The sequence below is a fragment of the Abramis brama genome (genome assembly GCF_963993115.1).
Source record: "Abramis brama genome assembly, chromosome: 22".
NCBI lineage: Eukaryota > Metazoa > Chordata > Actinopteri > Cypriniformes > Leuciscidae > Abramis > Abramis brama.
Window position 1 is genome coordinate 14,836,455 of NC_139984.1, and position 71,019 is coordinate 14,907,473.

General features: G+C 37.0%; 1 protein-coding gene across 1 annotated transcript; it reads left to right on the forward strand.

Moving 5' to 3' along the window:
• The first annotated feature begins 23,478 nt into the window (after positions 1 to 23,478).
• Positions 23,479 to 60,061, forward strand: slco4a1 (solute carrier organic anion transporter family, member 4A1). The gene is made up of 12 exons (XM_084098542.1): positions 23,479 to 23,772; positions 47,150 to 47,714; positions 48,772 to 49,144; positions 50,506 to 50,596; positions 51,079 to 51,200; positions 51,292 to 51,403; positions 52,756 to 52,910; positions 53,022 to 53,274; positions 54,360 to 54,522; positions 54,854 to 55,029; positions 57,505 to 57,718; positions 58,362 to 60,061. The coding sequence occupies exons 2-12, from the start codon at positions 47,307 to 47,309 to the stop codon at positions 58,539 to 58,541; spliced, it is 2,247 nt and encodes a 748-aa protein (XP_083954668.1). The 5' UTR covers positions 23,479 to 23,772; positions 47,150 to 47,306; the 3' UTR covers positions 58,542 to 60,061.
• Positions 60,062 to 71,019: the final 10,958 nt, after the last annotated feature.

Here is a 71,019-nt window from a genome sequence, read left to right on the forward strand (position 1 = left end):
GACTTGTTCATGTATGCTTACCTGGAAGGTGTACAGATCACATGGGACTTAAATGGCACTGGATGAATGATTCGGGCTAGGTGTAGGTGACCCGTACCTAGTTGTATCCCATACCTGAATGTGTACTATGTCTATGATTGAGGTGGTAAAAGGATAACCCCTCTGCCTTAATCAGACAACAAACCCCCAAAATGGCAAATGAAAATCCCATGTCAGCCAAGAGGCCAACTGATTGGATGAAATGTTGTCTTTGTCAGACAGACACAAAGGAACCCCTCCAATCACCACCTACCCATCATGTTTCTCAACATGATGGCTATAAAATGATTGCCACCAACATTCCACTCTTTCACAAGATGAACAAAATGCCAATGACCCTGGACCTGGAACGACTGGATGAAGGTGGTGGTATAGAAGCTACTTTGAGAAGGAACCAAGCGAAGTATCACTACAATTGTCGACTTCGGTTCAACAACACAAAGTTACTTTGCGCCCAGAACCAACAATCCAATGCTCAATGTAGTGAGACAGATGAAGGCCAAACAAAGCATCGCAGAACCATGATGCAGAAAAGTCTAGATGATCAGGTTTGCTTTCTTTGTGATAACATATCTCCTGAATCTGACCTACGTCAGGTAATGACACTGCAACTGAATGACAGACTACATGAATGTGCACAAAGACTGAATGATGCTAAATTATTGTCTCAACTAAGTGGTGCTGATGCCATTGCACAGGAGCTGATACCATCATTTGTGTCTCATTCATCTTTACAACAGAGAGAAACTCCACCTCAGAAGGCTTGAGAAAGAGTCACAGAGTGAAACGATTCAACCAGCCATCTTTCCTATGGCTCTTTCTGAACTGGTCACCTATATTGTTGAAACCAGTCTCAATTCTGATGGTCCTTCTGCCTTCCGTCTCGCAGATACAGTGGGGAGAACAAGTAATTTGATACACTGCTGATTTTGCAGGTTTTCCCACTTACAAAGCATGTAGAAGTCTGTAATTTTTATCATAGGTACTCTTCAACTGTGAGTGACGGAATCTAAAACAAAAATCCAGAAAATCCCATTGTATAATTTTTAAGTAATTAATTTGCATTTTATTGCAAGACACAAGTATTTGATACATCAGAAAAGCAGAACTTAATATTTGGTACAGAAACCTTTGTTTGCAATTACAGAGATCATACGTTTCCTGTAGTTCTTGACCAGGTTTGCACACGCTGCAGCAGGGATTTTGGCACACTCCTCCATACAGACCTTCTCCAGATCCTTCAGGTTTCGGGGCTGTCGCTGGGCAATACAGACTTTCAGCTCCCTCCAAAGATTTTTTATTGAAAGAATTTTTATCAAGATCTCGCGATACATGGCCCGATCCATCCTCCCCTCAATACGGTGCAGTCGTCCTGTCCCCTTTGCAGAAAAGCATCCCCAAAGAATGATGTTTCCACCTCCATGCTTCACGGTTGGGATGGTGTTCTTGGGGTTGTACTCAACCTTCTTCTTCCTCCAAACACGGCGAGTGGAGTTTAGACCAAAAAGCTCTATTTTTGTCCCATCAGACCACATGACTTTCTCCCATTCCTCCTCTGGATCATCCAGATGGTCATTGGCAAACTTCAGATGGGCCTGGATATGCGCTGGCTTGAGCAGGGGGACCTTGCGTGTGCTGCAGGATTTTAATCCATGACGGCGTAGTGTGTTACTAATGGTTTTCTTTGAGACTGTGGTCCCAGCTCTCTTCAGGTCATTGACCAGGTCCTGCTGTGTAGTTCTGGGCTGATTTCTCACCTTCCTCATGATCATTGATGCCCCACAAGGTGAGATCTTGCATGGTGCCCCAGACCGAGGGAGATTGACCGTCATCTTGAACTTCTTCCATTTTCTAATAATTGTGCCAACAGTTGCCTTCTCACCAAGCTGCTTGCCTATTGTCCTGTAGCCCATTACACAGCTCTCTGGTCTTGGCCATTGTGGAGAGGTTGGAGTCTGTTTGATTGACTGTGTGGACAGGTGTCTTTTATACAGGTAACAAGTTCAAACAGGTGCAGTTAATACAGGTAATGAGTGGAGAACAGGAGGGCTTCTTAAAGAAAAACTAACAGGTCTGTGAGAGCCGGAATTCTTACTGGTTGGTAGGTGATCAAATACTTATGTCATGCAATAAAATGCAAATTAATTATTTAAAAATCATACAATGTGATTTTCTGGATTTTTGTTTTGCTTCTCACAGTTGAAGTGTACCTATGATAAAAATTACAGACCTCTACATGCTTTGTAAGTAGGAAAACCTTCAAAATCAGCAGTGTATCAAATACTTGTTCTCCCCACTGTATGTGCAACCTGTACCAGCAGCGTATCCTTTTTCTAACAGTGGCACTTCCTCTCTGTGGATTACACCTTGCCGTGGTGGAGAGGCTTGTGTACTCCAATGAACCTGAGACCTATGCCGGCGGGGATTTTATATCCCTGGCAAGTTTAACTAAGCTGGACAGGTCAAAGGAGAGGAGGCAGACAAAGCAGACATTATGACTATTTGACAGAAATGGTGGCCATCTTGAAAATGGTGGTCATCCTGAATTTTTGAGTGGCACATACCTTTTTCCAAAAGAGTGTTCCTTGAAGAGTATTTCTGCCTAATTTTATGCTTGCATCACCATTTGAACACTTGAAATAATTAATATTCGACAGGAATGGTGGCCATCTTTAAAAATGGCGGCCACCTTGAATTTTTGAGGGACAAGCATCTTTTTCTATTAACATGTCCTTTAGAGAGTATTTGTATCAAACTTTATGCTTGGGTCACTGTTTGAATAATTGATATAATAAGCATTGAATAGCAAAATGGCCGCCATGTTGAATTTTTGAGTGGCCAACGCCTTTTTCCAAAATAGTGGCCCTTAGAGAGTATCTGTGCCAAATTTCATGCTTCTATACCAAAGTGAACGATTTTTTTTACTAATCTGCTGCACTATTTTTATTAGTATAAAAAAATCTCATCGGTGCCATGGTGGGCAAGTAATGTAATCGGGGCTGAACACTGTAACACCGGGAACACTGACTATCGCAGCAAGCCTAGCAGCCATACACCTTCTTTCCTTAATATGTCATTACCTTAAAAAAAACATCAGGATCAAGAGGTCTGCACTTTTTCCTTCAGATTCCTCAGCGTAATGACTTTGAGAACTGCTGATTTTATTAGCCGTGATCGGCTCACCCACTCTGAAAATTACCAATCGAGTTTCTCCAGACCTGGGCAGGGATTCAACCCCACAGCGGGTCACAGTGCGCATTTAAACTTTGTCACCCATGCGCATCACACTCCCTAATCTAATGATAAATTAATCAAGATTTTAAACTGACCACTATTTTAGCATTTTTACTACAAAACTGCTGACACGGGAGCTTTAACAGGCTCCACTTTCTTGCGTCAGACAACAGGCCTGAGTTACCTCACAGCTGTTGTGTGAGAACATATGACTGAACCTTTTATTTTTGAGACAATTAACACGATAAATTAACTTAATGCTCAAGTCAGCCTGTTTTACAACTTCTTTACAGCCTCATTGTCTTTTCCCTTCCGCTCTTGTCAATACACCCATAACCAGAACACGTCTTATATGTTAGTGGTTTTCTTGCCATGCGACTTTGAGAGGACAGGGAAAGGAGAGAAGAAGAAATCAATAGGGAACCAAATTGGAGAAATTCTTCCCATTACTCTCCCTGTTTCCCATTCCACACACCGCATCACAGATACAGCAGCTGCCGCTGCTCTGGTCGCAGCTCATCCTCTTCAGATACACACAAACACACACTGGCTGACAGGTGGTACACACAAACAGGCAGTTTGCACTGATATGTTGTCTCTTTTCTTGTACTGTGATTGTTTTTAGTTTTATGTTTGTGTGACACAAAACATCATGATTTACTTTTATCATAGTTCTCCCTTTCTCTCTCCAACAGACATCAATTGAGCTTGAATCCGTCGTAAAGCCACAATGATGTGGTTCATACTGAGATTTATGACTTCAGCTTGTCCGCACGCTCACCCACAGCAGTTTGACTCCATCAGTCAGCCAGAACAATTCTGAAGCTCATCAATTTCAATCTGGATAGATCTCCAGCATCAAATTGAATACATTATGTGAGTTCGATAATGCAGAGACTCCAGCTTCACATTAACATGGACCTAATGATACTGATGCATTATTCTCAAATTTAGCGAGTACACAAACAATATGAAGGGAAGAAGTTATCAGTGATTGAATTGATGAGGCTTCTATTATGTGGCTAATGCACAAGTTAAGGACTTTAACGCCATGTTATCATTGTAGCGCACAGTGCTTAACCCCAGGTTTTCGTTGTTCTAAAACTTGCTTTTATCCTCGGGGTAAAGGGGTTATCCTCGGGGTTTCACACTTATTTAGAAGTGGGGTTAGCACCCCATTACCCGGGAGTTATGAAACCCTGCTCCAGCTCCAGACTGCGACCAAATGGTTGCATTTTGCTACCTTTTTTCTTGCCGGTGCAACTAAATTTGTTAGAGGTCGCACTGGTGCAAGGGTAAAAAACAAGGGTAAATATCGGGATAGCTTTTCCCAGGTGGAAAGAGCTAATGAAGGAGAAAGAAAGGGATGCTGAAGTTGCCTGCTTTCTTCTCGACAGTTAAGTCAATTTTACGGTCTAAATTACAAGCTTTTTTTCATTGCTTGGTTGTGTAATTCATTATATAGGCAGCATAACAGTAGAACATGTATAGTTAAACTCGATGAAGTGCTATTGGAAGACATGTTGTCATAGCTTCTTGGTACATAACGGCTACCGTAGTTGCAACACGCATTTGAAAAACGAGACACTAGAGAGCACTATTGGCACTATTGGTAATGCAAAATACAATTTCACTGCTACATGGGAGAAATTCCTACACAGTGTACCTTTAATAAGCTAATTTTATCTGCATCTCAACTCAAGCTCAGTGCTTTAATGTCAAATGTGCATTTCCAAGAAATAAGCATGTCATATTATTAGTTACTGCACTTATTAATCAAAAATAACAAAACATTTATGAATAAATTATTACCTTTATGATTAAAAATCCCTCCACACCCCAGAACTACCAAATCAGGTGCTGGCTCCACCATCTGTAGAACTTCGTAGCACTGGTGCCACTGCTCTCAAATGTTATTTTGCAGCCCTGCAAACGTGCGCAGAGTGAAATGTTGTGGTGTTACTAGATGCTTAATTGACAACCAATCAAATGGCTCATATTCACATGCTTTGAACAGCCATGGAAACACCACATTGTATAAACAGTAGTTTAGTGACAAATAGTAATAGAAAACACGTCAATTGAAGTGAAGAAAGAACATTTAATCCTAGGGTTTAGGAATATACAGTGTGAAACGGAAAGCGTACGAATACCCAGGATTAATTGTTAACCCCAGGTAAAGTATGAGCAGTGTGAAACGTAAAGGAAGATAACCCACAATTCCGTTTACCCAGGGTTAACCATTTCAAGTGTGTGTGTGGGTTTTTTTTTTTTTTTTTTTTTGGTAAAGACTAGTAAAACTAGTAAAGCCTCATGTTTGTCACGTGACACACCGCAGCCACAATAGTGCTGTATGACAGATGAATTCCTTTTATTTTGTTTTTCCTTTTTTATCCAAAATATTCATAAACTTAACTATATCATGAACTATCATATATTCCGACTGATAAATGTGTACGTAAATGTGTTTTGACATTTAAAAAACTTCATAATGATCTGATCTGTAAGGCTCGATGGGCACCGCCATGTTAGTTTGCGTCGCAATTCAGATAATCGGATCTGTCAGATTTACATCACGTAAATTCATCCACTTCTCCCGAAATACATGCAAGTAAGTGACCGTTGAACTGGGAGAAGAATAGAGTAAACTATATAGTTACCTATACAATGTGTATCTGATATAAATAAAACACTTTGTCCAATTATAATACAAAGTATTATTTTTGCCACTTCCATAGACATCAGTGTGTATATAGTACTTACAGTATGTGCATTCAAATGTCTGAAACCTAAAATAAAGATGATGTGGTTGAAAACTGAATAGTTATCATATATGACAAGAGTTGAGTGAGTCAGGCTCTGGCTCAGAGCCAGCCAAAGGGCGAAAGCACATTTGAATTCAGCAGTTGATCACGTGATGCACTCAACGTTCTAATCACACAAATCGTAAGCTCCAGGGACCAGCCAAGACTGATCGCACTAATGGGAATTTAGTAAAAGTGTCACATCTTACCCCATTCTCCCTCTATGCCGTGTTTGAGAGCAGCCACTTCCACTCATCCATCCGGGAGTCTGAACGTGGAGAGACTGTGGCCATCTGCCAATTAGTTCAGCCTGAGGACAAAAACAACAAAAAAAAGAAAAGAAAAAGAGTTAATATTTAATTTGCAACTCCTGCAAACACATTAGAAATACAGTTGCAAATATATTCATATTTATTTAACAAAATATTATATGAATACCACAGAGCAATTATGCTCTATTTGTGTTTTACTATAAAGTCTCAGGAACAGGATCAACCATGTTTGTGAAGCTTTCTATTGACGTTGAGAGGAATGTCACATCAATCGTGCCATTTCAAAAGGACTGCTACACTGGGGAATCCAAACTACTTCTTAAAATAGTGCGCCCACTGGAACAAAGTGAGCAGGGTTTCCCAATTCCTTTTCTATGGGAGCTAGGCATACAGTGAGGCCTACAGAAGGGCACTGTGGGATTGAAAGCAGAGCAGAGAAAGCAGTGTGAGCTTCTTCTGCAACAGGTACACTTCTCTAAACAGAACAAAACCATCATTTCAGAACATTGTCAGTATTTTGTGAAATACCAGAAGAGAAAGAGAAATGATAATACTGTTTTGACCAGTGTTGTGTTACTCTCGTGTGTGATATTTCAGCACAAGTACAGTGCATCTTCATGGTACACTGCATCCTCCACAAGAGGCTTACAAGATATATTGTGCAGTGCAACCTGAATAGTTTTTGGTCATGTTTACAGCTGATTTACATAGGCTAATTAGTGATTCAGGTGCTGAACCAACAGGGACATCACAAATAAACAACGATCAGTGGGCACAATTCATTCTTAGTGATTTACCCGACTGAACGTCAAAGACAGAAAGAAAAGAGGTTACATAAAAAGGGTAAGGGAAAAAAAAAAAGTCAACTGGATTATGGAAAATTCTGCAAGAGAGGCTAATTTTAGAAACACTTGATGGTAAAGTCACTAGGCACTGATCCAAAGTCACAACAACTCTGCCAACGAGACGACAAAGTGACTATTTTTCTCTTTCTAAATACAATTTAAAGCACACAGAATATAATTTCAAACTTTAAAACCCATTAAAAAAAAATTACTATGAAAATGTGTAAGCCAATAATATTAGAGGTTTAATAACAGAAATGTGGAGGGAAAAAACACTTTACTTTACTTTCCTTTTGAGGTGGTTGTGGTGGAACAGTCCATATTATATACAAATGTTACACATAAAAAGTTCTAAGACTAAGATGATTAAGAATGAAAAACATACAGAAGTTATTTTAGTTAGTGTTAATTGCAACATTTACCAATACATTTTTTAAATCAAAAGTTGCACTATGAACGGACATGAACAATCTCGAAGATGACATGAAGACATGTATTTTGACATGTAACATGGAGAATTGTATTTTTATTAATTAACATTAACAAAGACTAATAAATGTTTAAAATATTTCTCAATACTCACTGTTAGTTCATGTTAGTCAATATACATTAACCATAACCAATGTTAACAAATGAGACCTTATTGTAAATTGTTACCAAGATCATATTTCAGGATAACCTTATTCATATTCATGAGCTATGCACAATAATATATATATATATATATATATATATATATATATAAAAAGTGACTAAATATTTATGTCATATTTCAGCTTACACACAACAAAACGCAGAGAAAGTAGAATCTGTAATAAAATCATTTAGTAATAGGCTAATTGTTTCATTTGTACTATCGGCAGGCACATAAATATTTGAGAACAGACTTGAATTAGCACAGGATCAATGAGCCAGGACATTGAATTAATTAAACCAGCTCAGCCAACATTCCCACACACACACCAAATACATGGACAGTTATAGAATTACAAGACACACACATGCTACACAGCGTCCTTCAAACAGCACTCAGAGTGTAACACATTAGTTTAAGGAAATGACAGGGCCAATAATCAGACAGGTGGATGTTAGTGCTGACGGCGCTGTCCTAAAGGTCACAGTGTACTCACACACTCAGACTAATCAACATGCTGTTAGTGTCTCTATAGAGAGAAGTATTTAAACAACAGTCAAATATCTTGTTTTAGATGTGCGCTGTTTGCCATGATAGGTTTGAATTTCTTGAAATTTGACTGAAATCACTTAAAAAGGAAAATACAGTTAAGTGCAACGCAGATCTGTCATATAGACTACATAAAATATATAATGAAAATACTACTGAAAAAGAATGTTGTGAAATCATTGTTTTAGCGCATTGTCATGGGATAAGCACATCCATAACATCTTCATGACTAAGTTCACTTGTGCATTCACAGACTTTGGTTTTGTGCAATTGTAAGTTGTAATATGTTTATTTTGTGTATATCTGATTTATCTCATAGGATGCGTTTAGTTTATATTTTGTGTTTGGAATTAACGCTATAGTAAAATGTATACGTTTATAATAAAAAATATATATATTTTACACATTTACACAAAATTCATTAAAAAAAAATGTTAATTTATGTTTATCATTACTGATAAATATTATTTAACATTATTGCATTTTTTTTATAGACATCAAAATGTAAGCTTCCCATGCAGGGATTGTGACCAAGATTATCAGTGTATACTGGCATGAGGATAAAAAAACACCTTGAGGATAATGAGTAAATAATGACAGAACTTTCAGTTTTTTGGTGGACTATCCAAAATCTAATCTAATTATTCTGCTTTTTTTTTAGACAGCTGAGCATTTATGCTAAGGGTCATTGTATTGAACAACGGTGTTAGTTTCACTACATCCACACAAATTCACAACTGGTACACTACTGGCATTCACTTTGTCTGTCAGTGTATTTGAGAGTGTTCAGTGTTTGCATGTGTGAGTGTGTTTGTGTCATGCTGCTCTTTATAGAGCCCAGTGTAATCTTTTTGATTTGCTGGATTGACCCCACTTAATTCAATGGAACAGAATTGCTGTGACAGCAGCACTGAATGGATTTTCAATGCACTGCACCTGCACTAATAAGTTTAAGGATAACCTCCTTCGTTCAGCGTAGAGAGACCGAAAAAGACAAAGAGAGAGCGAGCGAGAGAGCGACAGCGGGACAAGACAAATTAGCTCACAAGTCACTAACACACTTTACATAAACAAGGGTAACACATGCTTCAAAGAGAAACAATCAAATGTATCCAAGCAAAGACACACTCACACATACACTGGTCAACATACACTTCTAGAGGCAAGGACATATATTCTAATGTAAAGGCAAACACAGTTCTCTCAATCTGAATATGTGGCCTATCAGTTTAAAAGACTGCAGCAGAGCTCTGGATCAATGTGTGCGTTTAACGGCCTGTCTGCATAACGTCTGGCCTGGGAGAGGACATCCAGCACATCCGCCTATAGTCTGTAAATGAGGAAGCGACAGACAGGCAAATACAACAGCCGAGTTGAGCACAGGCAATGCAATCTGAACACAAAAACATATACGATGTCATTCCCCAATCACAACTCCAATGTGATATATTACCATATATACAGTAACAGTAATATTTTTATTAGCACCTCACAGACTTGAATATGGCACACAGGTTGGGCTGTCACGATTATGAAATGACAATTAATTGTCTGAAAAAATAATTGTGATTATGCAGATTAATTGTCAGTTTTAGGCCTTTGTCATACATTTTTGTGTGCTTCAAGTTCATTCATTAAATAATTGTGATCAATTTAATCCTTTGCAGTGTAAGATTACAGTTAACACCTTTACATATTAAAGTAATTATTCAATTCAGTAAATAACTTCAACAATCACAACAAACTGGCCAATCAGAGAAAAGGCCATACACGTATCATTCATACATACACACACATATATATACATGTGTGTGTGTGTGTGTGTATATATGTGTACTGTATATGTGTATATATAAATAAAGAGTAATATATTTAAAAACAATATATATATATATATATATATATATATATATATATATATATATATAAAACAAAGAATAATATATATTTATATTTTGTTGGTTTATATATATATATACTGTATATATATATATATTATATATATATATATATATATATATACACAGTGAGGAAAATAAGTATTTGAACACCCTGCTATTTTGCAAGTTCTCCCACTTCACTTCAAATCATGGAGGGGTCTGAAATTGTCATCGTAGGTGCATGTCCACTGTGAGAGACATAATCTAAAAAAAAAAAAATCCAGAAATCACAATGTATGATTTTTTAACTATTTATTTGTATGATACAGCTGCAAATAAGTATTTGAACACCTGAGAAAATCAATGTTAATATTTGGTACAGTAGCCTTTGTTTGCAATTACAGAGGTCAAACGTTTCCTGTAGTTTTTCACCAGGTTTGCACACACTGCAGGAGGGATTTTGGCCCACTCCTCCACACAGATCTTCTCTAGATCAGTCAGGTTTCTGGGCTGTCACTGAGAAACACGGAGTTTGAGCTCCCTCCAAAGATTCTCTATTGGGTTTAGGTCTGGAGACTGGCTAGGCCACGCCAGAACCTTGATATGCTTCTTACAGAGCCACTCCTTGGTTATCCTGGCTGTGTGCTTCGGGTCATTGTCATGTTGGAAGACCCAGCCTCGACCCATCTTCAATGCTCTAACTGAGGGAAGGAGGTTGTTCCCCAAAATCTCGCAATACATGGCCCCGGTCATCCTCTCCTTAATACAGTGCAGTCGCCCTGTCCCATGTGCAGAAAAACACCCCCAAAGCATGATGCTACCACCCCCATGCTTCACAGTAGGGATGGTGTTCTTGGGATGGTACTCATCATTCTTCTTCCTCCAAACACGTTTATTGGAATTATGACCAAAAAGTTCTGTTTTGGTCTCATCTGACCACATGACTTTCTCCCATGACTCCTCTGGATCATCCAAATGGTCATTGGCAAACTTAAGACGGGCCTTGACATGTGCTGGTTTAAGCAGGGGAACCTTCCGTGCCATGCATGATTTCAAACCATGACGTCTTAGTGTATTACCAACAGTAACCTTGGAAACGGTGGTCCCAGCTCTTTTCAGGTCATTGACCAGCTCCTCCCGTGTAGTTCTGGGCTGATTTCTCACCTTTCTTAGGAGCCCCAGTCCGAGGGAGATTGACAGTCATGTTTAGCTTCTTCCATTTTCTAATGATTGCTCCAACAGTGGACCTTTTTTCACCAAGCTGCTTGGCAATTTCCCCGTAGCGCTTTCCAGCCTTGTGGAGGTGTACAATTTTGTCTCTCGTGTCTTTGGACAGCTCTTTGGTCTTGGCCATGTTAGTAGTTGGATTCTTACTGATTGTATGGGGTGGACAGGTGTCTTTATGCAGCTAACGACCTCAAACAGGTGCATCTAATTTAGGATAATAAATGGAGTGGAGGTGGACATTTTAAAGGCAGACTAACAGGTCTTTGAGGGTCAGAATTCTAGCTGATAGACAGGTGTTCAAATACTTATTTGCAGCTGTATCATACAAATAAATAGTTAAAAAATCATATATTGTGATTTCTGGATTTTTTTTTTAGATTATGTTTCTCACAGTGGACATGCACCTACGATGACAATTTCAGACCCCTCCATGATTTCCAAGTGGGAGAACTTGCAAAATAGCAGGGTGTTCAAATACTTATTTTCCTCACTGTATATATATATATATCCCAGTCTATAACATGCCAGAAACATAATCACTGCAATGATGATCTAATCACAGACTCTTAAGCACTTGCCAAATCCAAACAGCAACTTTTTTTGGCCGGGCTGAGAGTGTGTGTGTGTGTGTGTGTGTGTGTGTGTGTGTGTGTGTGTGTGTGTGTGTGTGTGTGTGTGTGTGTGTGTGTGTGTACGTGTGTGTGTACGTGTACATAAGATGTATTATAATTATTGTTACATATACACACATATATACACACACATATATATATATATATATGCATATACATATACATATAGATATACATGTATATATATAGATATATACACACACACACAGACACATATATAAGAACATAATTAATAACTAATATATCTTATAGGTCGATAGTTCAATAGTAGCCTACGCCTACCTGTAAACAAATGAGCAGTCTATAGTCAATAAATAAATAAATCAAACGTCACAAAAGGTTATGCTTTTTAGGAACAGAAGCTGAGCCCATACTTTCCAGCAGGTGAAAATCCACTGTGAATGTATCATTCATGCTGTTTGAAACGCTCTGAGAGTCATTCAGTTGGTGTTAAGCAGGAGTTTATTCACATGATTGACAGCCACTCAATCGTCTATTAGTTTATCACAATGACCTGGGTTCATTTTGGCTTCTAGTTAGTAATGCAGCCAGTTTCTTTTTACACAGATCAACTCCACAACAGTGCTCCTTCTACTCAACAGTACGTGCACTTCAAAGATGGCTTTCTGACGCACTAAAGGGAACAGTTTTAACAGAAAATACACACAAGTCATTATAGCTTTCTCTGTGTGTAACTTCCATCCAGCAGCGTTATAGGGCAACGGAGTCTGTCCTCTAGTGGTGACTAGAAAATACTACACAACAGAGTCACAGGTCACAGGCAGAAAAAGCACACTGCTGCTGAAAAAAACAAATCTGTCATTTATTCATACATATTATATATTTGATGGCTGTGGAGGAGAGAGGATACAGCAAACTGCGACCAACTGCTCACAAAGACAAGTGGGAAAATCCTGATCGGACAGTTTGTGTCAGTTTAAACTGTCTTGTACAAGAAAACAAACAAATAAATGAATAAATATTAGAAAGCAAGCCCTTCTTATTGTCCTTAATAACATATTACAGAGTAAAATTCAAGACCATTAGACCAGTTCTAATTATATGCTCCCAAATTAATTCCTGGCTCTCTATTCCCCTTTAATTCCAGAATCCAAAAAGTAATACACATTAATTACAGTTTTTCTGAATTGCTAGAACACATTTCTCAAAACCATAACCCACGTTGTCGAAACCTTAAACACAAAACAAATTCTTCAAACTACATTTTGAGAACATCTGACTCTTCTGGCAAATTCAAACAATTGCCTCAAAACCATTTTATCTGAAATCAAACAATGCTCTCAGATCATACACAGCGAGTCAAAATTATAAACACTGACTACAGATCATTCATTAGACACTAATGGAGAACGCAGAATCAATCTTACAATCTTAATAAATTAACTGGTAGGAATAAAGATCAAAAGATAACTTGAATCCTGACCCAAGATAATGATATGATAGCAAGTACATTTAATGATTTCTTTATAAATTAAGTCAGGGAGCCGGCTCAAAGTATCCCAACTGAAACTATACCATCTATCCCTATTGATAAATCCAAACCTATTTTTAAAATAAAAGAAATATCTGAATCAGAGGTTATAAAAAGTATAACCTCGCTAAAGAATTCAAAAGCAAGGGATTCACATGGTTTGGATACCTCATTTTTAAAATTACACAGGGACGCACTTGCTTGCCCTATTGCACATCTGATCAACCTGTCAGTTAGGCAAAGTACTTTTCCAAGCTCCTGGAAAACAGCAGTAGTATCTCCGATCTATAAGTCTGGTGATAAAACAATGGTGTCAAATTATAGACCCATTAATATTCTATCAGTGATATCCAATGTGACAGAAAAATGGGTAGCAGAACAGCTGAAAAAACATCTAAACTTGGGCCACACCCCTTTGCACCCAATGCAATTTGGATTTCGCACAAACCACTCTACAGAGACAGCTAAATGTTTCCTCCCTGAAAACATCAAGTCAACATTAGATGAGGATGGTATAGTAGGTGCAGTGTTTCTGGACCTTAAGAAGGCTTTTGACACTGTGAATCACCAGACACTATTACCAAAATTATCTTTTTTTTTTTATTTATCAGATGAGGCCATGAAATGGATGGAGTCATATTTAACTAACAGGAAACAGAGCGTACATATTGGTAATTCTTATTCTTCATACCTCGACTGTAATATTGGTGTACCCCAGGGCTCAGTATTGGGCCCTATCTTGTTTAGCCTGTACATTAATGACTTGCCTTCAGTTTGTCAATCTGTTAATATACAAATGTATGCAGATGATACAGTTATTTATTTGCATACCAAGAACAAACAGCAGGCTGCAACTAAATTAACCGAAGCACTGGTGCATGTTTCTGAATGACTAAAAATGTCAGATCTGCATCTTAACATTAATAAAACAGTCTGTATGTTCTTTTCTAAGAGGTCCACAAGTGTACAGCAGGCTGATGTTTTTATTGAAGGAGAAGCAAGTTTGGCCAAACAGTCTCCTCATTACGGGCCTCAAATTATTGGAACTGCCTCCCTAGTAACTCAGAGAGAGCACCAGCTATTTATCATTTAACTGTATACTGTATGCACTGCAAGTATAGTATTGTACTGAATATTGTATAGTATTGAATGTCTTGCACTTGCATACTGTGAAAATACAGTGACCCAACTGCAAAAGCCAAAAAGGTTACAGTAAAATTCTCTAAATGAAAAGCATGTTACAGTCACTCAGAAGAATTGTGCAACTGCAGAATCAAGGTCAGTGAGAGAGATTGATTCTGCTTCAGCATCATGTCTTCATGTTGGTCTGGCCGGAGGAGTTTCTCCACGTCTCAGACAATGTCATCTCTGCAGGCAAAGGGAAAAACCCTAAAGCAGATCCAGCCTAGACGACAACATTCTCCACACCTTGCTCTTCCTCGTCCTCCTCCTCCTTGTTCACCACCTCTTACACACATACTTTTCCTCCTCTCCTTCTTATATTGTTTCCATCCATTGTTGGTATCAACATTCAGTGCAACATTTTGAGTCAATTTTGGGACTCTGAACTGACTTGTATTGGGGTACAGTTGGTTTGGTCACATCATAAGAAATAAGTGTGAACAATTTTGAGTCGTTGTGTGACAACTTCTGCCTGTCTGTGTTTAGCGTTTTGAAACATAAGTGCATCACAGTGCAAAATGTGTTTATAGTGAGTGAGAATATGTTTAGAGTTTTGAAAAAAGAGTGCATGAGATTTGCAAACAGTGTTTTAACTACCTGAACTTGTTTAATGTGTTACAGAAAGAGTGATTTAATCGACAAATTTGTTCACAGAATGGGATTTAGTGTTTCAGCAATTCAGAAAAAAACTGTAATACACTTCGGCTATTCCAGAAGAACATGTCGTTACATCAAATAGGCTACCAGCACCAACCGACAATCCCGTGCTTATAACACCCTCTAGTGGTGAATAGGTGAAGCGCAATCTCACTCATCTAAAACTCGTCTCACTCATCTAAAAACAGGCTTTAACTTTACGTGTTGCATAGTTACATTTAAACGAGGTCTTACTGTTAAATTCAGCTGCCTATACACGAGCTCGACCTTATTTATCCTGCAAATGTCAACACATCTTTCACGAAATGAGACAAACTGACAATCTCCACAAAAAGAAACAAAACACTCCATGAGGGCAGTAGAGTATGTTCATTAGCATTAGCAAAAGTGTCATTGTGTGCACTAAATGAGAAAGTTTAATAGATTAATAGTTTTACAATTAAATCTTACCGTTTGTTTGGTGAAATGAGTTGCTTGAATAAAGCAGCCTAGCTGACGCGCAGCTTGATTGACGATGATGTCATAAAATGGAGACCATCACGCGCTAAAAGTTTCCGCCAAAATGGCATATTTACCAGTTAAAAGGACAAAACGGTGGAAAACCAATATCAAAAAAATAATTGCCTGTACATAAAAATCACAAATTTCCTAAAGCTTCTTTAACTGACGGAGATCATCTCATTCTCGTTTTTATTTACATTTATCCGAAATTAATTTATTATGTTTTTATCATGCAGCATGGTCTATCGAATATATTTTGATTTGTCTTCTATTCTATCAGGTTCTCCGAACTGTCCTTGGGTGTTTAAACATCGATTAAAAAAATTAAAAATGTTGATTCTGCTATTTGCTGCCTTCTGAACTTTTTCAGCCTGTACTACCAATAGATGACAACAGTCAGTATGTCACTTCAACAATCGCAAAATAGGCTACTCCTATATGTTCACAATAAGAATAATCTTAAACTTGCACTTTGCTCACCAAAAAAGAAAAAGAAAAAAAAGTAGGCCTATAAGGTAAGATATTGTCTCTCTTTTTTTACGACAGTCTTGAATTAATAATAATAATAAAAAAAAACACTTTATTTGGACCCCCTTTTGCCTTTAGAAACTGCCTTAACTGCCTTAATTATTGTGGCATAGATTCAACAAGAAACATTCCTCAGAGATTTTGGTCCATATTGACATGATAGCATCAAACAATTGCTGCAGATTTGTTGGCTGCACATCCATGATGCGAATCTCCCATTCCACCACATCCCAAAGGTGCTCTACTGGATTGAGATCTGGAGACTGTGGCGGCCATTTGGGTAACCAGTTTAAAGAAACCAGTTTGAGATGATTTGTGCTTTATGACGGTGTGTTATCTTGCTGGAAGTAGCCATCAAAGGATGTGTACACTGTGGTCATAAAGGGATGGACATGGATAGCAACAATACTCAGTTCAATACTGGCTGTGGCGTTTAAATGATGCTCAGTGTGTCCTAAGAGGCCCAAAGTGTGCCAAGAAAATATCCTCACACCATTATACCACCACCAGCAGCCGGAACCATTGATGCAAGGCAGGATGGATTCATCCTTTCGAATAGATGAATGTTGCAGCAGAAATTGAGACTCAGACCACGCAACGTTTTTCCAATCTTCTATTGTCCAATTTTGGCGAGCCTGTGTGAATTGTAGCTTCCCTTTCCTGTTTTTAGCTGACATGAGCGGCACCAGTGTGTTCTTCTGCTGTAGCCCATCTGCTTCAAGGTTTGATGTGTTGTGTGTTCAGAGATGCTCTTCTGCAGACCTCGGTTGTAACGAGGTTGTTTTCTATCAGCTGGAACCAGTCTGCCCATTCTCCTCTGAAACAAGGCAGTTTCGCCTACAGAACTGCTGCTCACTGGATATTTTCTCTTTTTTGGACCATTCTCTGTAAACCCTAGAGATGGTTGTGTGTGAAAATCCCTGTAGATCAGCAGTTTCTGAACTACTCAGACCAGCCCGTCTGGCACCAACAACCATGCTACATTCAGAATCAGTTAAATAACATTTCTTCTCCAATTTGATGCTTATTTTCATTACCCTAAGACAGCTCTGGTGAATATAATCTATGGGGAAGGATTTGATCATGTCAATCGGGAGGACAGAGAAGGGTGAGATATGCTCTTCTTGATGGTGTTCAGGTTGCCAGCACTCCTTGAATGATTCATCTGTCCTCATGGTCAGGTTATATGTTTCAGGATATATCATCCGACCATCCCAGGATCCCCTCTGGTTGCATCTATCGCACCCATAGTATCCAGAAAACTGCTTTACACACTTGACCATAGCTTTTGCTGGAGCATCTCAGGTAACACATCTTACTTGGATGTTTAAGAGTCTGCCTCCTCAGGTCAAACCATCCTGGATTAGTCTTTCAGAGCTGCAGAATATCTGCTCAGATGTTTTGAGAGCTGATCTGCCACAATAAACTTTACACTCGACACCATCTTTGGTAAAAAGTTCATAGTGGTTCTCATTTCCAAAGAGTGTCCTTGCAGTATGGGGAAGTTCTTCATGTCCATGTTTTTTAAGGATGTTTAAAAGAGCATTCACAGCATTATGTTTAATTTTTTTATTTTTTTTTTTTATTAGATTTTCAATTTTTGACAATAAACATGGCAAAAAAAACCCACAACAAACAACAACACATCTACCAATCCCTCCCACCCCGCGGTCTTTTTATAATGGGGTACAAAATGGACAGATAAGTCTACAGAAAAACAGTCACAGGAATGATAAAAACATTTATAAAAAACAATAAAAAATAAGAATTAAAAATAAAGAAATGGGATAAAGTGTTGAAGTGTTCAAACTGAGTCCTGAACATTGCTTTGCGCAATATACTTGGAGACCTTATCAGCAGCTGTTGTCCATATTTTTAGTGTTGAGATTTGAGCCAAGTTCACCCGAGCTGTGGATATTTCTAACATTATAATGTCCCGAAGTTGAAACAACCACTTGAAAATATCCAAGGTATGTGGTGGGAGCCAGTGTTGAGAGTTTTTTTGCAGACGTTAAACCGGCCAGGTATACAATTTTTTGCAGCTTAGAGAAGTCAAACTGAGAGTCATCATTCAGTAATAATACCGAGGGTGTCACTGGAATCGGATATTCAGTGATTTTCGATAAGATACCACATACCTCAGTCCAAAAATGTTTAACCTTTTCACATTCCCACATCATATGGAAAAAGGAACCAAGTTGTTGGTCAGGACATTTATCACAAAAAGGACTGAAGGAGGAGTCAATACGATGTCTTTTGAGTGGGGTCCAATAAGTTCTGTGACAGAAGTTATAGTGAATCAGTTGGTGATTAGGATTCCTAGATGAAGTAAAAATGTTCTGCCATACTCTTCCCCAGTCGGTGACATCCTCCTGTTGTTCACAATCTCTTTCCCAATGCACGCTTTATAGCTAGGTGATTTGCTGAAGCCTCTAAAGCCTTCCCGTACATCCATGAAGTAAAGTGACTAGAAGAGGACGACTCAAACCAAGCAATGATCGGATGTATAGGAAGTGTTTCCCCCCAGGGCACCCCATAGGCCTTCATGGCCGATCTTAGGCGCAGATATAAAAACAAAGAAGAGGGTTCTGGTCCATACCTCTCACGCAGTTCTTGAAAGCTTAACAAGTGTTTAGGACCAGCAATATCTTTCAATGTATAAATGCCCTTCTGCATCCAGTTTTTAGAGAAAAATGGTATACCACCCGAACGGATATTATTATTATACCTAATAGGTGTATGGGTGTGCCAAATACGCGAAAAATTAATAAATTTTTCCATAAGTTTGAAATTGACTACTGTGTGGGCCATGATTGGACCAAAAGCTTGCACACATTGCTTGTTGTTTAGCCCAGAAAACAGTATATCTTGTAACCTGTATTTGCCAGCTAAGCTCTCCTCTATCTCTTTTCAAGGAACCCTAGAGAGCGGGTCTAGCCAATCCTTAATGAATTTGATTTGAGAGGACCTATGATACAATTCGAAATTCGGAAGCGCTAACCCACCATTATGTTTTGCACGCTGCAGTGTTTCAAATTTCAATCTGGGTTGAAAATCATTCCAGATGAATTTACGAATTTTAGAATTGAGTTTGTGCCAAAACATTTTAGGTGCAGGTAACGGAATCATGGAGCTAAAAAAATTGATTCGTGGCAAAACATTCATTTTAACACTCGCTATTCTGGCATGTAATGATAATGGCAACGAGGTCCATTTTTGGAGATCTTGTTCAACCTTAGTTAGAATTTGTAGATAATTGGCATCAGGTATGCCACGGAGGGAAGAGTGAACAACAATGCCTAAGTAACTTAGTGAAGATTGTATGGAGATATTACAAGGTAGTCTAACTTTCTTAGCCATGCTATTAAGTGGAAGCAAAGAGGATTTATCCCAATTAATTCTGTACCCAGAGAGCCCACTGAACTTTTCAAACACCTTCAGTATCTGGGGAATGAAACTTGAAGATCCGAGATAAACAGTAAAATATCATCGGCATAGAGTGATATATGTTGCTTATGAGAGTTAACTGAGATTGAACAGACATTTTCCTGTCTTATCAGTTGGGCTAGGGGCTCGAGTGACATTGCAAATAGCATAGGGGATAATGGGCACCCTTGTCTTGTGCCTCGTTGTAAATTAAAGGGTGAAAAATGTACTCCATTAGTCATAACAGAGGCTGTGGGGTTTCTATATAAAACTCTTATCATGTTTATGAAGCCTTTGCCCAGACCGAACACCTCCAAAACAGACCAGAGGTAGTCCCACTCCAGCCTGTCAAATGCCTTCTCTGCATCCAACGAAAGAACCGCAGCTGGAGTGACATTATGTTTAATTTGAAACATACATGCCCATTCTGGAAGTTGTTCTCTGAGCATGGGTGTATTGTCTTGTTCGCTCTCAGAACTTGACGGGGCTGGATCTGAAAACAAAAGATTTTCCTCCTCAAAGAGTTGGTTGTGACTAAGACTGTCAGTTTCAGGAATGCTGGCCATCTCAACTGAACTGATAGTTTCTTTGTTGGGCTGCCTCTTTTGTGCCCTTGACACTCTAGCCCAGGGTGGCCTCCTACGCTCTTTGGATGTCATCATCAAGCTACTGTACTTGTGTCTCTGCCAATAATCCAATAAAGTACGTTTTTCAGTGTACTTGTAGATTTAATCTTGATTTAGGCTTGAATCAATGGTCTGCACAGTCTTCACCTAACTGTGACCCTAGGAATAAGTTAATGAAGTGAACTACAACTTTCTACAAACAAGAAGGTGAATTATTATTGTGATTTGCCCCACAATCTATTGCACTGGGGCGCCTATTGTTTTTACGTTTGCACAGTATTCAACCCTAGACCTCATTTTAATTAAACTCCAGTACAATAGGTGGCGGCATGCATAGTGTGCTGTCCGCCAGTAAACCCACAGGTGAACAGGAAATTGGGCCCTATCCGCCTATTATATGCACACAGACCCGGCCCTCCCTATACCCGAACTAAGCGACTGCTAGGGAGCCCCCAAACTAGTCCGACCATAGACCCTGACCGTGACCTGTAACTCGACGTACATTCACATCACATGTTAACGCAGCGATAGAGTTACTCACGGGACACTGCACTTATTCACAATCACAAAAGTTTATTATTTGCATTTGCTTTAAAGCCTTGCCAGTTAAATATTTCATTTGCGTGCTGTTCTGACGTGTTTTTTTTCTGAGTGCGTACACACTGAGCGCACGCACACTAAAAACCTGTCAAACAGCGCCCGATTACTGGACTTTATCTAAATTGCGTCTGATTGTGCAAATACTGTCAAATGTAAATGCAAATACTGTCTAAAGTGAAAGTAATCAGTTGCGTCTGTCACTTTGTTAGAAGCGGAACAGCAGCCTATAGTATACATGGATAGTTAAAGGGATAGTTCACCCAAAAATGAAAATTCTGCCATTATTTACTCACTCTCCATGTATCAGTTTCTTTCTTCTGCTGAACACAAAATAGGATATTTTGAAGAATGTAACCAAACAGTTGCTGGTCCCCATTGACTTCCATATAGGAAAAAAAACAAATACTATGGAAATCAATGGGGTCCATCAACTGTTTGGTTACACACATTCGTCAAAATATCTTCTTTTGTGTTCAGCAGAAGAAATAAATTGATACATGGAGAGTAATGACAGAATTTTCATGGGTGAACCCTTTAATGTTAATACATTTATTATTGTTATCTTGTTGCAGGGCCATATGATCTGTTCATTTTATGTATTATTTAAGTATTTAATTTAATATTGTCTGTTTTGTAATTAATTTATATATATATATATATATATATATATATATATATATATATATACAGTATATTTTATATATATATATATTATTTTATATAAGAAGATACTGTTTATTTAAAGTTATCTAGTTAATTGTTCTGCACATTTGCTCGTATTTTTTTTTTTTTACCAAAAGCAATTAAAGTGGTTAACTAAATGCATTGTTTGCTGGTTTATTTAGTACACCACATTGAGTATACCACTACTGTAAGACTTTGAATATTAAAGTGCAAATTTAGACCTGGCCACTCTTGTGGGTTTGCTACTGTTACAATTTGAAACCGTAGAGGGGTAAAAACATGCCAGCTGCCAGACATGATGTAAGCAACACAACTACAACTAATAAAATTGATAATGGGTGTGTTTTGTAGTCTGTGAATAATCAAGCACTGACAATAGTCAGTCATATTGGTGGCACCATGGGCCCCCAAATAAAATTCTGCTTAGGGCCCCATAAAGGCTTAGGCCGGCCATGACTATAGCCTTTGGGTAGCTATAACACGGTCATTTAAAAATGGGTGTGGCATAATATACCCAAAAAACGTATAAATCTTAAACGAAAACTAAAAACTTCACGAAATCAGATGAGCATATGCAACATGATTCTACACAAGCATGCAAACTTTTATGGAGATATGACAATAGGTGGCATGTCAAAAAGCTTTAAAAAAAACAGATGTTCCATAGTAAATTGCCTGTATTGTCTATAAATTGTATTTTCCATCTCTAGGTGGTTACAGGCTTGCTAAATAAAACATAATACCTTTTTTTATGCATGTGCTTAAAGGACTTAAAGCGCGCTTGAACCCTGATAATTGAAGCTTGCAGCTATATTTATTTTTACATTTGTATCATTAGATATTTGAGTAACTTGAAACCCAGTACTTGCGTTTAAAAGTGTAATCAGGCAATTTCTCTCCAAAAAATTCCTGTTGTTACAGGCACGCAATGAATTCATGGGGTTTGCAAGGCTGCGAAGGATCCATCTGTTGTATCCTTCATTGCTTGGGAAACGAAGGACGCATTTCGTGGCCGCATTTGAAGGAGCCTTCGAATTGGGACAGCCTTTGTCGCGCTGCTGTGACGCAATCGGCTTTGAATGCGGTCTTCGAAGAATGCGAATCATGCTGGAAGAAACTATCAGAATCATACATTTTAGCTCTTTTTGTCAACATACAGTATAGAGAATATATTTTAGATTTTTCAGCCACATACAAAACCCATTATTTTAGTTGTCCTATCAGCGGGGGTGCACTATGCTCTTTGGTTTTAGTTTTGGTTTGTTTGATTATATTAATGCTAATGGTCATAGGTCCATATGCCTTTCAGCTAACAATTAGCATATCCTGCATTTGTATTTTGCACCCCTGCCTGTCAGTGGTACAATGCTGCTATTGCTAATAAAACTAAAATCCCTTACATTCTTTTTTTCCCCCTCTGCAATGCAAACTAGATATTGATGGAAAAACTCAGACAACATTCTCCAACCAGTCAAACCTTCACCTGCTTGCGTTAAGTCACACCGGTTATAAAAACTGAGAATAGCTCACTTCCTGAAAAAAGCAAGAGACAGACACTAAAGAGTAGATATGTCTCTCACATAAACAGGTCACGAACCTAAGAAAATAAGCAACAACATTTGAGTTCAACACTGCATGCATCAGAGTCAAACCAAACCTGCTGGTTAACCGAGGATGCTCGATGCTGCAGCTTGTGCTTTATAAGCGCGGTAAAGACAGTTGTCAGACTTAGCAGCCGTTTGGGCGGACACCTATTGGTCCAGCAGCATAACGCCATGGGGGGCGGATTCTCATTGGGTGAACGCTGCTTAATCCGAAAGCTGAACATTCTATAACATCTTCAACCTAAGCGTTTTTTCGTGGATTTACGGAGAGACAAACTAATGCTCGCGAACGTGAAATGCACTGACAGATCTGTCTGAAATGGAGAAGTCGTCTAAATCCTCAGTAGCGTGACAACGTGAGTAGCTTTCATGACATTTCCATGTTGAGACAGGGATGAATGAAGAACACCATGTGAGATTAACTATAACTGGGTATACAGTAAAGCAGCACTGGCCAGACAGTATACCAAACCACAGCGAGCCATATGGCTGATAAAACGCTCAGACATTAGTGCAGTGCAGACGACAAAGACTCATAAATGAGTCTGGATTGCGTATTTCCTCCACATGTCTTCAGTATGCCAGTGCGGAGGCACATGATCACAAACACAAACCGCAGGTCACTTCATGAGACATGGGCATCCTAAAATATAGCTATTATTGTTATAGCGTTTAACAGTATCTTTTTTGCAATCGACCAGCGGTGATTTGTGAAGTGTTGTGTCACGAAACCTACAGTGAATGGCAAATTGTCTATATTAACAGCGTGATGTTTAATGATCAACAAGCTTTACTAAGGGAGCGCCACTATACAATGTATTTCTAACCGTTTGTTCCTCTGAACAGCGCAACCCTGCTCAGATAGCCTATTTGAGGACGATGTCCGAATCACGAACAAAACGTTATTTTATGTCGAATCTTGGCTCGTTTAAACTGGACTACGTTGGTGACGCATAGAACCGTTAAATCGTTTTTTGAAACGAACTGTTCGAAAGAATCGATTCGCCGAGATGAGCCGGAATTCCCATCACTATCCACTAAAATAATTCTGCTTTCTTGTGTTCTCGAACAACGATGTAACGTGAAAACCTTCGTGTTATGGGTTATATTTGTTCGTGTGTGGTATTAAAACGACATAACGCACTAGCGCAGTAGCCTACTGTGTAACAGGGGCATAGCCAGAATTTTATTTTTTGGGGGGCCCATCTTAAAATGAGGCATCTTAAAACTGTAATTTATTCCTGTAACCAAAGCTGTATATTCAGCATCATTACTCCAGTCTTCAATGTCACATGATCCTTCAGAAATCACTCTAATATGATGATTTGATGATCAAGAAACATTTATGATTATTATCAATGTTGAAAACAGTTTTTTTTTTTTTTTTTTCATGATGCTATGATGAATAGAAAGTTCAAAAGAACACCATTTATCTGAAATGGAAAGCTTTTGTAACATTAAACACTACCGTTCAAAAGTTTGGGGTCAGTAAGAATTTTAATTTTATTTTTGGGGGAAAGAAATAAAATAAATCAGTACTTTTATTCATCAAGGATGAGTTAAACTGATCAAAAATTACAGTAAAGACATTTATAATTTTAGAAAAGATTCTATTTTAAATAAATGCTGTTCTTTTGAACTTTCTATTCATCAAAGAATTTTGAAAAAAAGAATTGTACACAACTGTTTTCAACATTGATAATAATAATAATGAATGTTTGTTGAGCATCAAATCATCATATTAGAATGATTTCTGAAGGATCATGTGACACTGAAGACTGGAGTAATGATGCTGAAATCTCAGCTTTGATCACAGGAATAAATTACACTTTAAAATATATTAAAATAGAAAACAGTCATTTTAAATTGTCAAAATATTTCACAATAATACTTTACTTTAAAATATTTTTTTTATCAAATAAATGCAGCCTTGGTGAGCATAAGAGACTTCTTTTAAAAACATAAAAAATCTTACCGATCTAAAACTTTTGACCGGTAGTGTATATATATATCAGTTTACCAGGACCAAGCCATTTTACAGCTGATCACTGTCCAAAAAGTTCAGGAGATATTTTTTAGCGATGGTGATTTAAAGGACAAATCCAGTGAAAAATGAACCTGGGCTTAATTAACACATGGTTACCGAGTCGATCGTTCCCTGCGATGCGTTTTCATGAAAATCGAATGTATAGAGTTTTATCTTTAAAAACAGATTAGCTCATAACAGTAGTATATGGGGCACAGAGTAAGTAAAAATAAATCGCTAGTTAATACCACTAACAAGGCTCAAAATAGCCTCACACTAACACGGTAACATAATGAGGGTCCTTACATACAAACCGAAGCATTGAGAACTTTGTAAGTGTACAGACAGTTTAGTAAGAAGATACTTTATAAAGACAGTACATTACGCGTTTACATGCAGGATCCATCTTGGAAAACAGTCTCGACTAATCGAGCCACGAACGCCGTCGATAGGATAGCTGGTCGATAGGAATTACGTTTGTGAAATCTAACGTAGCACGGCGTTCGTGGCTCGATTAGTCGAGACTGTTTTGACATGACTGCATGTCAACGCGTAATGTACTGTCTTTATAAAGTATCTTCTTATTAAACTGTCTGTACACTTACAAAGTTCTTAATGCTTCGGTTTGTATGTAAGGACCCTCATTATGTTACCGTGTTAGTGTGAGGCTATTTTGAGCCTTGTTAGTGGTATTAACTAGCGATTTATTTTTACTTACTCTGTGCCCCATATACTAGCGTTATGAGCTAAAATGTTTTTAGAGATAAAACTCTTTACATTCGATTTTCATGAAAACGCATCGCAGGGAACGATCGACTCGGTAACCATGTGTTAATTAACCCCAGGTTCATTTTTCACTGGATTTGTCCTTTAATGTCGGCTATTTTTAGTCCAGTGCCTGTAATAAGATTAGTATTGACCGAGTTCAGAGGCTGTCATATGTGGATCAACTTACTTTGTTGTGTATTTTCAACAGTTAAAATATGAAAAATAACTTTTATATTGCATTTTGGGAGAAAAAGTGTCATGAATTTATTGCATTTTGGGGGGAAACTAATCATTTTTATAATAAATATTTGAAAATCGAAATCTGGATTTGAAATTTTTATGTTATTATAACCTAAATATGCTATGTGAAAGTTTGAAACAAAAAATAGTGGTTTTCATCTTTCCACTCTCTTGGTAAAGAAAACACATTAGCCTATTAGGCTACTCAAATTAATCATAATGGATTTATCGCGTTTTGAAACCAAACTCTTCATATACAACTGCACGGGTTGTGAAAGCGGTTCCTATTTCATCACTATTCCTGTGATGAAATATGCGCGTTTCTGTCTCCTAGCCGCTTCACTCGCTGTCGTCTTGTAGTAAGCTGAAGCAAGCTCAGATGTAGATGGCTTATTTTCTCCTTCTCGCTCATCTTTTCGTGTGTAATATTGTAGGCCTACTTTGCACAATGCTGCCATTGTCACCGGCACCGCATGAACTCTCACGCGAAGATGACAGTGTAGGTTACGCACAACACGTCAAATCAAGTTTGAAAACAGCCGCATTTTACCGCGCAGTATTTTGATTGGTCAATCTATCAATTAGACTAACATATCAACAATTTCTTATTTTTATTATTTTATTTTAAGCAATCAAAAATCTGAGGGGGCCGGACATGTAAATGAGGGGGCCTAGGCTATGCTACGCATAAATATATAGGCTGTGTAACATGAATGACTGGTAATTGGGATTAAGTATTCAAATCCACTTATTTTCCAGTCCTGGAAATCACATGGAAAATGAAAAAAACTACCGGTAGTTTGGTACCAAGTCCATGCTGCTTTTTCTTTTTTTTTCTTTTTTTTTTTTTTTTTTACAATAACCAATTTTTCTGCAGAAGTAGTCATTTTTTAAAGGCTACATGATAATATTTTAATGTATTATATACTTATAACTATTATTAGCATTAACAATTCATTGACTTTATTTAATATTTTTATTTTCATATTATAATTAAATAAACTAGCCTATTTAAATGGCTCATATTAATTGATTTTATAGTTAATGGCTAATAGTAATGGCCATAAACTGTATGTCTTTTAAATATTTAATGGAGAGAGGAATATATATGGCAATCCTTGTCTTTTATTCCCAATGTAGTGAAATTGAAAATGTCCTGGAAAAGTCTTAGAAAATGATTCCTCAAGTTCTTTTAAACATGAATGAGTTTCTTTTTTCTGTTGAACACAAAATAAGATTCTCATTCACAGTTCCAAGCTGGTGGAATGATCTCCCCACCCTCATCCGGAATGCAGAATCCCTGACAACATTCAAAAGACAACTGAAAACTCATCTCTTCTGTGATCACTTAACCTCATAAAAAACAAAACAAAAATTCCTTCCTTTTCCTTTAATCCTCCCTTGTCTGGCTAATGCTACTCTGAGCAATGCCTGAACTTTGTATTTTGAGCACTTCTTGAGTTGTTTTTGCCTCTACACGATGACTCGCTTAATTTAGTCCTCATTTGTAAGTCGCTTTGGACAAAGGCGTCTGCTAAATGACTAAATGTAAATGTAAGATATTTTGAAGAATATATTGGTAACCAAACAGTTTATGTTATGACTTCCATAGTATTTTTTTCAATACTATGGAAGTCAATGGGGACCAGCAACTGAACAAAGAAACTGAGTAAATGATGACAGAATTTTCATTTTGGGGTAAACTATCTCTTACGGTACGTTCACACGGGTCGTCAGCGTCAACGCTTGACGGAAGGCGTGGCTGAAGTTTGGCACTGACGCCATGGTCATAGCAGCGTCAGCCAATGAAATTAGACAGGAACTCAACAACAAGCTTCATTGTCATTCAATGGTCATAAAGGACCGGGTGATTGCCCACCGCAATAATTAGTTTCTCCTCCATTTTAAAATTTATCCTCAGTTTGCTGCTCTTGAACAGGATGAACGTGATTGGCTGCCGCCTGGCTACTGTATTTGCATAGAGCGATCTGATTGGCTGACGCTTCCGTCGGCGGAGCTTCACTGGCGTTGCTCGCGGCAGAAGTTGAAAAATTCTCAACTTCTGCCGCGAGCAACGCCAGTGAAGCGCCGCCAACGGATCCACAATTCTTTTCGGCAACGCTTGACGTCACCCATTCAAAGTCAATGGGAAGCGTTGACGCTGACGCCCCGTGTGAACGTACCGTTATTGTCAACATAGTATTTAATAAATTTTGGGAAACCAAAATAATTCTAAGAATTAGGGCTGGGTAGTGCGAACAATTTGGCGATTCAATTAGATTCTTATTTAAATAGTTTCGATTTCGGATTCGATTTGATTTGATTCAGTATCGATTAGTTTTCAATATTTTATTTAAAATGTTAATTTTGTAGACATGGAATCCATATTTCAATATAAATGCTGGTAACTGAAACCCTCCTATAGCTATATTACTGAAATACACATTTGCATTAACAGAGCCCACACAATTATGTTTAATTCATTTTTACTTTTACTTTGAGTAACAAACATTGTAACAGATTTAAATAATAATAAATATGCATATACAATGCACACAATGTAGACACAAACTGTACAGTGCACATTACTGTGAAAAAAAAATATATATATTTTTTCAAAATTCAAAACGGCTTATAAAGCCCTTGTCTGGACATTGCGTATACATACTAACTGTATACATAACTAACAGTTCTTTAACAAGAATTCATAAATATGCACATACAGTGCACACAAGGTAATTATCACAAACTGCACAATGCTCATTACTGTAAAAAAACACCTGAAATTCATTAACACCTTGAAACGTTTAATAAAAAAATAAATAAAAAAATAATTTTAAAACACGCTCATTGAGCCCTTGTCTGGATAATGCTAACCCTAACCCAAACTTACTAACTGTTCATAAATATAACGGTCCTACAGCTAATTTTTTTTATTGCCAAATTTTTCAGCAAGAAGATTAGCTGGTCAACATGGTCTGACCTAAGGCAGCTCCTTTGCGCTGTGATTACATCACCAGCAGTTGAAAAAACTCTCTCCGCAGGAACACTTGTTCCAGGCACACAGAGATATCGCTTTGCTTGTTGTGCTAACAGAGGAAACTCTTCTGCATCTTCCACCAGATTAGTGGATTTTCAGAGAGAAGGACTGGTTTCACTTTCCTGTACCTTCCCACTTCCTCCTTTACAATTTCAGTGACAGTTTTCTTTGATGCTGGGGCCGCTGCTTTGTAGATGGTCCATCAGTGCAGATGTTTTTGGCTTCTTTGGTGATGTGGGGGCTTCTGCATCTCTCACATCATCAGGAGGACCCAAGGACCCGGTGTGACCCAGGCACAGTGACTTCACCGCAAGCACCATCAGTTCCTAGTTGCTTAAAGATCAAATAATTTAAAATTACATTTAAAATATAATGATAATAAATTATCACAAAGAAAATACCACCTGGATGTTCCGATCAAAATAAACCGAAAACATTATTTCCATTACATTATGTCACGATCCTCTTCAGACAAGAAGGGAAGGGCCTTAAATTATTAGTTCACTTTTAAAAAAACTTTTGCTGATAATTTACTCACCCCCATGTCATCCAAGATGTCCATGTCTTTCTTTCTTCAGTCGAAAAGAAATTAAGGTTTTTGATGAAAACATTCCAGGATTTTTCTCCATATAATGGACTTCAATGGGCCCCAAACGATTCAAGGTCCAAATGACAGTTTCAGTGCAGCTTCAAAAGGCTTTAAACGATACCAGACGATGAATAAGGGTCTTATCTAGCGAAACGATCGGTCATTTAAAAAATAAATAAAAAAGTTTAAGTTTTATAAGCACAAATGCTTGCCTTGCTCTGTTCTGTGATGCGCGTTCGTGATGTCACGTAATACGCAATTACGTTGAAAAGGTCACGCACGCTTGACGAAGGCGGCAGTACCGAGTCAGTGTTTACAAATGTGCGGAAGGAGGACCATAAACACATATTCAAATGTCTTTGTGTCAGTTTATCGTTTAAAATGCCCATTTCGTGTGCGTATCCTGGGTGTTTTAATATTAAAAAGCCTAAAAGACTCAGTAGTTCCGCCTAGGTCAAGCGTGACCTTTTTAAGGTAATTGCGTATTACATGACGTCACGAACGCGCATCACAGAACAGAGCAAGGCGAGCATTTGTGCTTATAAAACTTAAACTTTTTTATTTATTTTTGAAATGACCGATCGTTTCGCTAGATAAGACCCTTATTCATCGTCTGGTATCGTTTAAAGCCTTTTGAAGCTGCACTGAAACTGTCATTTGGACCTTGAACCGTTTGGGGCCCATTGAAGTCCATTATATGGAGAAAAATCCTGGAATGTTTTCATCAAAAACCTTAATTTCTTTTCGACTGAAGAAAGAAAGACATGGACATCTTGGATGACATGGGGGTGAGTAAATTATCAGCAAAAGTTTTTTTAAAAGTGAACTAATCCTTTAAAACGAGGATCTAGTGCTGATGCTGTATACAATGTTTCCTTCAGGCCAGCATATCTTCAATAAATCTTCAGCATATAAATTCAAAATGACTTAAATCAGTTTTGACCATTGCAGTAATTGTTTAAAAAAAAAATACTGAACTTAGTTTTGAAGTTTCAGAAATGTGACTTGTTTAATTGTACAAAGTATTTAAAATATTTGGAAATATTTATAGTACTCCTTTCTACATTCAAATTTTGATGCTGATAAATAGTTCATAGTCAGTTATATGATTACCCTTTATCACAGTCACTCCTTGTGACTAAGCCTTGAACACACTCTTCTCCTCCAGAGATCTTCCAACAGTGATGATTAAGTGAAATATGAATTGCCTGACATATTGCGAATGTGATGCAACTAAGAGATTAAATGAATTTGAAATCCCTATTGACTCTTTGTGCCCCTCCTCCTCGCACTATACTACCTCCTCTATTAATCTGTAAGCCAGTTTAGACTGTATGACCACTGGTAATCAGATTTTTACCTTTCAGCCTTTTAATCATTATGAAAAGACATTATACATGGAGCCATAACACGTTTCCAGGGTTCACAGAAGTGGAAGTCGTCATAGATGCATGGTACATTTCTATAGTGGTGATGAATGGAAACTTTAGATTAACACATTAGATGGAACACATATAGTATTCATTCACTATTAACTAGGGGTTTTCCCTCAATGCACCCCTAATTACTGCTTATTAGATGAGGGAACACATATTCACTATTAACTAGGGGTTTTCCCTCAATAAATTACTGCTTATTGATAGTAAGTAAATTAGTTGTTGTAGTGGTTATGTTTAATAGGTCAGGTTAAGGGATGTAGAATATGGTAATGCTGAATAAGGCATTAATATGTGTATTATAAGCACGGCTGCATGATTAATCGAAATTAAACCGAAATCATGAATTGGCTCAGTGCGATCCGATTATTTTTTTTTTTTTTCATTTTTAATTCAATAAATATATGCACTTAGTGAACAGCGGCTCTGTGATCAGTTGTAAATGCTGCTCCATCTCTGAAAGCACTGTGGTGTATGGTGTAAAAGAAAAAAATATTGCTTATGATTATTGTTCAGGGCTCGAAATGTACTTTTTTGCTTGGTATATATATCAGGGCTCGACATTAAGCCTTGTCATGTGCAAGTAAATCGGTCATTCAGTTGTCCGCATAAAATAACATGCTTTTACTCCAAGCTCATTTCAAATGTTTGAAATAACTTCCTTTTCGTGAACTGATGTGGCTTCTTGTCATAGAATTAGGTAGACAATATATTCTTTTATAGTATTTATTTACAGTGATGAAGGCTATGTTGATTAGCAATGCGTTTGCATTATAAATACATTTTATTATTATGAAAAGACCCAAGAAGGCTTTGCCTTAGTCCACATTAGGGTTTTCCTGGAATGTCATAAATTAGTTTACTTCTGTGAGGCAAAAAAATAATAATTACTTCTCTTAGGCATATGTGAAATTTCTGCGTGAGGGCGCCCTCCGGCTTCCAGTATGAATGAAACAGATGTGTGTTTAGTGCTTGGTAATGCTCACTCCACCCTATTTTGGGTAAAAAATAGGAAAAATAATCATTTTCTCCAAAGAAATGTATATGATAAATTATATGATAATGGATGAAAATGTTTTTCTCCAGTGTACAGAAGTGTACAGGAAGTGTTTTTTCCAACAGTGGAAAAAACATTTGAATGTTTCCAACATTTCATATTAAAAACATGGACATGAATTTTGCATACCTCCAGACCTTTCTAATGATTTATAGTCGTAGGCTGCCTGCATATTAACAGGTAACCCTGCAGTTTTTCGTAAAATAACTTTTCTGTAAAATAAAAATTATTATTATTATTATTATTATATTGTTATATTTTTAAATACTCAATTTTTTTAATAATGAAAGTGTTATTACAGTAGTAATATTTCTTATTTTGTTTAATATTTTTATTTAGCAATAATAATGATCATAATAATTATTAGTAGTCATATTAGTTTATAAGCTCAAATTATTATTATAAAAAATATAAGCAAATTGTGCATCCCTACAAACAAGCACATCAAACCAGGCGTTGTATTTCTTTTACTTGAGAATACTTTTATCCTCGGCCATTGTATTTAATACACCCACACAGTAGCGTTAACTAGATTTTGGACAGTTAGTTAGCATAGTGTTATAAATTAACATTAAAGTTTTTTTAAATGAAACTATGAAAAAATGTTAGATTTACAATATTAATAACTGAAAAGTCTGTGAAAAAATACTTTGTTTTGCAATTTCTTTTTTTCAGATGTTTCATTGATATCACAGTGGTATTAAATATGATATAAGCTTATACCTTGCTGCACTTCCTATGAGGATATGATAATTTGCAGTTGTTATATTGAAATCAATATCTCCCTATCAATAACAATAATTTTTGTAATTCAGAGATGATGTCAGGAAGTGTGGTCTTGTATCTATAGAAAAGGTCTGTTGCTGCTTGTGAGGGACTGGTAATGATGACTGTGCGTTTATAAGATCTGAATGATGGAAATAAGTTGTGAGACACTTCAGCTTCTACTAAATTAGAAACCCACATCCTTCTCCTTTTGATGAAACTTCTTCTCCTTTTGTAATTCTCTGTACTGACATGTCATCTGATACTAATTTCTCAACTTTAGCTCACTGTCATTGGCTATAATATAGAGTAATATAAAATAATTCTAGAATATAGAATATAGAATATTCAGACTTTTTTTAGTCAGTAATAACAACAAACCAAACTTTCCAGTTAAATCAGAACCAGCAGATCTATCAGTTTCTGTATAAGCAACTGATATAGTCTTCTGTTGCCACAATGGAATCTGTTATTGAATGAAAATTATTCTGAAACATAACACATCATGAAACTATGTCTTAGCCAACAAATATTGTAATTTATAAATTGTATAAATCAGGAATATTAATAAAAACTAATATCATTAAAAAAAAAATTGTTACATGAAATCAAATAAACGTTAACGGAAATAAAATAAAATAAAATAAAATATAAAAAACATTATTTTATTTTATTTCAGTTGCCAAGGCAGCATTAGATAACATTGCTCATTGTCATTTAGTCTAACATGATGTCCTAAAATAACTAAAACTTTTTCAAAAATCAATAAAAATGATATACTGTAGACAAATAAATAAATAAAAACAACAAAATTACTAAAACTTTTAGTAAAATTCAAATGAAAAATAAAAACAAAAAATAATTAAACTATAACAGTATCTCAATGATACTAAATTTACACTAAATAAATTTAGTGTTTGAACTGGTTGTTTGAAACCTACTTACAAAACACTGATAGAGAAAACCGATACTACTGTGTGTGTGTGTGTGTGTGTGTGTGTGTGTATATATATATATATATATATATATATATATATATATAATTTCTAATAGGAAAACAAAAAACAAGTAAATATTTCTGTACTGAAAATTAAATAAATAAAAAAATTAATTTTCCAGAGTAGACTTTTACAGTATGTTACAGTCCGGGTCAAAGGCTGGAATTGAATGTGGTCACATGGCAATCTAAGCAAATGATGTTACTGTATTGTTAGGACAGTCTGTTAACCCACATTGCCCAGTGCCAGAGGCGAAACCTGGAGTGCTGAGAAGCTGATTGGCTGCTACTGTAGGTCATTCATTCCACTTGGTTACACCTACAGGTTTACAGCTAAATGATGAGAAAAGCCCCTGGAGATATGGGACATTTAGTCTGCTGCACACATGATACCAAGAGAACTACATATACAACACACATGTAGTAAATTAAAATCATCTATCTATCCATCCAACCGAACAGGTTCAGGTCAGGTGATATGTACTGTATAGTGTAAAGGACTTGGCATAGTTTTGTAGCTAATAATTTAAAATGGTTTCCTGGTTTGCATGCATGCTTTTATATTTGCAATTGTGGTCCATGTATGAAATCGATGGTACCCGTATCTATGCAGGATGTATTGAGATTAGCAGTCACTGCTGGGTCAGAGACTTCCCTTGTCTGGCCCCATCACATCACTTCATCCCACAAGGCCATGCAGCAAAGCCCTGGTGAGACAGGGCTCAGCGAAAGCTAGAAAGATCATGGAAAAAGGTAGAGAAAAAAAAGGGGGGCATATTGACTTGGTGGCTGATTTCTAAAACCACATTTTGGTTAAGGTGTTGGGCTGGCTAACTCACAAAACTTTCACTTGTTTTTCTAGCATCTGATTCTGTAGGCTGTTTAACTGACATGTCCTTACTGATATTGAGTTTTGTACTGAGCCTCAGTATGGGCTGGTTTGTATAGCTCTGCAGTCAGTGATAGTGCAGGATAACAGCAACTCTGATAGGCTGACTTGCTTTGCCATAATTTCAGAGAGATGAACCTGTTGTATGGAGCTTTATTTGCTGGAGAAAACATGCTTGCAATTTCAGTTATCAGGTTTGTGATTGTCATATTCTTAAAGGGTAACTCTCGCCAAAATGCAACCTAGGGTCTTTTTGTTAATCTACCCGAGGCAAACTTTCGTTCAAAAGCATAATTAGAATGGAAACGCCACTTTTAAGTTTGACCGTATTTTCATTTTCAGTCAAATTGCCTTTTGAATGGGAGTGCTTGGGGCACTTCTATGATAGCATCAAAAATCGCTGGCTATTACCAGGGGCGTTAACTAGATTTTGGTCAGTTAGCATAGTGTTATAAATGAACATTAAAGTTTTTGTAAATGAAACTATAAAAAAAATGCTAGATTTACAATATTAAAGGTGCTCTAAGTGATGTCACACGTTTTTTCACATCCAGCAAACATCTCCTCACTATCCGCTAGCTGCCTGTCCCCTGAACACACTGTAAAAAAACGCGGCCTCTGTAGACAGCCCAGGCTCCACAAACGGCAAGAAAAACAAACTGGCCCAGCCTGGACCACGAAACAAAACAAACAGTGTTCCAGCCAATAACCGACAAGAATGAATTGGGATGGGATGAGGAGGAGGGAGGGTCGAGCTAGCCTCCGTTTTCTTTGACAATACTTCGAACGTCAACAAGAAGTGACGTCACCCGACATTGCTTAGAGCACCTTTAATAACTGAAAAGTCTGTGAAAAAAGACTTTATTTTGCAACTTCTTTTTTTCAAATGTTTCATTGATATCACAGTGGTATTAAATATGATTTAAGCTTATACCTTACCTTGCTGCACTTCCTATTATGATATGATAATTTGCAGTTGTTATATTGAAAAATCTATATAAAATCAATATCTCCCTATCAATAACAATAATTTTTGTAATTCAGAGATGATGTCAGGAAGTGTGGTCTTGTATCTATAGAAAAGGTCTGTTGCTGCTTGTGAGGGACTGGTAATGATGACTGTGCGTTTATAAGATCTGAATGATGGAAATAAGTTGTGGTGATATGCTGTGAGACACTTCAGCTTCTACTAAATTGGAAACCCACTTCCTTCTCCTTTTGTAATTCTCTGTCTGTACTGATAAGGGATGTGTATTTTTAAGGTTTTAACGGTATTACTATTCTTACCGATACTGCTTATTGATCCGGTACTTTAACAGTATTCTTATCGGTTCTTTTTGTTATATTAAAAAAAGGAAAACATTTTAGAACATTATTAATATTGCTTTATATTTTGAAATGTCAAATAAATATCTATAGCAAAAGAAAAAGCAATGCTTTAACAAAACAAATAAAACATCTATGTTAGGCAGAAGGGTGCAGGCTTTTTTGTGTTTTATATACAGAAGACATAGGACACGAAAAACAAAAACAAAGTACAAACACATGGTCAAACAAAAAAAGTTTACACTAAAACAAATATACAAATTATATACACAGTGCTTTAATTTCAGTAATGTCTACTGACATTACTTTTCAGGTAAGTAATATGGCCTAAAAAGAAATCTAATAAAGTAATCAAATGTAAAATAACACTGCATAGTTAATCATAGATAGATTAAAGCTTATAAAAGCCAAATGTATTCATTCAAGAGCTGCGACTGATTTTCTCTTTGCCTTTTGTTGTTTGATTCAGATTAATGGAGCGATCGTCAGCAGGTTTATAAGACTGTTGCCTCTTTAAGACCAAATGCAAATCTAATAATTATAACACATCATATTTTCTCCTAACTATTTACACACATTTAAGACATAGAATGTATTTAAGTGAATAAACTTTAAGTGAATCTCCAAAACGGTAATTTGACATATTTTTGTGTATATCTGATCGTTTAGAAGCACACACGAAGCCCAAAGTATAATTTGCTTGCCTCGTTGTGGTCTATTTTGGAGCGCACGCCGCCTTTGGAACAGCATCTATTGCGTCGACTTTTTATTACCAAACGCATCCCATAATTTAGCAACAGTATAGACTGCATTTTGACGTTACGTTTGGGTTTTAGGGAGAAATGTCAGTGTACCGCTGTGAAGGGAAGGAAGTTGCGCAAGACAGAATGCGGCTATAGTTTTTAATGGTTTTACCTCAAATATCTTCTTTTTTATAATCATTGGAAGCCAATATCGAAATCTAATATAAAATCAGACTAATATCACAGATCTAAAGTGTAACCAGGCTACGTTTGAATGTTTAGTTCTGTCCTCCATCGTCACTCATTAAGCAGGGGCTGTCGTGCTGTGTGCGCTGTGGCTCCGCGTGAGAGAAATCTCTCTCTCTCCTGGACTGCGATTTGCAAAAATGCATCACAGACAAATGGTTCAATATTATTATATATAGAAGTGGCTGGCGATATTAAATGTGAAAGATAATGTCTTTATAGCCATAATGGGAGCATGTCTATGTTCCCACAGCCCTATGTTCCCACAGCCTCATGTTCCCACAGCCCTAACCCTAACCCTAACATACTGTACCTAAACCTACCCCTCACAGGAGGGAGACTTGTCTGGGATGTTATTGGGCTATCCCTGTACCAGTACAAGCACTAAAACCTACCCTTCGTGGGGGAATTAGGCTTGATTGTTTGACATACCTATACCCCTCACAGGAGGGAGACTTGTCTGGGATGTAATTGGGCTATCCCTGTACCAGCACAAGCACTAAAACTTACCCTTCATAGGGGACTAGGGCTTAATTAGTTAACATACCTAAACCTACCCCTCACAGGAGGGAGACTTGTCTGGGATGTAATTGGGCTATCCCTGTACCAGCACAAGCACTAAAACTTACCCTTCATAGGGGACTAGGGCTTAATTAGTTAACATACCTAAACCTACCCCTCACAGGAGGGAGACTTGTCTGGGATGTAATTGGGCTATCCCTGTACCAGCACAAGCACTAAAACCTACCCTTCATAGGGGACATAGTTAAATGAGAGAACATAGGACTGTGGGAACATAGGGCTGTGGGAACATATGGTTGTGGGAACATAGGGCTGTGGGAACATAGGGCCTAATTTTCAAAATTTTCAGTAAAAAAAAATCTTAGAAATGTGGGTTTTGCAAGTTTTGGAATATTTATCCTCTCCCCAAATGTGTCACTAATAAAACACAATAATAAATAATTTAATGAGAAGGCTTATATTGGCCTATTAAGATTTTGTTTACATCTACCTTGTAAATATATTTTGCTATTTTATTAAAGGCACAGTATGGCATTTTTCGCCACTAGGGGTCGCTAACCTATTTACAATAACAAAGGCGTAGCTTGATAATGCAACATTTGCTAAGAATTATGGATCTTGTTGTCAACGTCAAGCCGACCGATCTAATAATGTTTATGGATGACTGAATACATCGATGTTTTTATCATGACTATGATATGAAGCAGAGCGGGATTGCTAAGAGACAGCTATCAGCTCCAAACGCGACGCGAGTCCCGCGGATATAAAAGGAATATGGACATTTCATTCTACCGAACTACACGCAGAATTACTACTTACAGGTCAGTTTATTAGACAAATTAAACTTGTGAGGTAAAGTAGCGCTGTTTCACTTGGTCTAACATTACACTAGCACACTAAACTGCATTTGAATGTGTTGAAATGTATGTGTTAGTCTGTCTGTATGAGACTAGCAGTAGCGTTAAGCTAGATCAACATTAGAATAACATACAGATCATATTCTGACATTTTATCATTGTTGAACTATAAAACATTGATTAGTTTTATGTAAATGTGCTCACCTGTTTAATAAAGAACATGTAGGAGCGGTCGAAGTCTCGGACGTGGAGCTCTCGTTTATATACTGTCTATGGGAGCTCTCGGCATCTCGAAAACACAGCGCTGATATTGATTCTCGTTTTAGTTCTCCTTTTTTTATCCAAAGTCTGCTTGCCATGGTCCATAATGTTTGAACGAAACAACAACAGCGTGCAAATAGACATTGCGATCTACAAAGTTGTCCGCGTCAGTCGCTTTGGTTACTATCAGACGGCTCTGGTTCATAGCTCTGGTTGCCATGGCAGCACGAGCGGAAAACAGGGACAACGCGGATATGACGGCATTGGCGGCGACAAAACGGAAATAAAGAAACGGGCCGTTTCTCGAATTAAATTACAAATTTCTCCTGGTTTGAAAGTTGTTGGAAACAGTCGGGATAATGTAAGTACACAACTAAAAAAAATATATAACATAGATATAGTGATTTTTGCTATTTTTAAAGCAAAAAAGTTACATATTGTGCCTTTAAATGGTTTTCACATGTAAATCAACAACAATTACAGTTTCAACAATATTTGAAGTGTAATCTTTCTTTGTAAAAAGCATACATTTTATCACACGTATTTCAAAGTTAATAACGGGTTTTGGTACCCATCCCTAGTACTGACATGTCATCTGATACTAATTTCTCAACTGTAGCTCACTGCCATTGGCTATAATATAGAGTAATATAAAATAATTCTAGAATATTCTAATATAGAATATTCAGGCTTGTTTTAGTCAGTAGTAACAACAAACCAAACGTTCCAGTTAAATCAGAACCAGCAGATCTATCAGTTTCTGTATAAGCAACTGATATAGTCTTCTGTTGCCACAATGGAATCTGTTATTGAATGAAATTTTAAACTGTAAAATTATTCTGAAACATAACACATCATGAAACTATGTAAATATGACAGTATTGGCCAACAAATATTGTAATTTATAAATTGTATAAATCAGGAATATTAATAAAAACTAATATCATTAAAAAACATTTTTGTTACATGAAATCAAATAAACGATAACTGAAATAAAATAAAATTAAAAAACATAATTTTCTTTTATTTCAGTTGCCAAGGCAGCATTAGATAGCATTGCTCATTGTCATTTAGTCTAACATGATGTCCTAAAATAACTAAAACTTTTTCAAAAATCAATCAAAATTATATACTGTAGAAAAATAAATAAAAATTACTAAAACTTTTTGTAAAATTCAAATGAAAAATAAAAACAAAAAAATAATTAAACTATAACAGTATCTCAATGATACTAAATTAACACTAAATAAATTTAGTGTTTGAACTGGTTGTTTGAAACCTACTTACAAAACACTGATAGAGAAAACTGATACTACTGTATATATATATAATTATACTATATTACTATATAATAATTTCTACTAGGAAAAAAAAAGTATTTTAAATATTTCTGTATTAAACATTTTTATAAACAAAAAAATTAATTTGTCTGTTAACCCACATTGCCCAGTGCCAGAGGCGAAACCTGGAGTGCTGAGAAGCTGATTGGCTGCTACTGTAGGTCATTCATTCCACTTGGTTACACCTACAGGTTTACAACTAAATGATGAGAAAAGCCCCTGGAGATATGGGACATTTAGTCTGCTGCACACATGATACCAAGAGAACTACATATACAACACACATGTAGTAAATGAAAATCATCTATCTATCCATCCAACCGAACAGGTTCAGGTCAGGTGATATGTACTGTATAGTGTAAAGGACTTGGCATAGTTTTGTAGCTAATAATTTAAAATGGTTTCCTGGTTTGCATGCATGCTTTTATATTTGCAATTGTGGTGCATGTATGAAATCGATGGTACCCGTATCTATGCAGGATGTAGTGAGATTAGCAGTCACTGCTGGGTCAGAGACTTCCCTTGTCTGGCCCCATCACATCACTTCATCCCATAAGGCCATGCAGCAAAGCCCTGGTGAGACAGGGCTCATCGAAAGCTAGAAAGATCATGGAAAAAGGTAGAGAAAAAAAAGGGGGGCATATTGACTGAATTCTGAATTCTGATTTCTAAAACCACATTTTGGTTAAGGTGTTGGGCTGGCTAACTCACAAAACTTTCACTTGTTTTTCTAGCATCTGATTCTGTAGGCTGTTTAACTGACATGTCCTTACTGATATTGAGTTTTGTACTGAGCCTCAGTATGGGCTGGTTTGTATAGCTCTGCAGTCAGTGATAGTGCAGGATAACAGCAACTCTGATAGGCTGACTTGCTTTGCCATAATTTCAGAGAGATGAACCTGTTGTATGGAGCTTTATTTGCTGGAGAAAACATGCTTGCAATTTCAGTTATCAGGTTTGTGATTGTCACATTCTTGATTCACTGTTTTCAATAAAGTTTTATCAGAATGATTATCATAAGTTTAAATCACAATTTTCTTGCACTATACTGTACTGTCTGCTATAGGGTTCATGGTTTTGCTGCTGTTAATCTAAAGCAACCTTGATGAATCTGATGATTTGTACATACATGCACATAAAGCGCTGCAATAAAGCACATGACTTCGCTTCTCCGCAGATTATATTGGAGAATATAATAAACCGTCTTTATTAAATCTAACAGGTAACACTCAGGAGATCACTGGGGGAAATAAACACAACCAAGTATAACATAGATGCAAACACAAATGATGTCGGACCAAGAACAGAATGAACTGAAGGTATATATATACAAGGGCGTAATCAAGGGAAAACAGAACAGGTGTGGTACTCTAAATTAACAACCATTGAGACTAACTAGGAACACAGGCAAATGACAACAGGGAAAACCAAACCAAAACACAATGAAACTAAGCATAACCCGTACACCCAGCAGCTGAATCAGCTATTACACAACTTATAAAAATAGACGTTTGTATGAATGCTTATTCACCAGATACCGCTTCCTTCCTAGAAATCCTTAGTGAAAGTGGCGTTCTCTTGATCTTGCTTTGTTTCCTTGTTTTTTTTTTCTCTGTAATTCATATCTCACCGTATGACCATCCAGCACGGTTCAAAGAAAAGGGAAGGAACCTGCATTCCACAACAAACACATGTTCCCACCCTGAAACTCTCACTGATCTTATCCTTCCCTCCGTTTGATCACACGTTTAAAATTAGAAATGAAAGAGTTCATAGAACACAATAACAAATAATTACACTTTTTTATTAATCTCATTGTAACAAAGCATGAACACAGACCTCTTTTGAAGACCACTGAAAAAAATTCACTCACACAGCCTCAGCTGCACCACCAATACTCTTAATGTTAAAGTCACACCACAACTTTTCAACCATGTGTTCATTATTCATAGATGAATGCAAATGAGTCAGAGTCAGATTTGAAAACCAGGGATTGCAATGACATGGTCATTCGTTTTGTTTATGTTAAACTTTAATATTTCTAAACTAACTGAGAGCTTAACCAAGAAACTGCGATGACACCCGTCTGCCCGATTCTGATGTTTGGCTTCACTGCATGATTTAGGCTACGTCTACATTAATCTGGATACATTTAAAAACTGTGTTTTCATCTTAAAACGCTCCGTGTCCACACTTGCGTCTTAAAGCATATTCCAGAAGTTGCTCATCCACATTGAAACGTCTGAAAATGCTTGAATCACCTTACTGCACATACTGATGTTGATAGTATGATCATAGTATTCGCAAGATGATACAGAGAGAGATGACATAATAAAGTTCACAACAATGCCGGTGGAACCATAGATATCTATGGGTACAATATTTGTCACATGACTAAACGTGTCAAATACCTCCATTTTCATAGTCCACACTACAACACGAAAATGGCGTTTATCAAATGTATCCACTTGGGAGAGCATTTTCAAAAAGATCAGTCTTCGTTGACCAAAACGCCATCTCAATGTGGACAGAAGGCCAAAACGAAGAGAAAAACATGCGTTTTCAAATGAAAACGTATTAGTGTGGACAAGGCCTTATATGAAGAGCTTGTACAGTTAACAAACTCTGTTTTCATCTCATTGCATCAATAATTGCAATGCCTCTCTATATGTGGAGAGTGTTATTGAAAAAAAACCTGAATGTGTCAAGGCTGTTTCCCATTCACCTATATTCTCGGCTAGCACAGGACTCATGGACGCTCAGTTCCACATCCTGGTTGTGTGTGTTTGTTTGTTTTTTAGCCAATCACCTGAAACATAAGACAAATTATTATATTTGTGGTAGGTAGGGTACAGTGTTAGCAGAGCAAGTACAAATTTGTCCAGGCCTACTGGTCCTGATCTTTGGCCATGCTGGACAAACACATTCATACAGTGTGAGTGAAGCATAATGAGTTAAGAAGAGACATCTGTGCATGAGGTGGATCATCATTCCAGGTAGATACAGTGGACAGGACTGTGTCAGAGCTGCTTGAGTCATAGATGTGAAGGAGTGAGAGGCTGGAGTAACGCCCATTTGGGACTGTCTTGCTTGTTCCTTGTTCTCTTGTCTTTTCTTCTTTCGTGCACAATAAAACCCTCAGACCCTTTTAGATCAATGAAGCGTGATCTGAGGCACAGAGGTAGGCAAAGTGACTTTTTTTTTATTATTTCAGTGTGACAACTGTAATGCTGTTCTTGGCTGTAATATGTGATACATTTGTAAATTCAGGTCATGAGTTTTATTTCCAGGGAATGCAGGTACTGATAAAACTTTATTGCCCTGGAACGTACTTTAGATAAAAGTGTCCGCCAAGTTTGCATTTCTCTCTCTCTTTGTGCACGACTAGAGTGAACTTTGTTCTATCATTTTACAATGTCATTGCTTGAACACAAAGCTGAAGGAAATTATGTTATATAAAATCTGAATCTGAGTAGACTGGCCAGGTTCATTTGCACGTACAGGAACTTTTTATTCAATGCATTGTTCACATTATCTAGGCAAAACTAAAATGTTAATATATTACAATATAACATTTTATTTATACCTGTTGTATTATAATAATACAATAAAATACAATGTCTAAAATGGAATGCTGCGTACATATACTATAACCAACACACAGGCAGGTCTAGATCTAAATTTGACTATAATGTGGAATGAAATACATTGTAAAATAAGATATACTTGCATAGTAGTGTGTGTTTGCGTGAATTTAAAGTCTTTTAAGAAACAGGCTGAGATTATTAACTTAAATTGAGCTTAGGGTTAAAGACAAAGAAGACTGAAAATCTCTTAATGGTTTTACGCAGGTAAAACTTGCCTAAAATAGCACACATTACGTTTGTACGCCTGTGCTTTTTAATGGCACCGTTGCATTCTCAGCGTCGTTTCTTTTGTTAACACTTGAGCCAAGGATAAGGATAATGATATTGAGTTGATGTAATTAGATCTTTTTTTCCTTCTAATTCTTTAATTTGAACTTTTAAGTCTGGCTCTTAAAGACAATAAGGGCAAATTTGAGCTTGTGGTGTCCTTCCACATATTTTATCACATGTAAAGTGTTTGTGTCATATATATGCATGATTCTCAGATTTGAAAAATGCTATCTTTTGCAAGCGAATGACTGCTGTCCAGCCTTTTTTCCCTCTCATGTGCACAAAGCTGAGCATTTCTTGACTCTTTAGAACCACTTAGGTTAGGTGTCCATAATTCCACAATCCCTTCTGTGAATGTGCAGCTCTACTGTATTAAAGAATAAACTGAAAATGCCCAGTCATATGAATATTTGGTACGGCTCTTTTGGTTTGGCATGCATGTCTACCCAATGAATACAGCACATGTGTACCACTGCATGAGTAGAATGTAATTTTAACATAATTTCCCCTCATGGGACAATACAGTTTATAGATTTTCTTTAATGTTGCGAATGCATCTGAAAAATAATGAAGGACGCAGAGTTAGCTGCTGCGAGAAAATAGCAGCTAAGCGGAAAAAAAGGGTTTATAAGCATAAATCAAGTCAAAAATCTCTATTTTCCAGAGAAACAAAATTAGATCAGTTAACCTCAAAACTGTTTTGACTAAATCCCACAAATATTGATATTCAGCTGAAATGACACAATAAAAAATAGTGTAGCCTTTCATCAAAAGCGCTGAGGTGAGATTTTGTGCCATCTATGGTCAGGAGAAAACAATTAAAGTGTGTGTGGGGGGTGGGAGGGGTCATCTTGTTATCTATGTTACCCTAATGTGGTTACAAGGTGTGTATAATTTGAACTCCACTAACAGTAGCTGCTGTTCAGTTTGCATACTGCTGCTCTCCTTCTACTCTCTTCTGAACTCTTTCTTCTTTTCATTATAGCTCCAGGTGAAGGGTTGCCAGATATCACAAAAAAAGGCTAAACAAACCACTTAATATCACTGTTTTGCTCTATGTATTTTGGGACTCTTAGTTTGAAGTTCTTTCTGTTCTGTTTTGCCTAGTTTCTCTTTTCCTGTTTAGTTCCTGTTTTCTTGGTTGTCATAGTTATTCATTGTTTAATTGATTAGAGTCTCACCTGTCCCTTATTGCTACTGTGTATTTAAACCCTCAGTTGTCTTCTGTTCTTTGTCTTGTGTTAGCATTTCGTGTTGGTATGTATCTTTGTTTGGCTCCTAGTGTTTATTAAATGTTATTTCATTGTTTATCTGTGTCAAGCCTCATTGTTGTGGATAATCAAGGCAAGTCAGTGTGACGCTTAAAAAACACAATATAATAAACAGACATGGCAAAACTGTACCGGGGAACCAATCTAAACAATATAGCTAGTATTACCAATTTCCTGAAAAAATAAAAGGCAGGAAATGTAATTATTATGAATAAAATAGTTAAATATAAATTATTCAGATATTATAAGGTGATTGAAAAATAATAATTAAACAACTTTAAAGTTGAATTGCACCTATGAGTTGTATTTTATATCAATCAATTTGGGGCACAGGTTTTCTTATATATAAGGAGGGGGCTTCAAGCAGAATAAATTAAAGTTCAAGAACAAGTTTAGAATCAAATTGAAATTTTTCAAAACAGAAATTCTATATTTTATCGAATTGTGACGCTAAGAAACTATTTTTAATCAATTCGTGCCCCCAAAAAGTTTTTTTTTTTTTTTTTTTTTTATCAAATGGTGGCCCCAAGAATCGATTTTTATTGAATCGTGATCACAAGAATAGATTTTAATTGAATTGTGACCCCAAGAAACGATTTTTAATCTAATTGTGAGCCCAAGAATCGGGCTACATTATGCTATTGTTGACAAGCTGTTTTAAGGATGTAGCTCAGCTGAAACACTGATTGAGTGATTACATGAGACATGATGGGCTACATTTCAGTAAGTTGTACTTTCAGCATACCTTCTAATGTTCATTCAGGTTTGTTTAGTGAACTGGCAGTAAAGAGGAAGAGATGATCGGTTTATGTGCCGCTTGAACTGAGGCGTTCTGTCACGCCACATTATAGAGACACAAAACGGCTTTTTTTTTTTTTTTTATCATACAATTGACAGAATTTGAGACTTTGTTTCATATCAAAAGTAACATGCTCTATCTTGTGTCATCTTTGATCCGCAAAGTTTTTTCACTGCGTGAGAATATGGATGTGGTGCATATGTGGTGCTAGGAAAGTGTTAATTGCGTGGGTCTCACGCTGAAGGCTTTAGTTTACTTCTCTAGTTTGCATAGTTCTAATCAGCTCAGGTCTGAATTAGGAATATTAAAATACTCTAGGCTACTGTAGGTCATTGCACTCTGAAGAAGGTGAAGGAAAGGTTCTGCCAAAAAACAGGAGTGCAGTGTGAGTCTGGCATGCTTGGTGTTTGTCCCCAAAAGAGTGTTTTGTGGAACAAGGATGGCATGCAGAACTAATCCCAGCTCATTAGAGTTTTTTGGGGTCCGTTTGGACATCACAGTTCACTTCACTGAATAAAGAGAAAAGTCTTTAATTTTATCACTTTCGATTTGTTTTTGGAGCTTAGCAAGTTGATGATTTACTGAGAATTTACTGAAGTTGGCTACAAACTTATTGAGTGTCTCTTTCTCCCTCTTCTTTGCAGAATAAAGTTTTACAAGACCTGTATGACTTCACTTTAAACACTAAGAAACTCTGTAAAGGGATTATTGTCCACATAGAACAGAAACAGTGTTTCCTGTGGAAAAGTTTTGTTTTCTTATTCTTCACAAAGTCTGTCACAGCGCCCCCTTTTTGGGGCCATGCCCCACCTGTTAAACAATGACACTTCCTTCAGCTCCAAGCAAGAGCTTTTGGTCCTACATGATAGTCCACTGGGACCCGGTCCAGACAATCCCAGCCCCGTGGAGTCCCAGGACTCTGTGCCTGGCAGCCCATCTGGAGATGCACTCACTGTGTTCCACAATACAGGCAAACTGGGACTTGAGCTCACAGAGCCACCCGTTGGGCTGAAGTTTGTCCCAACGGACTCTGAGAATCTGTGTGGATGGGGAGCACTGAGCCCACGGTGTATCCAGACCTTCAACACCCCACGTTGGTTTCTCTTCTTCCTCTGTGTGGCCTCCTTCCTCCAGGGCATGATCATCAACGGCTTCATCAACACCGTCATCACCTCCATCGAGAGACGTTTTGATCTGCGCAGCTACCAGGTCAATTTGTTTTTAAATATAAATGTCAAGTTAGTTTGGCATAAAATATTGGTACCATATTGCTTATGTGCATTATATATTTTATAATGCATGTAAGTTTATATGCATGAGATTTTTAAATGTATTAGTATCGACTGATGTTGAATATTTATCAACTATGAAATTTTACTGTTCTCTTGGCCATTCACTGTTTTAAAGGATGTTCAGTCAGCATTTTAAAATATTGATTTGACACCCAACACTTATGTAGTATAGTACTTTCTAGATGAAAAACATTGCTTAACCTTAGGTCAAATCCCAATTTCATACTTCTACTAATTATGCTAATGATGATAAAGTGAACTACCGTTCAAAAGTTTGGGGTTGGTAAGATTTTTTGATTTTCTTTCAAGAAGTCTCTTGCATTTATTTGATCAAAAATATACAGTAATATTGTGAAACATTATTACAATTTAAAATAACTGGCAACTGGTTTCTATTTTAATCTATTTTAAAATGGAATGTATTCCTGTAATGCAAGCTGAATTGTCAGCATCATTACTCCAGTCTTCAGGGTCATATGATCCTTCAGAAATCATTCTAATATGCTGATTTGGTGCTCAAGAAACATTTCTTATTATCATCATATTTGAAAACAGTTGTGGTGCTTAATATTTTTGTGGAAACAGTGTAACTTTTTTTCAGAATTATTTGATGAATAGAACGTTCAAAAGAACAGTATTTACTGTAATTTTTTGATCAATTGATGCATTCTTGCTTTATTTATTTTTTTCACTTTTTTTTTGTTTAAATATACATTACAAACCCCAAACTTTTGAACAGTAATGTATGTATTCTTAAAATTTCATACTTAATCATAGAAGTATTGCAAACCAATCATCTTGTATGTCGCAATGTTTTGTTGGTAATAATAGTCCAAAAAGTATGCATGGCCCAAAAGACACGTTGTAGAATAGATTGTATTCAAATTGTGATTCAGCCTTGGTATCCACTGCTAGTTTGAAAGTGTACATCGCAGCATTATTAACACAATGTGTTATTTGTTTTGCCATTACAGGCGGGACTTATCGCGAGCTCCTACGACATTGCTGCTTGTGTGTGCCTGACATTCGTGAGCTACTTTGGTGGTACGGGTCATAAGCCTCGATGGCTGGGCTGGGGTGTGCTCATCATGGCACTGGGGTCTCTGGTCTTTGCCCTGCCCCATTTCACCACACCACCATATGAGGTGAAAGTACCACAGCGCATGGGATTGTGCTCGGCCAATCACACAGAGGCATGTGTCGGCGAGGAAGGTGGGCTGTCAGCGTACCGCTACGTCTTTATGCTGGGCCAGTTTCTTCATGGGGTTGGGGCAACCCCTTTGTACACCCTCGGGGTCACCTACCTAGATGAGAATGTCAAGTCAAACTACGCACCTGTATACATAGGTGAGTGTGATGACGCCATGAAAAACATAAAACATATACTGTATACAGACTGATATTAGATATTTTATTCTGTTTGCACATTTCCCCTATTTTGAAAATTAGATTACATTTTTCTGTCATCTAAAATGAACTTATAACAAAATATTAAAACACTGATTTAATAACACTGTTAAATGTAATCTTTAGCAGTTTTCCAAAGGAATATACATTTTTCCTACGGTACATTGCGTACATTTTTCTCATTTATTTAGAATGAATGGTGCAGCATTTTATTACTGTATGGCCCTGTATATTATTGTTATATGATTCAAATGAAATTTGGGGAAATTTGGATTAATAAATAAAAAGTAGGTCTGTACAATTAATCAAAAAAAGAACCCTATAAAGAAATTATGACAAATATATTACTATCGTTTTGTAAAATATACTTAAAGTAATTAAAAAAAAGAAAATATTTATTAAAATATTTAAGAAAAGTCACACAATCAACAGAATTTACAAAATTACAGAATACCTCTGCTGTGCAGCACCTCATGTGAAATGTTTAGTTGTACTTGTTACAAAACATTTTGATGATAAATTAGGAAAAATTAAAATAGTGTTTGGGACAAACACTGTAAAACAGATTTCATAGGGCACCATTTAAAAAAAAAAAATTAATACAATTATTAATTCAGTTGATTAGACATGCTTTTTGATTATTAAAATTAAATAAAAGTATTAAAGAGGAATCCAGAGATTCAGAAAAATTACAATGGAAATCAGAATTTGGAAAGAAATAACACAGAATTTACTCACATGTAATAAAGATTTCTCAGGGTTCTAATATTGGTGCATGCCCATTAATTGATTGGACATGATTTCATCAGAGGGTGTGTGTAAATGTGTAGCTAAATGTATTCAAGCACTCAGAATCCATATTCTTTAAAAAAAGAAAAACAACACCAAAAAATCAATTGTCTTATAGTTTACATGGAAAAACACTCAAAAATTCATATTTGCCCTCACTGAACCCTGTCATTTTGTCTAACTCAGGCTTTGACACTCCTACTCGCTTCTCTTTTGTCGTTATCAGTGAGCCCCACTAGTTTCCACGGCAGACATAAATAAAACCTCATTCCATTGTTTTTCTCCCCACCGTCCACTTATCAAAGGCCATTGCATTGAGGACAATCGCTACCCTGCTTGCCCCCCACTCCAGACATAGTTACCGGAACTTTCAAACTGCATCTTACTGTACCTTTTGATTGAAAACAAACATGAATCAGTGTGAAGTCTGTGAACTCAGACCAGCTTTTATATGACTCAAGGGGCAATGGAGAGAGCCACAGAGACTTGATGTGCTGCTTTTGTTTTCTCAGGGATCTTCTACACAGCCGCCATTGTAGGACCTGCGGCCGGATACTTGCTGGGTGGATTCTTTCTCAACATTTACACAGAGATCGACCAAACGTAAGTGGCTAAGTAGTAGTTCACCCAGAAAAGAAATTCATAATTTACTCATCCTCATGACTTTCTTGTAGAAAAAAAAAAAAAAAGTGATTTTATATTTATCTTCAATTCGATGTAGAGAGCACCTATATTAAATTTTTGGCCAAAGGCCAAAAGGCTGTTAATTTTCATGCCATGGCTGATAACTGTTCAATATTAAAACTATATACTATTTTGTCTAAATAAATTTAAAATAAAAAGCTAAAAACTAAAATCAATCATTGTAAATGCTATAAATGAATTAAGGCATCACAAATGTATAATGTACATGTGTAGTGTATGAAAATTGGTTATTCATTTGGAAATAAAAAAAAAAAAAACCAGTTTAGTGAGGGTTAAATTTACATTTCAACTGAAATCTTGCATGAAAAAACAAACATATTTTTCTATAGTTTTATTAGCAGTAAAACTTTCCAATGCTAAAATCTCACTCTTTCCCTCAGGACAGAGCTGACTCCTGAAAACCCACTGTGGGTGGGAGCTTGGTGGATTGGTTTCCTGGCAGGAGGAGCAGCAGCTCTGGTTATCGCTCTGCCTATACTGGGTTACCCACGCCAGCTACCAGGTGCTACCCATAAGCGCAGAAGTCAAGTGACTGCAGTACAGTGCAGTATAGTATTAGTGTGAATAACTGTCTCACTTTCTTTATCTTGCAGGCTCTCAGCGATATGTGGCCATGCGTGTCTCAGAGGCCCACCAGCTGAAGGATGGCAGTCAGGTCACTGCATCTGATCCTCAGTTTGGAAAAACAGTAAAGGACATGCCCAGGTATGAACACATGACAGGAGAGAGGAAGTGAGCTAAAAAGTGGTTTCCCTGCTGGTTTTTCAATCGTATTGAAAGCCATACCAGATTTTACCACCTTTTAACATAAGTGTACTGCCATGTTTATATTTAGAAACTTGGTTGATGGGAAGGAGCTGAGGCTGTAGTTTTCTAGTTTGCCGAGTTCAGCGAATTCAGATGGGCGATGGGTCCCTAGATAATTTTCTTGAGATTGAAGATTAGCACTTTTTGACTCTTAAAGAGCCAACAAACTGCCACATACAAGTTATTGGGTTGTCGTTTTTCACTTGGTGTGCTAGTTTTTATTTGGCCACAAGTTTCCACTAGATATCATTAAAACCTCCTTCAGTTGTTATTCTGTCCTCCATTCAGTTTTCAAAGGCCATTGAAAGACAATTGCTGCATTTCACCTATGAGTCTTTCGAAAGAAATACAACAGCATCAATTGATAGCATTGATTTGTGCTTTTGTCTTGTATATTATCCATAAATGGTCATCCACAGAATTTAAATAATGTGTATTTGCTACACTATCTAGTAGCACTATGTTGTGAAATTGTGTAAAATAAAGAAGTTAATTCATTCTACTTACCTCGTCTCTACGTTGATGTTCTAAAGTGAACTGCTTACATATTGCTGAATCAAGATACAACACACTATCTAGTGGATTTTGTTTTTAAAGCGCTCAAGTCATTTGCACATACACCGCACTGTCCATGCGGTCACCTAAATTGGGCTGAACGCCATAAGTCCGCGGACCCTCCTGATGACAAAAATTACGTCACGCAGATGGCTGAAGTATACTTTGGGCTTGAATGAAAACAAGGTTTTAGAATACCGCTCCACGGAAACGGCATTGGTAAAAGTTTCAAACGACATACTATTGACAGTTGATTTCGGCAAGTGTACTGTGTTAGTGGAGTGCAGCATTTGACACACATCTTATTTAAAAATTACATATTTTTAGCACTGGTGAATTCTCTTTGGGTGCAGCTCCTCTCACTTGTGGTGTCCCTCAAGGCTCCGTTCTTGGTCCGATTTTATTCTCCTTGTGTGAGCTTCCTTTAGGGTCTATATTTTAAGAAACACAGTATCTCTTTGCAATGTTTCAATGACACTCAAACCTATCTGTCCCTGGGATCCAACAAGAGGGATTTGAATGTTCTTTTGGCTCATCTTGCTGATGTCCACTTGTGTCATGTTTCTATCCCATTCCCCCTTGCTCTACCTATAAAATCCATCTATAAAAGTAGAGAGCATCGTAACACCATGGTAGCTGTGACAACTGAATGAGTAGAGGAGTAATTTTTCTCTCTCCCTCTTTTTTTTCTATAGGTCAATGCTGCTTCTTTTGAAAAACCCTACCTTCATCTTTTTGTGTCTTGCTGGTGCCACAGAGGCCACTCTCATAGCTGGGATGTCCACATTTGGCCCCAAATTTCTGGAGTCTCAGTTTAGTCTGAGTGCTTCAGAGGCAGCAACCTGGTTTGGTAAAAATCACAATTAAACACAATGCCAAACCCTCTTGCTCAAATTACTCTTAGAATATAACAAACAACTACATACATTGAGTTGTTTTTAACTCCATCTTCTCATTCCAGGGTATATGGTGGTACCAGCTGGTGGAGGTGGCACCTTCCTGGGCGGCTTCATTGTAAAGAAGCTGAACCTTCGTTGCCGTGGGATCATCCGTTTCTGCATGCTGTGTGCAATGGTCAGCCTAATGGCTATCTTCATATTTTTGGTACACTGTCCTAATCTGCCCATGGCTGGAGTAACTACCCCATACTACAGCAACTTCACACACAACAACTACAGCGCCCTCTACCTGCAGACAGAAATCCACAAAAGCAGGTACTGAACACTTTGAACTCATTACAGATCTGCAAACAACACTACAATAAAAAACGTAATATTTGTATTTATTACAGCATGAGATCAAAACTATACCTCATCAGTTTGAGATTGTTTTAAAATAAATGCATCAACAAAATGAACTACTTCATGCTAATTTAGCACATTTATTATTTAATGAAAAAATGCACCGTCCCGTTTCCCATTAGTCTTGCTTTCCTGACTGCGGTCTACTGTCCTATAAAGTGAAGAGGGGAAAATTAAATTAATTAATTGATGTTAATATGCATCTTTGTTTTTGAATAAACATATGTTTTTTCTTCTCCCTCAATGCTGGGAAATGCTATAGAGACTTCATTTTTCCCATCAGGAGGTTTTTGTCATGATTTATTCAGTTTTTATCAATAAAGATAAAGGGGCTTGACAGATATGTTATTATTGATTTGATGAGTCAAGTCTGGAAATGTCAGATTAATAATACAATACAAAAAAAGAAAAAGATGATCTTAGTAAAGAAAAACAAAAAGAGTTACGTCTCTATGATATTAATAGTGACAATTTTTTATTATTATTATTAATTCAACTGTTAGTTACCTATAGGTAGGGCTGCATGATGAATCATATTTAAATCGTTATCACAATTTCTGCTTCTCTAGATTAATTAAGAATAATCATCTGCGCTATTTGCCCCGCTGGTTATATATATATTTTTTATAATGTTTTTATATTTTTCTAGTTTTTATAATGTACAGTAAAGAGTGTGTTAATTTATTGGCCAACAGGGAACTATATGAGGTACTATGCCGGTTGACATTTTCTTGATTTGTGCTAATGTAAAAGTGCAATAATCTTCTAAATTTCTAAAATGGCAATAATCATGATTGTCAGTTTTACTATTATCATGCAGCCCTGCCTGTAGGTATTAACCTTTTCAATCAAGTCTGATATGCCGTGTGAGTGATTTATTACACAGATAATGGTCTAAATTAATATCCAGAGCAGGAAAGAGGGGATTGACTGACAATGTTTTATTGATTGGTTGAGGTGAAACAAAATTTAACTAAACATTTTCTCTCTCCCTTCAGCTTCTCAGATCTGGGCAATCTGACCGTAAGCTGTAACATTGGATGTCACTGTGCTGAGGAGTTGTTTAACCCTGTGTGCGGTGCGAATGGAGTGATGTATTTCTCTCCCTGCCACGCCGGCTGCAGCTCCCTCAACCACACGAACAGCCCCAGAGGCAGACAGGTACACAAGCACTCTCTCAGTGCCACGTACATGCATTTAACAACACGATCAGTCAATTAACTCGACATAACTGCATACATTTTGTAAGGTAACTTAATTAAAGGGGTCTTATCCTCCCAAATATGACCTTGTACTATGAAGGAATACTGTAAGTTTCAGAACGTAACACTAAACTGAAGTGTTAAAACTAAGATGCAAAAATGTTTTTAACTCTTAGATAAAAATTTGTCACGATAACTAGATTTGGCATAAAAATGTTTACACTCTCAGAATAAAAACAAGTTTTATTCTTGATTATGAATTTTTCGTGTGTGTGTTTACACATTTATAGGTGTTCTCTGGCTGCAGCTGTGTGGTAGGGAATATATCATGGGGAGAACAAGGTTTTGCTGAAGAAGGGAGGTGTGTGTCGTCCTGCAATCACATGCCAGCCTTCCTCACCTTCCTCTTCATCGTCATCTTCTTCACTTTCCTCTGCAGCATCCCTGCACTTACTGCCACACTCAGGTATGACACTGCATATACTACCATTAAAGGGCACCTATTATGACTCTTTTCACAAGATGTAAAATAAGTCTCTGATGTCCCCAGAGTATGTATGTGAAGTTTTAGCTCAAAATACCCAACAGATCATTTTTTACAGCACGTTTAAATTGTCATTTTTTGGGGCTCAGAAAAACGCGCTGTTTAATGGCGCTTTTCCACTACACAGTACCAGCTCGCCTCAGCTCGCCTCGACTCGACTCGGCTCTGTTTGGTTTTCCACTGTGTAAAAGTTGTACCTGTACCTGCTTCCAGGTACTTTTTTTCGTACCACCTCCGGCGAGGTTCTAAGCGAGCTGAGGCGAGCCTAAAATGTGACGTGAAAACACGGCAGACTGCTGATTGGTCAGCGAGAATCGTCACTATTCCCTGCGTCATCATTGCACGCGCCAGACGGAGTATCCTGAATAAAAAACAACAAAAACAAAAACATCCAAAAACAGCATACACTCGATTTCCTCCATTGTCCTGTGTGTGTGGGTAGCGGGTGTGTCTCGCGCGTCTCGCGTAAAAGATTAAGTCACGGCAGTTTCCTGCGGCGTCGCTATGACGACCAGGTACTATTGTGGAGGTACTATCTGCAATGGAAAACGGAGCGAAAAGCGAGCCGAGCCGAGTCGAGTCGAGGCGAGTCGAGTTGAGCTGGTACTGGTAATGGAAAAGCGCCATTAGTGTGTGCCCTTTAAATGCAAATTAACTGCTGCTGCACGGCCCAGGGGGCGGAGCCTCACGAGCTCGCGCTCAGAGCCAGGACAATATCAGAACAGAAACTCTCAGTTGCGATGTTCATTTCGACTCAGAGTCGGACAATAATGCCCACAGAGCCAGAGAATATATGCTGTATGGAGATTGAACAGGTATAGTTTAGTTTAATTATGGTTATAACTTATTTGTCATCTGCTTTTATCCACTAATACAAGCCTGCTGTAGCAAAACCTGTCCGAATGGTGACCAAAATATACTGACGAGTTCAGTGAAGTTTATTGTACATCACACAAAAGATGAAGCGTTAGTTTTACTCCAGAGAATCTCTGTAAGAGCTGAATAAACACAGTATAAGAAGTGAGCATTAAAGTCTTATCCATAAACTCTCTCTCTCTTTCATTATCAACAACATACACAGCGAAGTACACAAAACACTCGTTAGAACTAACAGTAAACAAATATACACACCTTTTCAGTGGGTGCTTAATAAACTGATAAACCTTATATCCGTAAAATGACTCGATGAGCTGTCATAAAGAGCGCGCTCGCACTTTCATTTCTGCCGTGATCAGTAACGTTAGTCCTGTCGCTCTGAAGACCGTAAGCTTGATCACAAACAGTACAGATCCATCCTCGAGTAACAACGGGAGTAAATGAAGACTGATATGTTCATTCTTACATCCAACAACAACACACCTCAATCGCTTAACTTAGGAGACATTCTTGTCTACAGCTGCTCAAGCATCGAACAATGGCGGACTCTGTGTCCAGCTCACTTAGGGCGGGTCTGGGCTCAAACTGAAGTGTCAATCAACAGTCGTGGGAGGGGCCTGCGCAATTATGGGTCACATTGCACCGAGAACAGCTCATTCTGAGACAGTGCTTATGATTTATTGAGATTGTAAAAAAACCACTGGGTGGATTTTTATCATTCTAGGGTGGTTTTGCTCACACACTGCCAACACACATTTATGTTCAAACACCATGTAAAAGTGAATTTTGCATAATAGGTGCCCTTTAAAAAGTTTGGGGTCAGTAAGATTTTTTGTAAGAAAAACTTTTATTAAGCAAGGATGCCTTAAATGTTACAGAATATTTAAATTTCAAATAAATGGTGTTATTTTGAACTTTCTGTTCATCAAAGAATCCTGAAAAAATATATCACGGCTTCCACAAAAATATGAAGCTGCACAACTGTTTTCAACATTGATAACAGTAAATGTTTCTTGAGCATCAAATCATCATATTAGAATGATTTCTGAAGGATCATGTGACCCTGAAGACTGGCGTAATGATGCTGAAAATTCAGCTTTGCATCACAGGAATAAATTACATTTGAAAATATATTCACATAGAAAACAGTTATATTAAAATGTAATAATATTTCACAATATTACTGTTTTTACTTTATTTTTATCAAATAAATGCCACCTTGGTGAGCATAAGAGACTTTCCAAAAAAAAAAAAACCATTCTATTGGCTTTTCAATGGTAGATTAGACTAAAAATGCAAAATAAACGTTATTATGTCATGTGACCACAATGCAGCATACTACGGTTTCAAATGTATTGTGCAATAATGCCTACTCTTTCACTTTACATTTGGAAAAAATCATTATAAGTAATAGCTAGTAAGTAGTAAGCTAGTTTTTCATTCCAAATAGACAGTAGGATCTCTAATGGCATACATTAAAATGCAGATGTTTGTCATTAATGTAACTGTCGTCTCCTGCAGGTGTGTTCCTGACAGTCAGAGATCGTTTGGGCTTGGGATCCAGTGGATCGTAGTAAGGACTCTCGGTGGGATCCCAGGCCCCATAGCGTTCGGCTCGGTGATTGACATCTCCTGTCTGCTGTGGGAGGAGCAGTGTGGGGAATACGGCTCCTGTTATCTGTACCACAACTCAGCCATGAGCCAGTACTCGCTCATTGCAGGCATCATCTACAAGGTAGAGAAAAACACTTGAAAATATGTGGAAATTATGAAAATAAGGTTCCCTGAGAAACCAATACTGACTCATAGAAGTGAGCTAGAAACAAAATCAACTATATATGCAGTAAACTACTGTTGGTCGGTAAGATTTTTAAACGTTTTTGAAAGAAGTGTCTCATTTATTTAATAAAGAAAATACAATTTATTCCTATCATGTCAAAGCTGAATTTTCATTATCATTACTCCATTCTTCAATGTCACATGATCCTTCAGAAATCATTCTAATATGCTGATTTGCTGCTCAAGAAACATTTTTGATTATTATCAATGTTGAAAACAGATGTGCTGCTTCATATTTTTGTGGAAAACGAGATACATTTTTTTCAGGATTCTTTGCTGTATAGAAAGTTCAAAAGAACAGCATTTATTTAAAATACAGATCTTTGTATCATTTTAAATGATACTGTCACATAAATATTTTTATTTTCGCGTTTAAATCAGATTTTTAATCCCAGATTTTTAATGCGGCCTCCCCATTGAAGCCTATTGTTTATAATCAATAGCCGTTCACTTTTAGATCAGGTTCACATCAATCGCAGAAACCTTTTCAAATGAACCCAAGGGCAATCTAATCTAAACTCTGTCTCTCTTTTTCTCAGGTTTTAGGCACTTTTTTCTTCTTGCTGGCCAGCCTGCTCTACCAGCCGCCCCCCGAGTCTCCCCAGAGCAGCTGTGAAAGCACAGATGTGGGAGGGCATGACAGTGGGGGGAAGAACAGAGACCTGCCAATCAAAGACATCCCCCCTGAGATCATCTCCAATCCGCATGCCAAATTATGACCTCAGTCAAGTCTACAAAATGCACCTCACCTCAAACTGTGTGTGTATGCTTCTGTGTGTGTGTATAAGGTCAACACCATCACTGTTCACTGTGCCCCGTCCCTCCGGGAGTACATTGTTCCCAACATGCATCTATGATATATTCTCTCTCATTGCCCACCAGCCTAAAACTCCTGAGAACTGAAAGCATCTATGTCACAATGAATGACCAAAGGTCAGAGGTGAAATCAGAGCATACAGTATGAGTTATATAAACAGAACCTACCAAAAGCAAACATAATCTTAATTTAAGAATAGATTATGCATATAAACTAAAATTATTGGTATAATTTAAGTATAAAAATTAGAGCCTTTTTGCAAGGAAAAAGCCATGGACAATATATGAAAAGAGCACTTAATATAAATGTAACGGTAAAAGAGAATTACAGCAAATGTGGAGAAATTATGACAAAGTGTTAAGCTGTTATATTAAAGATAGTGTATTGAAATGCTGCTCAGTTATACATAAAGAAAAACTGAGTTACAAACTGTGCCTTTAAAGTATTTTTCATAATTTAGCACAGTTAGAAAGAGATATTGCAGAAAAAAAAAAAAACATACTCACAAACCCTTAAATCTCTCTAAATTGCACTTTAAACTAACTTCACTGATATAAATTTACATCCGAACCATTTACAGTAGTGTTATTAAACCAAGTTTTATCCTGCAGCACCATTTTACGTTCTAGATCTAGGTCTAGTCCATAGTAACGCATGTAAAACTTGTGATTCTTGTATTCATAGATTCTGAATATTTTTACCATTTTAAAATGTGCCAAAATACTGTAGCGCAGGACAGGGAGGCTTCAAAGTGTGAGGTCACATAGAGATGCAAGTGAGAGTTGAAGGGGGAGCAGGTTTACAAAATGAACTTTTTGCAACTGAATGCCATGTTGCGAAATCCCACCCGAGACAGGATATTCCTGGAAAGCACTTCACTTTGAGATTACACTAAAAAATATTCTTGCACTGATTTTCAGGATGACATATTAAAAGACAATTTCTTGGTTGTTCATAAAGTAACAGAACAAGAAGGATTTGTTTTCTTTTTGTATGTAGGATTTTTTTCTGGTTGAACATTGAAGTACCACAAGCTGCTTAAATCCAAATATAAGAAGCATAAACTAATATCTAATTTGCTTATATCAAGTGCTATTAAAGACATCTCACCAATGATACTATATGTTGAGGTTTTTTATTTGTTATTAAATGAATTTGTAAGGATTCATGTTGTATCAGAACTCTCAAAATCTATTATTATTATTAATTTTTTCTTTCCCTGATGTGATGGATTTTGATGGATTACATTGACTGTCTGATGGTTCAAAATGACAATGATGCACTCAGAAATTTAAGATTTGCACAATGAAACTAAACATGCAACAACAAAGAGTAACATGATATTTGTATTGAATTTGTGTTGGTTCATGTGTATTTTTTATCCCAATGACTGAAAGAAATGTGTCTTGTGTCACAAAAGGAGTTTGTGAGTGGGCCTGTTTTTGTCTTCATTGATATTTATTTGACTTTCTTTTTTTTACCACTGTGTTTCTAATCACTTGCAATGTAATTAGTTTTGGTACTTTCTTTGTCAAGTAATTTTTAAGCTGAAGTTTCGATAAAAGTTTTGAGTAACAACCAAAAAAGCAAAAAGTAATATTTTATTGCTGTCTATACCTGTATATATTCCGTGCACAAATGACACAATTACAAATGACACAAATATGCTTATTTGATTAGTGAACTAGAAATCTGAAAGCGCACAATCATAACATTTCTTTGTTTTAAAAAACTCAATACAAATGCTTAAAAATCCTTTGTTTTTAAAAACATTTATAAAAATCTTTTTAAAAACCTTTATAAAAATCTTTTTAACATTTACTCTCACTATCCAGTATGGAAATCATGTTTAATGGAGGCTAGCTAGTAAGAGCTGTGCATGTATGATAATAAAAAATATTCACGTAGTCCAAACACAAAGGATACATTTGTAAAATGAGATTGAGCATAATGAAAATACAAAATGCTCAAGAATTGCGTTGCTTTTGCTCATTAAATTGAACAAACAGCAAAGATCACTTTAGAGTTTACTCACATGCGTCTGGTCACTGTGTTATGTGTTGGTGCCACTAGATGTCACTATAGCTATACATTGTAAATTTGTCTCGCCAACTGAAATGACAAGAAGCCATTCTTAGAAAAAAAAAAAAAAAAAGAGATAGTAATAACAATAATACAAGATATGGTTAGTTCAGCAGCATGCAACACTTTAACATTATGCTCTGAAGATATGTTCAAACGAAAGAATTTCTGCTAGAAAATGTCATTGTGAAATGTCACAGAATTTGGAATTATCTTATTAGATTATCAAATCTACAATTTATATCTTGATTTGAGTTGTAAAACATAAATCAAAATGTTAAAGCAAAAGATAGGAATTTAGAGTGGAATATATGTTATATGGACAAACTGATTTTTTTAAATGTGGCAGAAATGGGCTTCCATACTATTAATAGATAAAGTAAATATTTTTGTAGTGATACATATTATACAGTAATACATAAGTATTTTTGCAGGTGATCTCAAAGGGGATAGAGAGGTTTTGTGGCAGTTGAGAAAAACTTGTTTATTATTAGCAACAGGCCAAACATTGGCTGGAAAGGCAGGGTTTGAATTGACATTCTAATGGACGAATGGAATCATGCAAGGTAACAAATCAGAAGACAGGAAATACATAACATTGCTGTTAGTCATGGATCCTCCTCATACTGTAAAATAAGATTAGTTTACCATGATTAGATTAGTTTACCATGATTTGATTTGTCTGCATTAAACAACCTCACGAATCTTAGTGCAGCTAAATAATTTCAATTCACATTTATGATTTATTTGTATAGCGCTCTTCACAATACATATCGTTTCAAAGCAGCTTTACAGAAAATGCATGTGTCTACACTACAATTTTGAGTAATCTGTTATGGTGATTGTGTCCAAGTACACTTACAAATCACACAGTTAGCATTTAAGGCGAAACATAATGAGCTCATTTAAGTCATTATTGAATTGAAGCACTTCAGAGCCCTTTGAAACTGCATTGATTTGAACTTCAACATTCTGGTTGCCATTGAAGTCCATTGTGTGTAGAAGCTCAAACGTAGTGTTTAGTGTGTCCAGGGGCGTAATTTGTGGGGGGGTTGGGGGGGAGATAACCCCCCCAATATTTAAATCTATGCATTACAACCCCCCCAATATTTATACCATGATCACATGAAAAATATGCAGACCCAAACTTCAACCCCCCCAATGTTCAAACCAAATCTACGCCCTTGAGTGTGTCCATAGCATGGATATAACACAGGGAGATTCAAGAGCTCCAGAAGAGAGGAGATCCAGAAGAATGAGAATATAAATGAACAGTATGCGAGAAGCTGAAACATTTCTCACAGGTATCATGATAGAGCTGTAACATTAGCCTGAAGGCACAAAGTCACATACACAAACACACACTCACACACAATCAGATAGGATCCCTCTGTGTGTGTTAGGGGATTGAGGCAATATGGTTGGACTGACATCTAACTGTCCTAACCCCTTGACCACCTCACAAAATGGAATCATTTTTTTTAGATAATTCACTCAGCCATCTGTTTTACCGACTGTGTAAACTGTCCTTGCTGTTGCTGGAGGAGTGCGGAGAGCAGGGGGGATTGAACAGATATCAGTCCCTCTCCCTCAACACGATGAGGCTTTTAAGCCAGCACTTATAGAATGGAATATAGAGTAAACATCAAACAGAGAAGCAGCAGATTATTTCTTTTAAACAAGCAGGAGAGTTTTCCAATTTCCCAGCAGAATTGTTTAAATCTTTTAACTGTAGTAAAGACGTCACAGGTGAATTCAAATCTTCCTTGAAACGGGAATGTGAAATACAATTATCAGTGTTTTGTTCTTAACATTTCTGTCACATTTCTAGTAGGATGGATGGATGGATGGATGGATAGATAAAGTAGTTAAGTAGTTAAATACAATGAAATTCAATAAAGCTGAAGATGCGCATATATAGCCTACACACAAACACCCATTTCATATGGCCGCTGTTAAAGCAGCTTTTGTTAGATATTAGATATCTCTGGTGGCTGTGAAGCTGACTGTGAAGGTCAGGTCTTTCATGTCAGTCTCACACAGAACAACCTCTCCATATGTCACTGAGTGATCAAGATTAGAGAGCGTCAAGAAGACAGTCAGTTCCCCTCTGACACCCTCTCTCACACACACACACGCACACACACACACTTCACACCTATATCAACATAAACAAATCAAGTGAACAAACAGGCATTGCATTTCTATGAAAAAAATCAAGGCATAGGTTTGGTTTTAACATTGTGGTTTTCACATTTAACATAATGCAGGTGTAAGTGGAAGTATACGCGATCAAAAAACAAAGGCCTTCCTTGTAACTCTATAGGTTATATACTTGTTAACTTATGCACTGTAAATCTCCATTTAAAGTCACACATTCTGTGATTATGTAAACTGACCCCTTGTTTCACAGACACGGCTTATAGTCCCAGACTAAAATGCATGTTTGAGCTGTTTTAACTGAAAGCAGCTTGCACTGACATTTCTTGAAATATATCAGTGCCATTGTTTTGTCTCAAGATGCACACTTGTAATGTTTTTTTTTATAATGCACATTTATAAAAACTACTTAATTTGTTCTAATTGAACTAAGTCTTAATCCCGGCTTAATCAAAGCCCTGTCTGTGAAACCAGGACTAATAATCACAGAGACTAAAACTTTTGTTGTACTGATTTTTTTTTTCCTAAATATTCATGTTATGAGAATGTGCATGCTTTAAAAAAAAATACTTTACCCAAAAGAGGGGGATTTGGAATAACATGAGGATGAGTAAATGATGAGTGAACTGTCCTTTTTGAACCATCAATGCACAAAATGAAAACAATGGATAAAAAATAGCACTTCACAACATGAAATGGAAATCATTACCTAAAAAAAAAAAAAAATTGAAACATAATATAAGTTTCCTGGGGGCAACACTGGAATGAAACGAACCAAAGAATTGTATTGAAATTGAGTAATAGATAAAAAGTTTAAAATAGCAAAGAACTAAATATTAGTGTGACAGACTTTACATGACAGACTTTGATGCATTTGCCTGGTTTTATGTTTTTAACTTTGACTTTCTAATAAAATAAAATAAATTATGGAAATAATTGAAGTGCAGAAACTTTAATTATGGATTACATAAAGTTATGTAAATTAAAATTGACAAGATTTTGAAATGACCACCATGATTGGTGTGACCATGATGAAGCTCTTCATTTGTTAATTAAAAATAAAAAGTTATTATGCCGTTTTTTTAGAAGATTGTCCATCAAAACAGGAAGTCTATAACAACAAAACAAAATGGGATGGAACAACATGTCTAGATCTGTGTAAGCCATATTACAGACAAGATGTGATCTTAACGTGAGAGATCTAGAGCAGGAGAGACAAAGAAAAGCTGAGCGGCCTCGTCTAATCTGTGTGACTAAAATCACTTCTTGGATGAGAATGTGAACTCCTCTCCACCGAGACTGACAATCACTACCATAGGAGGCACAACAACAAAACAAGAGGGGAAAAATGGGATCGGAAGATGACGACAATTACTCACAAAGCGTGTCAAAAATGTTTGAAGAGTAAAAACAGTAAAGGATGTATAGGGTTATTTATTTATTTGTTTTCTTTTTTGCTAATATCAACCTCCTGAGACCCAGAAAAAAAAAAAGTTTTTTTTTTCTTCATGTCATCACATTGTTAAGAGCGTAAGAAACAAATGGTAAAAAAAAAAAAAAAAAATTAGTGCCTCTGTAGTGGACACCATGACTAAGTTGTTTAAAAAATAAAATGACATGAAATGATATGTGTAGGCAAAAACAATGGGATTTAAAAAATAAAATAAAATTCAGTCACCAATACATTTTGGTTGGGTTTCAGGATTTTTTTTTAACCAAAATTTGTATAAAGATGATTCTCAACCATGTTATAAAAGATATAACGGATGTTGATGTATAATTTATTTTCATATTCACTTGTGTCTCCAAAAATGCTTGATAAACATGATTTAAGTCCTGATGTCCTCTACAGTGGACATGTATGAAATCAATGCCCTGTTCTGTAACAGAAAGTCATTTTTTGAATTGAAACCCAATAACGTTTTCCTGAGATGTTGGTTTATGAAATACAATTTGAAAAGTAGTCCGATTTCAATTATAATTACAATCTATTATCATATTTCCATAAGAGTGCTACATTTGATCACTAAATTAATGTCAGACATTTTTAAAGACCAAGGAGAAGTTGTTTTCATGGTGAAACCTCCAAACATTTGGTATCTCTGAAAAGCCCTGAAGGTGCTCTTTACAGGACACCCAGGTTGTGACATGCGACATGTATGGTGTCAGAGAAATTCACTAAAATATAATGTCCACTACAGTGGACAAAAGTCTATTCCTGGGCCCAGGAGGAAATATTAAAGCAGAAAACTCTCTACATCTCTTCTGTGAAGTCAGTAACACTATGACACTGATTTCTCGCACGGCTTGATGTTCTGGTAGATTTTTCTTCTTTCGCACCTGCGCATCTCCAATCGACACCAAGCGTCTACAGTCGACACTTAATATCTATATCGTGGGCATCTACAGTCGACACTTAATAATCTTTATACTCTAGCTTTGCGTCTACAGTCGAAAACTGGCTTCGAGTTCGGATGACGTCTCGTCCCTTTCGCTATGACACTATCAAAGAGTCTAGTAAGCTTCACTAACTAACTTGCTGCGCAGCATTAACTAGACAGACTCCAGACAATGCCTTTGAATACGCTTTAATCAGACAAATTTCAGAGAGAATCCCACCAGCAAAAAGAATACAACAGTTTTTATAGAGTAGGAGCATAGCAAAAGTGACATGATGATACATTACATAATGTCCCTACAATTTGATTTGTTCTTCGTATGCAAACCCTTCTGTTACTAGAAGCAAACTTAGATCTCAAGTCATTAAAAAATGGACAAGGTTAGTTCAGTTGATTACTCAATATGTAATGAGACTATTCTAGACTGTTATATTTTTTATATTATCTAGTCAGCATCTCAGAATTTTCCGCTGGTTTCGACACAGAGTACATTTTGTTGTTGATGGATGTTGGGGCATGTGTTGGTGGGACCCTGCGATAACAACAGGACTACAGGACAGGTAGTCTGCCATTAAGAGGGGATAAAAGCGATTAAGACCAGATAGAGGAATCTAATTACTGCAAGCTGCTGATGGATATCTGTAGACCTCTTTTGTTAATTGTGCTTTCAAACAAAGCTGAACAAAACAGTTCATACCCATTGAAAGGCACAAAATGAGAGACATTCACGTAACGCCACTTCTTCTGTCCCCAAACCTTGTGAGCTGTTTAGGCAAGTGTGCTACTGCTTCAGAAAGACAACAGCATAATTATGCTTGTCGGCATGAAATGGGAATTCGCCCTATCTATATTCAAAACACATTTCGATGAATAAAATTTCATGCATGTTTTATTCTTTTTTATTTATTGCATTTTAATCAAAATGCTATAACTTTATCTTCCCATGAAATGACTCGCATTCAGATCTGCCTCCATCTATTCAACAGCCAATGGATTGAACCAAGTCCTGCCCTAGATGAGATAAAAGAAAGAAAAAAAATTATAATAAAAGTATATTTCATTTATAGTTACAAAAAAATATCAATACAGATGTATTCAGTTTAATTATTTTACACATTATTTGTGCATTCTTAAGTGTATTTTCTGTGTAAAGGGCAGTATAATTCAAGAACAATAACTGTTAACGATAACTATAACTGTAAAGAACTATAACAATATCACAGAGGCACAATATTGTTGGAATCACTTTCAGAACATTTTTATATCAACAATAAAAACACTGACGGTCAATCAGAATTCAAACTACATTACAGAGCCCGAGCATTTGAAGCAACAGTCAACATAACTTCAATGTTCGCTTCTAATAAACAGAATGATATCGTCTGTTGGTGTGGACGCTAATATGCAGTTACTAATATATAGTTATTGTTACAGTTATCTTTATAGTTATTGTTCTTGGTGTGAATGGACCTCAAGTACTGTAATACTGCCAGTCAATCATAAACTGAAAAAAAATGATATGATCAATAAGTTATAGCAACATAATTTTACATTGCTTTAACTTGTTAAAATAAATTAAGCAATTTTGTATATTTTTTTTTTAAAGTAATACAAGATTCAACTTAAAAAAAAAAAAAAAAGCCTTTTTATAGAATGAATTGTAAAGTTGTCCATATTGTAATTTTTTTGTGACTCTTGTTCTAGGCAAATGAACTAGTTATTTGGCACAATGTTTTTTTCTAAACAGGCCTTCTTTTGTATAATTTAAACATCACGTAAAAGACAGGGTTTACCATTTATGGTAATGACAGGAGTTACGCAGACAAAGAAAGTAAGCAATACTATCACATTAATCTCATGTTATCATGGAGAATGTTTAAATCTTTTGGCCATGCTTTAAAAACAATATTTACTGGCTAGTCGTCACTTTTTACTTAGGTGTAAAGTTTCTAACTGAAACTAATTTTATTGACATTATGCCACAAATGCTAAGCTTAACTTGTATTGAAACTCTCTGAATTTCACAAGGAAATCAGAAAGAGAGAGAGCCTGTCAATAACTTTTCTTAAAAGAGCTCTTTATTTGCACTCTGAGCAGGACAAAAGCTCATTCTTTTTTCGAGTTAATTAACTTCAGCAGAACATTATAGATATTTCTCACTTCCAATCACAATATGCAAACTGCGACAGACATGCAGAAGAAGGTCAAGAGGCTCTGAAACAAATAACTAGATGACTGGAAGACAGAGAGAGATAGAGAGAGAAAGGAATGTGATGAGATGAGTGTTTGTGTGTGTGCGCTAATGAGTTTTTCAATGCGTTCATATGTCTGGTTGAAAAACCTCAGGTAATGAATTGTTGGTAAAGAGATTAAATTCTGGGCAGAACTGGGCTCTGGGTGTTATTACTTTGAAAGAGGCCTCAAGAGTGAGTGTCATGAACAGAACAGGCACAGATAATCACCTCTCACATCAAGACTGCTCACATCCCCAAATCAAAGTAAAGACACAGAGCATGACTCAGAGCACAACTCTATTCAACATGGTATCTATAAATAGAAAGTCTTTTGAATGGTACAAGACGGCAGAAATTGATGTCCATTTCAAAATTTCATGGGTAAGATTTCCTTTTAAATTGTACCTCATAAAGTCATCATGCAAACCGTAGGGCTGCAGTGGGTATTTTGGGATATTTTAAGCACATCAAATGTTTTGGAGAATATCATATGGCGGAAACTGCCATCATATCTGTTTTTTTTTTGTTTTTTTTGTTTTTTAGCATCACATCATCTCATGTCCGAGTGGGATGGATATTTAATTCATGAACTTTGAATTTAATTAACCAAACTCTACAAAATGTTGAATTTAAATTCAAATTAGAATGAGAGAAAGAGGGATTTAATGAATTGGTATAACAGAAGTGTTATGAAAGAAAAAAAAACAATTAATCTTGATTAATTATGCCTAATTGACTAATACTGATATGCAGAATACATTTTGTTTCTGATTAGACCCATTTCTATAAATTATGTTCAGCACTGTCAAAAGTACATACAAGGCATCAAAACAAATTTATTTTTTGATACAGCACCACAACATTTTTCCACATTGTTTGCAGAAGAGTGTAAAGACTAGCGAGCAAGGACACTGAGAAGGTTGAGTATTGTTTTTCTTTCCTTTTATATAGTTTGTTCTCATCTTTTTTTTCTTGTGCCCTGTTTTCACTATGTGCTTCCAAATCTCTACTATTACTAACACTTGTAAATCACGTCTCATGTAGGAGGCAGTGCAATCCTAACAACCTGCAAACTTTCCATGTGTCTTCTAGTACATTACTTTCTTTTCCTATTGGTCTCTGGAATTGCCAGTCTGCTGTAAACAAAGCAAGTTTCATTACATCTATTACTAGTCATTCAGGTCTCAGCCTCATGGCCTTGACCTGGATCAGACCAGAGGACACTGCCACAAAAATCCATGGTTGTACCTTATCGTCCCCCAAGTCAGCTTGGCAGTTTCTTGGAGGAGTTGGATGTGTTACTCTTATCTTTCCCTGAGGATGGTACTTCTCTCATAGTTCTTGGAGACTTCAACATCCACTTAGAAAAGCCTCAGGCTGTTGATTTCCACACTCTGCTTGCCTCATCTGACCTCAAGCGCGTATCTATTGCGGCTACTCACAAAACAGGTAATCAATTGGACCTTATTTGCACACGCTACTGCTCCACTGACCATACGCTGGTCACTCCACTGCACACCTCAAATCACTTCGTCCACTCTCTTAACCTAAACCTGGCTCAGGAAACAACACATACTCCTCCACAGGTCAACTTTCGGCGTAACCTACGCTCACTCTCACCCTCCCGCCTGTCCTCTTTGATATCATCCACACTTCCTCTCCCTAATCAGCCCTAATCACTAGATACTAACAGTGCAACTGATACTCTTTTCTCCACTCTAACATCTTGTTTAGACAACTTCATCCAGGCCAGCCCGCACCACCCCCTCTGCCCCCTGGTTAACTGATGTTCTCTGCGAGCATCGTTCTAAACTCAGGGCTGCAGAAAGGAAGTGGCGCAAATTGATAGATCCCACTGACCTTGTTTTGTATCAGTCCATCCTCTCTTCCTTCTCTGCTAATGTCACTACTACTAAAATGACTTACTACCACAACAAAATGAACAATTCCTCTGATTCTCGCATGCTTTTCAAAACCTTCTCCTCTCTTATTAACCCTCCTCCTCCTTCATCAACTCTAACAGCTGACACCTTTGCCACATTATTCATAAATAAAACCACCACCATCTGCAGTCTATTTTCCACACCACAATTTGACATGCGCATCTTAACAGCTAACACACACATTCTGCCTTCCTTCTCACCGCTCTCGGAGGCAGAAGTCTCCAAACTCCTTTCCAGTCACCCTACTACCTGTCCACTTGATCCTATCCCCACTCATCTCCTTCAAGCCATTTCTTCTTCAGTTGTACCCACACTCACTCATGTCATCAACACCTCTCTTCACACTGGTACTTTCCCCACAGCAATTAAGCAGGTTCGGGTAACCCCACTTCTTAAGAAACCCACTCTAAATACGAGTTGTCTTCAAACAAGTCTCTACCTTTCTTGCACAGAACAACCTCCTGGACAACAATCAGTCTGGTTTCAAAAGCGGCCACTCAACTGAGACTGCATTGCTCTTGGTTATTGAAGCTCTGAGATTGGCAAGAGCAGCTTCCAAATAATCAGTACTCATCTTGCTGGATCTGTCTGCTGCTTTTGACACAGTTAACCACCAGATCCTTCTGTCATCCGTCAAGACAAAGGGCATCTCAGCAACCGCACTCCAATGGTTTAAGTCTTGCCTCTCAGGTAGGTCCTTCAGGGTGTTGTGGAAAGGTGATGTCGCAACATCTAGCTACAGGGGTGCCTCAGGGCTCAGTGCTCGGACTACTTCTCTTCTCCATCTACATGTCATCACTAGGATCTGTCATTCAGAAACATGTTTTTTCTTATCACTGATATGCTGATGACACACAACTCTACCTCTCATTCCAACCAGAGAATCCGATGGTAGCTGCTCGCATTTCAGCCTGCCTGACAGACATTTCTTGCTGGATGAAGGACAACCACCTTCAACTAAACCCTTTGAAGACAGAGCTTCTAATGGTCCTGGCCAACCCAACACTACACCACAACTTCTCCATTCAGCTAGGTTAGTCAACCATAACTCCATCCAGGACAGCCAGGAACCTTGGAGTTGTGATTGATGATCAGCTGAACTTCACAGACCACATTACAAAAAATGCCGTTCCTGCAGATTTGCCTTATAAAACATTAGGAGAATCAGGCCCTTCCTATCGGAGAATGCTACATAACTCCTTGTCCAAGTGCTTGTTCTATCCAGACTGGACTATTGTAATGCTCTCTTGGCAGGACTTCCAGCAACTGATCCAGAATGCTGCAGCAATAGTGGTCTTTAACGAGCCAAAGAGAGCACATGTCACACCTCTCCTCATAAACTTGCACTGGTTGCCAATCGCTGCTTGCATCAAATTCAAGGCACTGATGTTTGCCTACAGAACAACCACTGGTTCTGCACCCCTATACCTAAACTCACTACTTCAGACCTGTGTGCACTCCAGAAGCTTGCGTTCTGCAAGTGAACGGCGCCTTGTAGTCCAGTCATTTTATGAAAAAAGGTTGAACAAATTGCAACAGAAGCAAACTCAACTGATTTTGTA

What these genes read in the sequence shown, in the direction of transcription:
- slco4a1 (XM_084098542.1), top strand. Translation starts at nt 47,307, where the DNA reads ATGCCCCACCTGTTAAACAATGACACTTCCTTCAGCTCCAAGCAAGAG. An exon ending in TTGATCTGCGCAGCTACCAG is followed by an intron (nt 47,715 to 48,771) that starts GTCAATTTGTTT and finishes TTGCCATTACAG; the next exon opens with GCGGGACTTATCGCGAGCTC. An exon ending in TTACCCACGCCAGCTACCAG is followed by an intron (nt 51,201 to 51,291) that starts GTGCTACCCATA and finishes TTTATCTTGCAG; the next exon opens with GCTCTCAGCGATATGTGGCC.